General features: G+C 39.2%; 5 protein-coding genes across 6 annotated transcripts; all 5 read right to left on the reverse strand.

Annotated features, from left to right (window-relative positions):
• Positions 1-7,682: 7,682 nt before the first annotated feature.
• Positions 7,683-20,082, reverse strand: raver1 (ribonucleoprotein, PTB-binding 1). 2 transcript variants are annotated; one of them, XM_041778140.1, is made up of 14 exons: positions 19,688-20,082; positions 18,640-18,706; positions 14,932-15,401; positions 13,260-13,451; positions 13,045-13,165; positions 12,509-12,609; positions 11,906-11,984; positions 11,351-11,553; positions 11,165-11,246; positions 10,901-11,043; positions 10,705-10,776; positions 10,034-10,165; positions 9,756-9,821; positions 7,683-9,649 (listed from the first exon to the last, which is right to left on the reverse strand). In XM_041778140.1, the coding sequence occupies exons 1-14, from the start codon at positions 20,009-20,011 to the stop codon at positions 9,503-9,505; spliced, it is 2,199 nt and encodes a 732-aa protein (XP_041634074.1). In that variant the 5' UTR covers positions 20,012-20,082; the 3' UTR covers positions 7,683-9,502. The 2 variants fall into 2 exon arrangements, with proteins under 2 accessions (XP_041634074.1, XP_041634073.1); XM_041778139.1 differs by having other exon boundaries at positions 11,906-11,987; positions 19,688-20,081.
• A 1,035-nt stretch (positions 20,083-21,117) lies between these two features.
• tyk2 (tyrosine kinase 2) lies at positions 21,118-29,802 on the reverse strand. Its single transcript, XM_041817164.1, has 24 exons — positions 29,624-29,802; positions 28,927-29,129; positions 28,679-28,802; positions 28,058-28,190; positions 27,797-27,960; positions 27,190-27,568; positions 26,902-27,087; positions 26,438-26,595; positions 26,202-26,319; positions 25,919-26,102; positions 25,684-25,802; positions 25,422-25,592; positions 25,214-25,301; positions 24,876-25,003; positions 24,425-24,560; positions 23,841-23,992; positions 23,591-23,741; positions 23,401-23,492; positions 23,134-23,323; positions 22,679-22,797; positions 22,017-22,189; positions 21,812-21,929; positions 21,607-21,717; positions 21,118-21,519 (listed from the first exon to the last, which is right to left on the reverse strand). The coding sequence occupies exons 2-24, from the start codon at positions 29,108-29,110 to the stop codon at positions 21,376-21,378; spliced, it is 3,522 nt and encodes a 1,173-aa protein (XP_041673098.1). The 5' UTR covers positions 29,111-29,129; positions 29,624-29,802; the 3' UTR covers positions 21,118-21,375.
• A 2,045-nt stretch (positions 29,803-31,847) lies between these two features.
• On the reverse strand, positions 31,848-38,442 carry LOC121529374 (hsp90 co-chaperone Cdc37). The gene is made up of 8 exons (XM_041817165.1): positions 37,857-38,442; positions 37,238-37,519; positions 36,702-36,807; positions 34,475-34,590; positions 34,148-34,270; positions 32,980-33,162; positions 32,803-32,874; positions 31,848-32,650 (listed from the first exon to the last, which is right to left on the reverse strand). The coding sequence occupies exons 1-8, from the start codon at positions 37,962-37,964 to the stop codon at positions 32,510-32,512; spliced, it is 1,131 nt and encodes a 376-aa protein (XP_041673099.1). The 5' UTR covers positions 37,965-38,442; the 3' UTR covers positions 31,848-32,509.
• Positions 38,443-40,513: 2,071 nt separating this feature from the next.
• cmc4 (C-x(9)-C motif containing 4 homolog (S. cerevisiae)) lies at positions 40,514-41,035 on the reverse strand. Its single transcript, XM_041817166.1, has 3 exons — positions 40,929-41,035; positions 40,790-40,849; positions 40,514-40,707 (listed from the first exon to the last, which is right to left on the reverse strand). Exons 2-3 carry the CDS (start codon positions 40,845-40,847, stop codon positions 40,562-40,564), a joined length of 204 nt encoding a protein of 67 aa, XP_041673100.1. The 5' UTR covers positions 40,848-40,849; positions 40,929-41,035; the 3' UTR covers positions 40,514-40,561.
• Positions 41,036-41,582: 547 nt separating this feature from the next.
• LOC121529603 (hemicentin-1-like) lies at positions 41,583-64,763 on the reverse strand. The gene is made up of 21 exons (XM_041817544.1): positions 64,589-64,763; positions 62,832-63,110; positions 62,083-62,409; positions 61,608-61,829; positions 59,658-59,885; positions 59,301-59,564; positions 56,744-57,007; positions 56,495-56,653; positions 53,406-53,621; positions 52,940-53,182; positions 51,042-51,243; positions 48,789-48,865; positions 47,984-48,259; positions 47,298-47,627; positions 46,892-47,155; positions 46,476-46,627; positions 43,830-43,965; positions 42,642-42,908; positions 42,226-42,558; positions 41,879-42,133; positions 41,583-41,798 (listed from the first exon to the last, which is right to left on the reverse strand). The coding sequence occupies exons 1-21, from the start codon at positions 64,644-64,646 to the stop codon at positions 41,791-41,793; spliced, it is 4,560 nt and encodes a 1,519-aa protein (XP_041673478.1). The 5' UTR covers positions 64,647-64,763; the 3' UTR covers positions 41,583-41,790.
• Between the last annotated feature and the right edge of the window lie 6,332 nt (positions 64,764-71,095).

A 71,095-nucleotide genomic window follows, 5' to 3' on the forward strand; every position in this document is an offset into this window, starting at 1 on the left:
TCTTGGACTTGAACTGGAACGGCATCATTGAATCTGAGGTGACATCAATATACTGTTCCTTTTCTGTGTTGCTCAGCCTTGCCATGCTGTAACCCCTCTGTCATGACACCACAACCCCCTGTGGGGGCACATGGCCCACCTTTGGAACCACTGCTGTAGAGGGTAAAATCTCTTAATTACTTGATATTGCTCTTTGAATAATTTAGTTAATAGAATATTGGACTATTTGCCCATGCAGTGTTTTCACCACCTTTGATTGATTTTTATACACAATTGTGGTGATATCAACCCACTTACCTGTGATTTTCCTCTTTCTTTCTTTCTTTCTTTCTTGGAACAACTTAAAACAGACTGTAAATGCTATGTGGTTTGAATAAGATATATGTGATCAATAAAGTTTTTTTCAACAGATCTATCTATCTATCTATCTATCTATCTATCTATCTATCTATCTATCTATCTATCTATCTATCTATCTATCTATCTATCTATCTATCTATCTGTCTGTCTGTGTGTCTGTGTGTCTATCTATCTATGTCACCAATATTCCCCAATTTCACACACTACACCTTTACCTTGTTATCTCAGGAAAATATCAGTGATTTTCCTGGGTTTTGGAGTGAAGTTAATTTTATTTTTTAGGCTCATGTTGATTGGCCAGCATGCTTTGCTACTGGATAGCATGATAGGTGCAATGCATTGTAAGGTGGTTTACAGTTTTTCTCAGTCGCTTTGGTACATTTCTGAATCATTCTCGACATTTGCAAAGCAGTAAGTGCATTTCTCAAAACAATTCGTACAAATAGCAAAACACCATGGATTACCTGCAAAAGCCAGTTTCTTGCTCAAATCCTTAGTTCATCTCTCAAAAGTAAATAACTGTGTCAATGAACATGTCAGTGCCATCAGAAGGACAAGTCCCTGTGTCATTGTGAACGGATAAGACAGTCAGATTGCTTAGTAATGTTGTCAACATAACAGTGCACTCTGGAGGGATGTTCTGATGTAAACTATGGCTAAAGTTTTGATGACAGTTATTGTAAATTGTAAATTACACCTTAGTGTATGTGGGAGATTGATTGCAAGTGACTGGACAAGATTCACATTTATGCTTTTACTGTTTGTACTGTAATTTGTTGACAGACAATGCCATTGCGATACAAAAAGGAAAAGAGCGCTGCATAGCACAAAACAAACAAACAAACAAACAAACAAAACAAAAGCAGAAATGTGAACATAGGATGATCTCCTTAGGGAAAACTGTACATGCGGTGCTGTAGGAATTACAGTGCAGTCTTCCTACACTTCCTGATGTTCCTGTCTGTTGGGCCACAAATTCTCATCCACATCACAACAAATATCTTCTCTCATGATGCAGCGTGGAAAGAATCTTTAAGAGTGTCTTATCCAGCCTCTGCAGGTATCTGCTGTGATGTCATCACATACTGCATCCATGGCAGCCAGAAGGGTCATCTGTGTATGTGGCTGGCTATCATATACTTTCATCTCCATGCTGATAAAAATTCCTCAATCATCAAATTCTCCTCAATCAAATTCCTTGATCATTGGTTGATCTACTGCTTCACACATTTCCCTTTGTTAGAGAAAGTCAAGATTCACCTGGGAGCAATTTACCAATTCAGGACAGATTTAGGAAAAAAAGTCTAATGGAAATATATAGAAATATGCTTGACATATTATGACAACATGTTCAACCATTTTGCATGTAAAGACTTATGCTATGAGCTAATGCCTAAATGTTGTGAGGGATGAGACTATTCAGCAGAGACCCATGATAATACATTTTTATCGACATGACAGAAGCATTTGATAATGTAGCAAACAGCAGAGAATTGTACAGAATCATTTGCATGGATGTACCAAAGCATTTGCAACTTGTTGAAAGAAATGAGAAACTGCTTTTTTGATGTGCACAAGTGACAATGATGTGAAGATTGAACAAGTAGTTTTGAGAATTTCAATTCTGATCTGAGAAATGTACAAAAGTGACTGAGAAAAGCTGTAATACGACCAATGGGCTTCTGTTCATACTGTAAAATTCTGGCTGGATATATGGGCTAGTAGCCCTTACATGGAATGAACTACAGATGTAATGTTAATATGATGTCACATTCAGAATGAATAGAGTGAGAATATGTCGTTTTGGACACAGCCATTGAGGTACTTTCAGTTGTTTTTAATATCTCAAACAATTAAGGGCTTGATCATCATGAGATAAACACAAAAATGAGTCAAGAAATCAATCACAATTGATTTTTTGTTTCCATTATTCTGTATTCTTTTTTCTAAATAAAACAGGTGCCTTGGTTTTTATTTAGGAAGTCTCAGCCTAATACAAGTTAAATAAGGTTGATCTCAGAGAAGCAGTCCATGCCTGGGTTACATTTGCATGCAGATGTTTTTTGTAAATATTTAAGACTGATTCTTAGAGACTAAATTGAGATTTGTAGGTAAAAAGCTTTTCATTTGCTTGTTGTTGTATGTTGCTTGGTGCATCAGAACAATAACACTGCCTGAGATACATCGCTTTTATTTCCATTATCTCACTGATATACAGTTACAAAGAGGATTGTCTGGGGGAAGATGAAAATAAAGAGCGTAACAATACCTGAGCTTATTTCAGGGGGGATAAGGGTTCATGTTCAGGCTTGGAATTTAAATCCTTGCAGTAATATAATCTTGTTTGGCTGTCTAAGCAGGAGTACTGCTCAGGCTGAGTGGCTTTCTCCCCTTTACTGAAGCTAAAGGCAGACCAGCCGCTTTCTCCTGGGCTATCGAGATGTTCTCCTCTTTTATAGACTGTTTGTCACTGCGGGGAGTGGGCTGCTCTCTATGACTAATCCTGCTATAAACAGCTCTTGTGACATCCTCTATTTGGTTCCATTTTCTTGCTGGTATACTGAAATAAAGGCGTTATAAATCATGGTACCTGTGCATTAAGCATGTGTTGTAAATGTAGATTGCAGTGATGCTGTATATTTAAATACCTCCATCCTTCTTCAGCACATATGTGCAGTAACAAGAGAGGGTGCAGTTGTATTCTAGCTTTACAACACACATAAAAACACAGGTGTATATATATATATACTGTAAGTTTCTTTTCTTTTTTGTGCTTGTGAGTTGTTACAAATGATGCTGCAGTTATCTGCATCAGAGCCAGTCCTCCTTCCTCTGTGTATTTGGGAAAAATCGCAGGTTTCAGCAGCATTCACCAGCAACTGTGCGGGATGACTGTGTGGGTGGAAATATGAAAGGCAGAAATCTAAATGTGTCTGACACAGCGTCAACCGAGCCTCTGTGGATCTCTAGGAGAACTCTGGGTAGACTGGTATATGTACATAATTCAGGGGAGCATGAAGCATTACAGACAAATATGGCAGAATTAAACCCAGCAGCTTATGAAGACACATTATTACAATGGCAGTAGTTTTAAAATGACCCCATGTTTCTTCATGATGTTTCATTTCCACTGTCTTTACATTAATGACGAGAAAACAGGAGTATCTCTGTCTATTTCCTTACAGACTCAAAAATAATTTAGCTTTTGCTTGCTGAGAGATGTCACAAACAATATCAGGGAGGAGTTTTTTGACCAGTGCACTACAGTCATGGTTCCCCCATCAGCAGCTCCGTTCCCCAAGACCCCCTGGGACCACAAGAATAACATTCAATCAAAACCTTTCATCCTGATGGCGGCCAAGGGGAAGATGAGCTCTTTTTACTGCCACTTACCTCCTAGCACCTCAGTCTGAGGGGTGACAGGCAGTAATGCAAAGGCCCTTGTGCTGCCACACAGACAATCTCCCGGGTAGATGACTAAAAGCTCTATTTCTGCCTGTAAAAAGCTCAGTTGACCTGTTGTTACCTTCAGGGTCTTCTCACAGACTGTTTAAAACACGGGTTGTCACTGTCACGAGTTATTCTGTTTTTATTTTGGCTAAATGTTGTCATGTCAAGCTTTATATCCAGATATATCTTCATGAAATGTGGTTTTATTCACTGCTCAGCTCAACATGTTTCACAGTTGTTTCTCACGTCTTCAGGAAGCCTTTATCAGCCTCTACAGCTGATAACAGAGTGTGTTGTTAAATAATTATTCATCAGTGAGCACAAATCTTCCTCTCAGTGTTAACCTGCTTAGCATTCATACAGGTCACATTCACAGCAATAAAAGATAGAGCTTACACCCTTGTCTTCCTCCTGATAACGTGCTGTAGCTGAAGAAGGCAGATAAGAGTGCAAAGTCTCTGCAGGGGCAGGTTCATTAACACTTATTAGATTTATGAACATTATTAAACATGTAAACTGTCATTGTTTGAAGATATTTGCTCCTAGATTTGTTCCCCATTTAGAAAAAAGGATTACTTCTTTGTCTCTGTTACAACGATACGAATAAATCTTCCTAAACTGAATCAGTGTTATGATTTGAATGCCTGTTTGCATGCGTGACGTACAGCTTTTAGCTGCATTATGAAAGCCCAGTCGGCTTTCACATGGAGTTTTTTGCAAACACCAGGTTGGCTTTCATGCGTTTTTGCACTGAGATGCTTTTGTCTAGCCACTCTGCCATAAAGCTCAGGCCGGTGGAGGGCTGCAGTGATGGTTGTCCTTCTGGAACTTTGTCCCGTCTCCACACAGGATCTCTGGAGCTCAGTGAGAGTGACCATCAGGTTCTTGGTCATCTCTTAGGGCCCTTCTCCCCAGATTGCTCAGTTTGGCCGTGCTACCAGCTCTCTGAAGAGTCCTGGTTGTGCCAAACCTCTTCCTTTTCAGATTTATGAAGGCCACTCTTCAGAACCCTCAGACAGCAGAATTTTTTGTGGCCATCCCAAGATCAGTGCCTTGCAACAATCCTGTCTCTGAGCTCTGCAGGCAGTTCCTTCGACCTCATGGCTTGGTTTTTTTCTCTGATATGCATTTTCAATATGTAAACATATGCAAAGAACCTGAGCTAAATATCAAATATTTTTTCAAAAGGTCTGAATACTTGTTTTTGAAATTTCATACATTTACAAAAAAATAAAAAATTCTGTTTTTACTTCCATGATGGAGTACTAAGTGTAGGTTCGTGAGAATAACAATGATTTTTTTTGACATTAGGAAATTGAAATGAACAAAGTGAAAAGGGTCCAAATACTTTCCGAATGCTCTGCATGCTGGTGCTGTGTTCAAGGACGGCTCTGTAAAATGAGTACTACGTGAGGCTCTAAAGAAAAGTCACAATGATTAAAGGTTTTGGCAAAATATCAAATCCCTTGGCCAGTTATCCCTTGGACCAAACTCCTCAACACCAATAAATTAAATAACAATATACCATCTTGTACCAGTTTCTTTATTGGCAGGATTTTTGTAAGCGAATCACAATTAATTTATATATCATATGAGAGATTGCATCAAAGGAAGATTTAACAGCAAAAGTAATTATCAGAAAGAACATGCTTCTGAAAGGCACCAAAACTTTTAACAAGGGTTTGAAACAAATACAGGTTTATCTAAAACAGAAAAGATGGTCATTCAGCAGATTTAAGATGTAGCTTGGATAAGCCTAGCCACCTGTTCTTAGAGGTCTGCATATGTGTAACTGTCTCTCAGAGGCAGACAGGTACAGGAGGATGAGGGGAAATCAAGGGCATTTTTTCCACTTGGTCTCAGATGTTGACTTCTGCAATGGCTGAACATACGAGCTCAGAGATTCCTAGCATGGGTTTTCATCAAATTCACAAAGCTACTATGGACAATTGTGTGATGATGTTGAGTTGGATTATTCTAGATACAAGTTCAATGTTTATAATTCATAAATTTAAAAATTAATCTAAATTTTTCACTGCACTGTTTACAAATCTTTGAAATTGAAATTGAAGAATGTAGGGGTCTGCTGCTTAAAGGGACACACTCTGTGCATAGACTACTTGCATTGTGTTCTGCTTTTTTATTTTTACAATAAATTAACACAATAATATGCTTTTAGGCATTTTTTGTTCTTTTATATTGCTCTTTGCCAGTGCTGGGAGAGGCCTATTGACAGTGGGGGTCTCCAGCAAGTTTAGTATAATCAACTAATACTTACAAAATAAAACCAAAATGTAAAAATTATTTTTTTCAACTGAAACTAAACTAAAAACAATGTTTTACACACAAAAAACACTGTGTGCTTTAAAGACTAAAATAAATGAACTTAGAGCCAAAATATCACTAGTTTGTCTTAGTTTGTGAGTAGCCAATTGACATGTATTTTAATTATTGTATGATGTTTGCTTTAGTTTAGCCCTTTGGGGTTTGCCCCCTTACAAGTATTTCATATCACTGAAAGAAAATCAAAAACAATAAGTCCAATAAAAACTAAACTGATGGATTTGTTTCACACATCCATCTGGAAAACCTTCGATATACAGCATTTTGGAAAGGGCAGAGGCTTTGAAAAGAAACTTGGAGGGTGACTGGATGAACATTCTGTCACACTCTAGGGGCCAATCAGAGAAACTAAACATGTAACATTGTTGCCGCTAGAGAGGAATAAACTCCATATAGACTGCATAATGCGAACCATGGCGACTGTAGACATGCCAGTACATGACTTGTCTTGTTTTTTTGAAAAGAAGACAAATCAATGCTGTTTTTTGTTCTTTTTTTAATGAAGTGTCATCAAGTTCTGATAAAACTAGCACTTTAGCGGCATCCACGCTGTCTACCACCATAAGGCATGGCCTCTTGTTGCTGCTTGCTTACTTCATGACTCTGCCGTGCCTGAAAGTACTGCCCCTCGTCACTGATTGGTCCTGTCATTATCTAACCAGGCCTAAACAGTTCAGACAGGAGCTTTGCAAGATGGATTCGCCAGTGAGAAACGTGGAAACGGGTGTATCCATCTGCTTTGCAAGGTTAAAACCGAAGCATTCTTGCAAAATAAAAACTAAACTAGCAAGTCATTAATGAAAACTAATTAAAACCAAACTAAAAATAGGAAATAGGAAGTGACAAAATAAAACTAATGAAAAATCCCGAATCATGATAACCTCAGTCTCCAGTCACTGGCACTTTTATTTTGGGTGTTGTGAGATTCAAAGTTTGAGCACCCCTGATTAAGCAGATACATTCTCCCTTTGTTCACTTCATGATTTTTCAGTCACAGACACTCGACAAGCTCAGGCTGCAGTATTTTGAATCAGTGTTTTCCTGCTTGCTGTGTGTGCATTCATTGATAGAGAAGAAAGTCCCTTCTGTAATATTTACATAAAATAGGATATAATCAAAAGTATGCCTCAACGCACCTTTTGGCTTCATTAAAACAACTTTCATTTCTTTCCTACCTCAATTAGACAGCATGATTGTTGGCTATAAGATTGTTATACAGAGAAACAAGTAATTATGCCAGAATCAAACAAATGATTCAATAAAGATTATTCAAGATAAACTGTAAATCATCCTGCTCTTACCCAACATGCCTATTTATATTTTGATACCACTGAACGTAATTTTACATAATTTTCCAGCATTTCATAGTTCATCCTTGGTGCCATCAGTGTTGTCAAGAACACTGATACAGCTCCAGATATTTTTAATTGAGACATTTTAAGAGATCACCCTGAAAATCTCAACTACAGATTTCACATAGCTCCTGTTTAAATCCTGAGTTCTTTCAAAATGAAGAGTTTACAACAACATGAGTTTAAATAACATTTACTCGCTCACATCACACACACATACAGTCAACCATGGCGGTACAGAATAGAAGATAGCAGTTTGAATCAAATCAATTGAAATGGATGACTGTCGTTCTATACAGCTGCATCTCTTGGTCCATACACAACATGAGCAGTCTGCTGTGGCACCACGCTGTCACATCAGCTTTCAAACTAACAGGCAAAATAACAAAAACAAAAGAAGCAGCAAATTCATTCAAAACACCAGACCAGAGGCAGGTATGATTAAGAAAACAAAAAAAAGTAGACTCGAGAAAAGGATCAAGCTCAACTATTTACACAGCAAATAACAGAGAAATGGTAAATGTAGATGGAAGCCAAACACAGTTAAGGCTCAAGTGTAGCTGCATTTCTGAGCAGAGGTCAGAGGTAATGGGTTTTCACAATCAAACTGTCAACCAGATAATTATTTTTAAAAAACAGAAAAAAACAGAGTAGAGGAAAGAGGACAGTCATGCCACTGACTGATCACCTGCCACCATTTATACCATAACTCCCATCAATACTAAAACCTTTGAACACAGGCTGTGTCTCATCTTTCCTGTTGCCATCTACTCACCTAAAGAAGCTATTTCAACCCAGACACAAGCCTCTCTGGCTGAGAAGAGATGGTTAATGTTCCTGTATTCACCACCTGCTGGCAGCTTGAGAGATGGCACACAGCATATGTCCAGCACCCCATCCAACCAACTCAACAATCCAGGTGTGGTGTTTGGACTGTAAGAAGACATTCAATAAATTCTGAAAACTGAACCCAAATAAACACAGAAAATATTCAACACATGGACATATGAGTGAGACAAGACTGGGAAACAGCTCCTTATAGCAGTGTGAACGGATGAGGATTGTGATCGGTGCCCTCCAAGTGCATCACTCGACAACCAGTGTAGAGAACAGACTAAAATATGTTGGAGGGTGTGGCTCAAAAAGACCAATGACATGGAACAACTAAGTCTTGAGATAAAAATGCCAGAATTTTGAAAATGCTTCATATCGTGACATAAAGGCAGATACATACAGCTGTCATTGGTGGATGGAAAGCCGCACGTTAATCAATGAGAAGAGGTCTGAATCCAGAAAGAGTCATACAGTAAAATGTAAAACCCTGTTGATGGAGGGGGAGGGGGGCAAAAAACACCACAAGACAAAAACACCATCACATAACATAAACTACTGAACTTTTTACAGAAAATAAGGGAAGGCTCTTTAAAAAAAAAGTACAGCCTTCAAAGTAAAGCTTGTTTTTTACACTATGCAAGTCCCTTTGCCTGAAATTGCAGACAGCATCACTTAAGTGAGTCGTTTAACAAAAAGCAGCCTCAGGCTGCAACTGAAAACTGGCCAAACTATCTGTAGCTCTGCTGATACTCCACACACACACAACACTGGAGTTTAAAAAAATGCTTGAGATAAGACTTCATTTGCTAATTAACCATTTTTTTCTCACTGTACAACTTTTTCAACAAGAAATTAAAAGTCAAATAAAAAAGGAAAAGAGTAAAAACTTAGTTTACCAACACACTAAAAATCATATATATATATATATATATATATATATATACACACACACAGAAAAAAACAACCACCAAAAAATTCCCATAGAGTGAACACTGTCCAGAAAGCAACAGGCTGCACTCCCCAGCGCCCTCCAGGGGTCACTCACAGAAGTACACAGGAGACAAATCCAAGGACCACCAAGTTGTTTAGCTCAAGAGGAGGCCAGAGGAGATGCCATTGTGTCCTGGCTGTTGAATGGCTACTCATACATTAAGAAGCAGTCATTAGAATATACGCTTTCGCTTCAGGTAGGAATCTGCATAGTGGCCGCCAAGGCCCTGGGAGTGCTGGCCCACATAGCTGCCCTCGGGACTTGGTTCTGGAGATGGGATCAGTCGGGAGAACACACGCTTGTGGCTACCGATGGGAGTCTGTCATTGGTAGAAGAAAAAGATGATATCAGCAGACAGCAACTCATAAAAAGAGTGTAACTGAAAAGCTAAAACTCAAACAAGCAAAGAGAAGTGTGTATATTACCTTCACAGCATTCCCCAGACCTGGGGGGAAGTTGGCACTGTGGCTCACAGGAGGCATTCCCACAGCCTGAGGAAAAACAAGGAACTCTCAGTGACCCAGACCTTTTCTACAAAGCTCATACACTCACTGCTCTACATTAATTATTAAACATGGGGCTATTCTTAGTATCTGACCCTCCACTTTTTAGCTCTTCCAGTGCTGCTTTGATGTCTGTGCACTGACAAGTAATCAATACTTTGAAACCAAAACAGAAGTTAATTGCAGGAAGAAGAGCTTACCCTATTAAGCTGGGTGGCAGGAAGGCTACTGCTGCTACAGGGTTCAGGTCCTGAGCTGAAGTAAGACATGGGTGGGCTGGGAGGGTAACCATAGAGGGAAAACCGATCACTGAATTCAGGGTGACGAGAAAGCTGCAGGTAGAAAGGAACAAGGTCAAGACTGTGTCACTATAAAAGGCTCGTGTTTTTTTAGTCATAGGATTCCTATTGCATTAATACAGGATGGGAACCAATAATGCACATGTTGAGACTAGGACAGATCAGTTCAGAATATTAATTTAAAGTTTCTAAATGATTATGGCCTTACACTATTACACAAATCTATCTCTGGGGCTGTTCTTTTAACTGAGACAGTACAGTATTGGAGCTCTCCATATTACTGGATGTCAGGGAGAATAATTCAAATGTTTGTACTGACTGGCAAGTGGGAGGGCATTAAGGCGTTAAGGTCCTACTGTAAGGTGCATGCGTTAACAAGTAACTCTTGAGGATTTCAGGGCCCACTGGAAATGTTTTAGTGATTTTTCCAGAAGTGCATATGTGACAACAGTTTATATATTGTTCTTGCAGTAGGATGGACATTAGTTGAAATCCATTCCAATGTCATCCTAAATAGGGGAGTAATGAGTCACATTATTATCCAAGTTTAACCCACGCAATCTTAACACTACCTGTTGGCCGAATCCTGCCAAGACTCCAGTATCAATGTTCTCCTGCTGTTCATACAAGTGGGCCAGAGGATCCTGAGGAGAGAGATGAGATGGGTGTGATAGTAGTTAAGCTAGTTACAGTTTATAACATCTAAAGACTTAGAGCTAATAACACTATATTCTTTTGTGGGAAAAGCAATAAATATGTGGGAGTTACCTGATGAAGAGGAGGATATTCTGGGCTGTAGGAGTCCTGATAGCGCAGGTTGTAATTTGGCTGAATGCTCTGGTGTGTGTGCTGGTTGGACACATTACTAAGAGTTGGCCTTTTCCTGTAGGGGTGAGGTCTGCTATTTCCTCCTAAGTAGGGGAGGGCAGTCACACATTACATGCTTGAACATATTTACTTGATACCTGAACAGCAACAAAAAAAGATTCCAAGTAGGAATATCAGAAGCACGTGGTTGAAAAAGCACCTCACCTGAGGGAAAACCATTATTGACATTTAGAAAGGCACTCTGAGGATGGCTCACATCTTTAGGAGGATCTCCAAGAATCGAGACCTAATAGAAGACAGAGGTGGTTTAATATTTCCAGAAGGGAAAACAGATATTCAGATACAAAGCTGGACAAAATAAGGCTGCAGAGTGTGTTGTGGGGAACTCACCCCTTGTGCTGTGAGGCCATCTGCCCCCATCATGCCACCCATCAAAGGCATGGAGATGCCCTGCAGGGTGGGAGAGGAAGTCTGTGGGAAGGTGCAAGCTGCTGTTGGGGACTCCTGCTCCCTTGTCAGAGCTCTGCCAAGTGGCATTGGCTTTAGGGGGTTTAGAGGATCTGCCTGAATACCAAGACCTGAGACTACACCACCTATAAGAATAACAAAAAGGAGACAACTAAAATTACAAAAAGAGAACCTAGGTTGACTGCTTGAGACTTGCACAGATTTTATTTTAAAACTAAAATATATCTTAAATTTGCATCAAATACCTTAAAAAAAAAAAAAAACAAGTCTAATTATATATAGTTGCATCTGTTGGCTATAAAATAAGTTTACACTTATCTAATCAAATTAAGTTTTTTAAACTACCTATAGCCAAAGTAGGAAGGGGAAACAAGAGTTAAAGGCAATGAGAGCCACAGATGTTAGGCATCAAAATCAAAATAAAAACATTCAGTGTGTGGCTTAAGAAAATACGGCTGGACTCGGCGGATGCCAAACCTTGGGGCAGGTCTCCGAGCAGATGGACTCCCTGCTGGACGGGCAGAGCAGCCAGAGGATTCTCCCCGATGAGTCCTGCCTGCTACCCAAGGAGAGAGAGGAGAGTTCAGTGTCACAGGGGGTCACACAGCCTAGCGACGAAACTACTCAACTAATCAAGCACATTTAATTAGAACTGGAGCGTAATCACCACGTTAAACTATGCCATAACTAAATGGAGGTTTACATTTTTGCACTAACCACTGCATCACTCAGCACCACTCGAAAAGAACACTCAAAAACACATGAATATAAACCTCACGTTTTCAGCCAGAGCTTACCTATCCAGGCATTTCATTTTTCAACCAATCAGATAAAAAGACAGAGGAGTCACTCGCTTTGCTAATGTCTCACACATTGAGAGCCAAACAAAAGCACCCTTATCACTCACACAAGGAACAAGAGGGTTCTCTTTATTATGCAGCACCTGAGCCCACAGAAGATGATTTCCCAGAAACGCTTGCTAATGGTCAAGGAGGAAGCAGTGGGAGAGGATGAATCAAAAGGGGCTCAGCAGTAAGGGTGCACACATGTCAGAGTAGGACCAAAAAGAGGTGGCAGTACCTGCTGGGCCTTGGCCTGGTTCTGAAGGAGCAGCTGGAGCAGCGCAGCAGAGAGGGCGGGATTGGCCAGCAGGGGCATAGTAGGGGCAGCACCAAGGAGGCCTACACATTGGGAGAACACCAGAATTGGGAGTGCATGGTATAAGAAACAAAGGACATCTTTTCTTGCTGTGATAAACACTGCAACATGGAGAAAAATAAAGAAAAAATCTAACCAGCAGAATACACAATTATCACTTATGTTTGAACGTCTGTTAATCGGTGCCCAGACCCTTGACAGCATCTTTCTGTGATGAAAGCTCAGCTTTCATGTGTCGTCAGTGACAAAACCACAGCATACATGCACAACTGCTTAAGCACTTGCAGCCCGTTTATTCCATTAAAGCCCAGGTGGCCACAGCATTAATCAGCACCAGGAGAGGGTGCAGCTCAGTATAGGAACACAGGCACTGAAATGACTACTTGTTTATCCAAGCATCTGCCTTGAGACAAAAATAAAGATAAAGAAATTTTTCAATAAGTGATATGACTGCTTACCTTGTTTATGTCCCTGTGACAGTGGGTTAAGCAGCATCTTGAGGGTGGCAGGGTTATTGAGGCCTGTAAGTATCTGCATGGCTGTGGGGTCAGGGAGGAGACCTTTACCCCTGTTCACAGCCTTGAAAGGAGGAGATTGAAAAAAAAAAAAAAAATCTGGTTATATCCAGACACAAAAAGACTGACTGTAAGAATATATCACGTCACCTAAATACCATGGTTTGAGCAGCAATCAGAGCTGCCAACATGCTTCTTCCAGGAGGGCCAGGGGCACAGAAGGACACCCTGATGTGCATCCCACCAAGAAGCCGGCCATCGGTCAATCGCTGTGCCTCCTCCGCCATCTCAGCTGTTGCAAACTCCAACACAGCAAAACGCCGAAAACTTCCATCTTGTCCTTGAGCCAGCTGTGAAGAGGAAAGAAATTTATAATCTGATGCCACTAGAAAGTTTGATGCCTGTGCTTTGGCACATTTACTCAAACATGTGCTGTACAACCCTAGAAACATTTCGCTTAATATGTACGCATGGGCTGTTCTGGGAAAACAACTGGAAAAGCAAAACAATTAAATGATGAACGTAAAAAGACAATGTCTAAAATTATTAAGCAGAAACTTAATGAACAGGTGGTAGTAAGTTAATATTAGTCATTTAGCAGTTTTCATGTATGATTTACTAAATTTACCATTACCCCGGTAATATGCACAAATGTACTGAAATATATTAAAAAACTAAAACCTTTGGAAGAAATATATCTTCAAAAAGGCGGACTGCATATCTGTATACTGAACTGCAATAATTAATTATCATTTAGAAGTACTAGCTCAATTGTGAACAAACAAAAAAATGAGTTTGTAGAATTTTAATAACCTCTACAAAAGGTACTACTCTGCTGATTATATAGCTTTCAAATAACTACTGAAAGCATGTATACCTGTATACATGTATACCATGTATACAGTTAGTAAAGCCTCAGGATCTAACTGCACCGTGTTTCACTCTTCTATAAATAGGCCAGTTATATCTTTTAAACTAGCAATGACAGCCAACCAGTTTCCTGTGGAGCACCACATAATCCTCAAACATCACTAGCCCTTTGCTGCAATTCTGAAAAAAAAAAACAAAACAAAAAAAAAAACAAACCCTGAAACCAGCAGAAAAGTACCCCTGTGATGTGCTCAAAGGACATCCCTCTCTCTCATTCCAGAAACACCGGCTGAATGACACCACCTGGGGGAGTCAGGTGGTCATCACCATAGAAACCAGCAATGCTTACCACTATAGAATTTTGAGAGGCCATAGAGTCTGGGGTAAAGGTGAAAGCTCAAATATGAAATTTAATTTCACCAAATGATTCTTAGCATAGTTCATCTGTGTCAACTCTGTCATCACACACAGACACGGAACCTCCATTAATATCACAAAGCTTGCAGCAAAAATCAAACAGCAGTACAAAGAAACCACAACAAAGGTAGAGAGAGGAAGTGTGCCAACAACAGCAAGTTTGATGTGAAGTGAGAGGATGCCTTGTGCTTGCAAATTAATGCACAAGGAAAAGTGGTACAATGCTACAAATCACCATTTCATTAAAACAAAAATGAAGCTGGTCTTCAAGCATGTTGCAACGTAATTAAATGAAAGACTGAATTACAGGAAAAACCCAATTTAGCAAAACGTGGACCATCAAAAGTCTGGCATCTTTGCATTAGAATGTCTTTAACAGAAATGTCCAAGTGAAATGGCCTGTAATTTTTCAGTTGATTGAGTTTTCCATTAAAGCACTAATTGTTTCAGATCCAGTTAGGTTCATCATTCATTAACTTCAGCTAAAATACTATTAGTAATGGATGCTTGTGCATTTTTTACTTTGTGTGAGGTGTAACTGACCTGGCAGAAGACTGGTGAATGGGTGTCAGCCAGGGCGTTGCGGAGGTCCTGGGCTGTCAGGAGGCTTGGGGGCAGGCGGTCCACACACAGGCATTTTGAGTGCAGCAGTGGGTAAGTGAGGGAACCGACCTCAGTCCAGTGGACATACAGCATGCGGGAGCCCAGCTGCTTTCCTAAAAGCTCAGATTTGGCCCTGGCTGCAGAGTCCTTCTTCATGTACTCCACAAAGCCGTAGCCTTTAGAGTGGCCTGTGGAAGCGCTGTACACCAGAAAGCAGCGCTCCAGATTACCAAAGGGTCGCACCAACTCCTCAAACTGTTGCTGGGTGAAAGCACAAGGCAAGTTGGCAATACACAGCAGGGCATCTGTTGGCTGCAGCTGCACAGAGATTTCTCTGTCCCGCAGCACATGCTGGTGGAACTCTTTGATGGCACACTGCGCCTGTTCCCCATTGAGCAGTGTCACAAACGCTGAGGTTTCGGGGGAGAGAGGGAGAAGGAGAGACAATTAGGTGTAAAGCGAGGAAGTGAATCGGTCACAATTAAGAGAAAATTCTATTATCTTTCACAGCAGGTCTCAGGTGGTTGTGAAACCATTTCTTCTTAGCAAGTCTGATAAGAGACAATGCTGGCATAATGTCACATCCCACCAGCTTTAAACAGTCCCCTTGATAGGACAATAATGCCTGTCACCAGGGCTGACGTAAAACAAAAAGGCATTTTATCTGGCTCAGCCTCATTTTAACTATAACTAACAAAACCACAGAGAGTGCCTTTTGAATTGAAACCTTATTGACAGTCACTTAGAGACTGTCTACCAACACGCCAGTCTGATGTCACAGGGCACACAGGTATACCAGAGTCCTCTGCTCAGCTGTCTAGCAAGCAAACAGCCTTTTATCCACACTTTAAGATAGAGGCAGAAGGGTAGGTTAGTCTGAAATACACACAAAAAATGTTTTGGTCCAAAAACACATCTGAATGTGATTGGTTATCTGCCATGACAGATTGGGTAGATAGATATAAGGCATTAAATCAATGTACCATCTGGCTCATGCAGTATATTAGGCTATTCTCTGCCTCTTTCTTATTAGAAAATATGTGTAAAAACATTGAGGTTTTCTAAATGCTGGTTCTTCTTAAATAGATTCCTTTTGAGGCCCCTAATGCCATGCTGATTTTTAATACACTATATAGATTGTAAATGGGCATTTGTTTCAGTGAACTAAGAAGCCGTACCCTTTGCATACAAATTGCTTTATATATAAATTGATGCATTTATCTGGTTTAAAACTAGTACAGGGTCCAATCAGAGTGTATGAATAACCATGTGTAGATAAATGTTGACTGAAAACAATTGCGATTTAAATATCACGGCCTCATCTCTACAGTGTACAACACAGAGGTATGTAATAAAGCAAAATAAGAATGCTTCTCTTTTCATGGTGTCAATCTACTGTTCAGAAAAGTAAAAGACATTAAATTGTGTTGTATGTTGGCTTGAAATTGGGATTAAACAAAGTCAGAAACACCACATGGAGAAAGAAATCACTGCTGCTGTCAGCAGCTTTGATGTAGAAACGCCAGTTGAAGTTTGAATATTCAATTTATACATCTGTGATAAGCAGCTTGTACATAATATGACACTCCTTCATATATTTAGGACATTTAAAAAAAAATCACAATTATTTGCATACAGTTTTTTAAAAAGTGATCAGGCTTTAAGACCACAGCAACAAAAGCATCCTGTTGCTCTTAACAGAAGCGACACCTAGACCAATAGATCCAGACTGAGGAGTTATGCTGTGTTCCAGGCAACCCGTAACTCTGAGATTTCCCAGTTGAAATCTCCGAGTTCCGACCTGAAAGCGTTCCAGGCAAATTACGACTTCGGTTACGACAACATGGCAGACATTATAAGATTATGCTTAATCCTTTCAATCACCAAAGGAGCCTGCAACTTGCTCATTTGAGTGAAACGGAGGAGGGGAAACAGCGCATTAGGTAACAGAAGCTTATACTTTATATTTTACGGCATTTGTTGTTATTTTGAAATGCTGCCATATTGTTTAGGCAGTGATGTGACGTCACTAGTCGTAACTCGGAGTACATCGATCTGGTACGAGTTCACAGGTGGGAAGTTACGAGTTCGACTGCTGTTCCAGTGCATTTTCACAAGTTACAGGTGGGAAAAATACGAATTACGGGTTGCCTGGAACGCAGCATTAGTTCTTCGCTGACCAGTTTAGCCTAAGTTCTAATTAAGGGTGGAGGGGTTGGAGGAGCCGATTAACAGGAGAAGATTAACCACTCTCTCCTTGATATTAATGAAACCTTAAAAGAGTAATGAAACGTGAACTGCTGTGTATAAAATACATAAGAGTCTCCTACCAAACTTTGTGTAATGTCCATTTTTCATCTGAAGAGCCTACATATCAAAATAAGAATTTAACACTTACATTTTAGTAGTGCTGGATGAAGTCCTATCCCTGTCTTATAGCATACAGCGAAATGTGCATAGAAGCATATTTCACTGATTATTCAAACTGATTATTTCATCTCCAGCCATTTCGATTTGTTATGATCCAAAGTAAATAAATATTCTTTGTCCTTAAATAGTCAGGTGTTCCACACATAATCCAGAGGCACACAGTTAAACTATTAGAGTTAAAAATTCATCAGAAGGGTGTGTGTTTTACTCCAATCACAGTGGTTTGATAACATTTCAGAAGATTAAACTTATATTCACTTTCCTCTTGAGTTTCCTCTGTCATTTCAAAGGACTAAAGTTTGACGTTTTTTCTGCTTAAATCTCACAATATTTGCTGAAGTGCCATTTCTGTGCACACGGGAACTTTTATAAGTATTAAAAGCAGCACCTATCATTTTAGAAAGTAAATTGTTAAAGAAAACCTCATTTTTTAAATAAAAAAAAAATCAAAGAAAACAGGTGCCAGCTTTGCTGCTCAATAAAAAGCAATCGTTTACAGAGGTTAGCACAGGTAGAGTGTAATGATCAATATTTTTGAGATGCAATTTCTAATCTATCAGACTATAAATCCGTGAATTTTTGTCTGAACAGAAACTGCAGCATGGTTTAATAATTCTCCAGAAGATAAGGTAGGGTTACTACACAAGTCCATGCCGACTTAAAAATGTGCATACATGAGGCAAGAACTGGTGTGGGAGTTGAGTGCATGCTCAGCTCATGCCCATATGGATAGATGTACATCTGTGTGCAGAAATGACCATACTCCCAGCTTTTTTGTAATGGGGTCCAGTATGCCTGTATAAATTTGAGACAATCACCTGATGCTGCCCAGCAGACCAAGGGTTTACTGTCTACATCCTTCTGAATCATAGTTGCATTTAAAAAAAAAAAAAAAAAAAAAAAAAAAAAAAAGATATTTATGGGAATTTTAGACCACTTTAGGGTAACAATCCACTCCAAGTGTTTGATGCTTTAGAGTTTTAGCATTTTTTTCCACAGGATAAAAGCTAACCACCTTCAAGTAAGTACCCCTTAAAATGTTTAAGCAAACCGTCTTCATCCTCAAGATTGTGATACTTCCTGAAAGTCACTAAATTCAGAAAACTGATTTAAATGTGACTCATGTTATTTGCTCACTTTTAAATCCACTGTTTTGTTTCTCTGAGTCATTTTAAATTGAACCTCAGGTGACTGATAAAGACAATCAGTAAGACCAACCTGTGCCCTTGTATTTGTCAACAAAGCAGTACTTCAAGTCATAGTTGCCCAGCAGTTCATGAACCTCCTGTAAATAAGAAACAGCCAGTTATAACCAGATATTAGAATTCATTATTCAACAGGGCATCACACAGGAAGCAATGATATAATGTATATAAAATCTGACACTGAAAGTTACAAATTTTGTTATGTTATTAAAGAAAGCTAAATTTTACATTTTGCTACTCAGACAATTAGCTAATTCCTGTCCTCTGGGAAACCAGCAACAAGTGCACCTGTGGGGGTTGGGAATAACTGACTCATTGTTGTAGGAGAAATTGTTCTGCGCTGCCTTTGACTGGTCACGAACGAATGGCGATGCTGTCTAGCATTTTCTGAAACGTTTTGTCTCCACACCTTCCACCTTTTGTTATATTGCAACTCACATCTCGAATCCCCTCACACCCCCATGTGAACAATGGTACCGCCCGCAGGCCCAGCGCTCCCCACGAGTCAGGCACGTTCCAAAAAAATGTGGCATCATGTGTAAATCACTGTCGGCTTAACAAAACCATACGCCAGATTTAAACATATGCCACCTTTTTAGAAAAAGGTTAAACTGCACCTTGTATACCCAAACGAAAGAATAATCACTTAAAATGTTGCTTGAACCCATTGTTAGAGTAACAAATACATGAATACTACCAACATAATGTTGCCTACGAGGCCGAACTTGCAGGTCATACAGGCCACAATGACCATTATTGACAGTTATCTGGCTACCTGGCAGTCAACCATGGCCGTGTTTATAAGCTTAAACAAAGATATTAGAGTAATACAAGCATTTTGGTGTCTAACACTGAACTGTGTGCTGGCGTCGGATAAAGGCAGCTCTTGAATGACCAAAAAAAAACAATTCCATCAAAGTTGAGCAGCTTCCGATTTAAATGGCTAGCATGCTAACATATGTAGCATGGCAAACTAGGGCTAGGCTATGCTTAGCGCGGCGACCCCGTCAATCAATCATTCTACAATTAAGCGCTCCATTCGTCAGGTAATTAGCTCATACCTGATTACTAACGTCGGATGGTAGATTTTTAATGATAATTTTTCTACGGTTGTAAAACTCCCGGCGAGTTCTCTCCAAGCGGCTCTCTATCTCTTCGGGACTCAATGATGTCAAGTCCTCTTCGACCCTTCGCTGACACTCGCGTTCCGAGTTTGAGTCCTCTTCTCCGGCTTCGAGTTCGGGATTCCGGTGGGCTCCGGGCATCCAGTTTTCGTGTTCAGCCGCGGGGTCGTAATTTTCGTGAAGCGGACGAGAGGCGAAACTGAGCCCCGTGTCTGTATTTCCATCCCTGGCAGCAGTGCTAACAGACACGACGGCCGCCATCTCTCAGTTCGGTGGAAGTTTTCTCGGTCTGAAAACAGAGTAGGATTTGAGCAGTTTAAACAATACACACATGGCCCCAGCGCTGCTCCTCATTGGCCGAGAGGAGGACGCATTCTCTATGATTACGACGTAACGGAAGCTGAGGGCGGGGCCACGGTTGTTAAAATTCGTTTATATAAAAACCTGACCGGGTTTCCTCAGGATCCTAGAATTAAACTCTGTACTCTTTAGCATTCCTGTTTTTCAAGACTGGATCATATTTTTAGAGTTAGACAATAAAGATGCTTAAATTAATTGTAAAGATTCAGAGCAAGTACAATTGAAAACAATTGTTGTTAATATTATTAATATAAATAAATCCCTAAATATGCTTGTGACATTAGTTAATTTATTTTAAACACGACTGCTTTTTCTTTACTTTTATAAATCTTTAAGTATTACAGTTCATACTCTTGATTAGAAGTTTTTTTTTAATGTGTTGGAGTATTAATATTTTTTAAAGTATCTAATTATATATAATAATTTATAGCCTTAATAGTCAAAGATTCAATTAAATGACTCTGTTCAATTAAGTCTTATGGTGGAATTGGTGGACATTTGACAGCACCATTGTACCCTTTCAGTATAATACATCAGCCTGTTGTCTGTCCAGTATAATCCACATTGATGTTGACAGACAAATAGACAGGTTTGTGGTAAACTACGTAAAATCTCTTTCTGAAATATTTAAGTGTAGAAGTTTCATTTGTACAGTTCGTCCCCTAACTACTGACCTGTAAATACAAATCAACAGATTGTAGTGCTGTGTTGAACAAAGAACATTAGGCAATGCAGAAAAGAACAGCCCATATTGTAAAACATTTTCTGACAGGTGCACCAGACTCTTACAATATTTAATTACAATGCAGTGACAAAATCACAAGAGGGACATGTTGTTATTTTGGTTTATATAAAGTAATATTCAAATTAAAAAATGTGCTGAAAAATATTTACAAGATAAAACAAAAATAAAAAAGGCTACTCTCTCAAGCATTGAGAAACTTGCATTACTTACATATGCAAACATAAAATTTTCAAAAGACAAAAGCTGACACTTGTTTGTCATATGCCAACAATTTCCCTTTTTTTTTTTTTTAACTCCTGGTAAACTCATCGGCCAAGAAAATAATAACACAAAGTCTGTGTCAATATCACCTATGGGAGGAGAGAAGTGCAGCTTTATCAAAAAGATACCAACAATAAACGATTACTTTTCAAATGGAGGCAGCAGGCAAGCACATTATTAACTCCCTGTATTTATAGTGTAGTATGGTTATTATGGCAGAGAGTGATGACAGGAAGACAGTAGATCTTCAGAGTCCTGATCAGGAAATCTGAGCCAAAGAAAAGTCTATATTTGACTGCCAGTCATATTTTTGGCGAATAGCCTCAAACTTTTTAATGAGGGATTCAAACGATGGTCGCTGTCCAGGTTCTGCAGCCCAACACTGCTCCATTAGAATCTTCACCTGTTGATCAAAATTTAGAATGTAAAAAGCCATTCTGCACCTAATGCAATTGTCTGCTTTTTTAAAAAGTGGCATGTTTATTTTTACCTCATGAGGGCATTCCTTGGGACATGGCAATCGTCTGTGTTTCTCCAGCAGTTTTATGAGCACCATCACTGTCATCTGTCCCTGTGTGGCCTCCATCATTTCAGAGAACTTCTACAATATCACCAATAGAGATCATTGTACATTAATACTGAGATACTTTACAACCCATTTATCCCAAATAAAAATATATGCAGTTATTATGTACCGTGGGAGGGTTTTGGCGAGGATCACAGCGGGTCAGGATCTCGTACAGTGTAACGCCAAAGGACCAGATGTCAGAGGAAAAGGAAAATTTACTCTCCTTTAGGCACTCAATGGCATACCTGTGCAGTAGAGAAAAAATACAGTCGACTGGCCAAAGACATGGCGCAATGCACTGCGTAACACTATCTGATGCTGCTTAAACTTACCAGAACACTGGGCTGTCCCCATCCTCTCGAACACGATAGTAGATCTCACCTTCAGGGATGTATTTGGTCAAGCCAAAGTCTCCAATCTTAACCAAGCTGTCATTTTCAACTAAGACATTTCGAGCAGCTAGGTCTCGATGGATGTAACGCTTGGAGTGCAAGTACTCCATTCCCTGAAGAGGACACAAGAGAAACCTGGTAAGCCATTGACATTCCAAACATTATCAGCATTTTCAGTACTGCCTCACCCAGCTGCTAAAATGGTAGTTGATTCTTCTTTGACATGTCCCTTTAAAAACTTTGCATTATAGTTTATACTTAATATAGTGCAACATCAAAAACTTGGTGCACTGCAAAAACTGAAATATAAGTTTAATAAAGAAATAATAGTTTTATAGTCCCATCCTGGTGGAAATGTAATGACTGCCAAAAAGATGCTGCTAGTGTGAAAGAACAGCACACAAACTACTGCCTTGTGTCATCATTATGTTTGCCCCATTATATGACAAATTCATGGAAATACACAGAAACCTAGAATGCAACAAAATACTTTTTTCTAAATGTTTGCAATTGTGTACCTGAAGCAAAATCATGCATGAATACCATACATGAATAGTCAAATAAGAAGAAATGATAAAGACACTTGAAACCACTTTACACACCTGACAGATCTGCTGAGCAAACATAAGGCACTGGGGCACACCCAGTTTACGTTTGGGAAGATAATCTCTCAGACTTCCCAGAGGAAGGTACTCCATTATTAGCTGCACCACTTGTCCTCCTGTAAACAGAGGTTGCAGAAGTGTTACAATCCTCCAAGTCCCATCACTTTCTAAATGCAAAAGCAGCCTGTTGTCTGTCCTGGTGCTGAAGAGGCTGTGGTGCACAGCATGCTGTGTTGAAAGCTCAAAATATTGACATACAGTAGAAGCAGAACTGCACTTAGAATAGATTTTCAATATCTACTAAGGAGCAACAGGGAACAAAAATCCATTCCCTGAATCATCCACTGAGCACTGCAAGCTCAAAGACTATTGAGTGAGTAATGTTTTGCACATGCAGGCACTGTAAGTCAACAAACGTATCTGAATCAAATGGTTGACAGCAGAGGACTCACCCAGTTCAGTGCAACAGCCCTTGTACTTGACAATGTTGCTGTGATACAGGGACTTCAGGATCTCAATCTCTTTCATCCAGCCTTCAAGCACCTGGCCATTCTCTTGTTTCAAAGCCTTCACTGCCACACGCTCTCCTGTCCCATCATTGGCAGGGTCATACAGGTATAGAGTCACCTTTCCGAAGTGACCCTGGAGATATAACAATAGGGTATAAATTACACTTTAGATTTTACAAAAAAGCTACTTGCTTTGTTAGTTACTCTCACCTCTCCCAAGACACGCATCTTCTTCAGGTATCGTTTATGAAATACGCTGGGGTCTGCATCTGGAAGAGTTTCACTTGGAGGTATATCAGGATCTTTGTAAAGAAGCAAAAAAAGAAAAATAAATAATTACATGTAATTAGGTCAGTCATAAGATTAGTACAAAATGTATGACAAGTAAGTATAGACTCACTTTTGATCATGATTTTTGTGAGCTCCCGGAGCACAATGCGGAATGAAGGCCTCTCCACAGGCCTGTAGGTCAAACACATGCTGATGAAGCTGGCCAGCTCCTGGGAGGACGGTTCAGGTAGTCTGCCCTTTTGCTGGTAAAAACGCTCTTTCTGTTTAAGGTGGAATTGTTTCAGTTATCCAATTGAAAGCTGAAAAGCAGTACATGCAGGTTCCGCTTCTGGCAGTTGGAAGAGAAACAAAGTGCATACCTCAGACAATGTGCTGCCACTCATGGGGAGATCACCGTTGTTGCAGATTTCTAGTAGAGTCACACCAAAGCTCCACTGGTCTGAGGCACTGCCAATGGGTGCACCACTGTCCACACATTCTGGGGCAATCCATGGAATACGCTCCAGACGCTCTGCAGTGAAGAGAAGGCAAATATTAAAACATCAAAGGTTAGTATTATGTTCAAGTGTTGCCAGCCTCTACTGCTCTGACGACTTTTTAGAAGACCTCAGGTGCACAATTTAATTTATTAGCGTTCACAGATTGTAAAACATTGAACAAAGGTCGCAAATTTGCTTATGTCAGTTCTTGTTTGTACACTCCAGATTAGGCCATCCGAATGGTTGAAAAAAGTGCTTTTAAGCATTGATGTTTTTTTAGTTTGAAGAGACTCTTGCGTGACATTTAGAGAAAAACTGTCAGACAACAGGAAATATGTCACCAGAAGTGGTCTGGTGGAAGTTTCCTGTTTTCTGTATCTGATTAAAGTAAGACAGAAAAGTGCATAAATTATAGAAAACCTTAAATTGACGGATTCTGGAGACTTTCTTGTACAGTTACTGACCTTCTCGTGAGAGAACGCTAAGGGCAATTCCTGGGTCACTCAACTTGACAAAAGGAGAGGTGCCTTCCTCCAGACCCCGCCTTGCTACCAGGATGTTCTTGGCACAGACGTTTCCATGAACCAGTCGTTTGGTCTCCTACAGGGATGAAAATCATACAGGTGTAAACTTTCTATTTTAACACATCTTTCTGGCATAACTATTTATGATACTATAAATCAAGATCAAAAATAAGATTAAAATAAACAAAAACGTTTGTTGGATAGCTGCACTACCTGATTCTGTAATCCTAAATGTGTCACCTATTCACTGCTGTAGGCAGCCAACAGTAAAGTATAGGACCATCTGGACCTTTTACTATGCTCGAATTACCTCAGAAAGTTTCCCTTCAATCATTTAATGCACTGTTAGTAAAAATTACTTGTGGCATAATAAAGCAGTATTTGAACTTACAAGATAATTGAGGGCAGTGGCAAGTTGTTTTGCAACGATGAATTTCCATTGAGGAGTCACTAATGCCTTTTCTTTGCGTAGAAAAACATCCAAAGGCCCATGTTCCACAAATTCTTCAACCATGATGTCTGCAAAGTATAATAAAATCTGAGAATTACAGTCTCTGGTGTTGCTAGAATCTAAATGTAAACATACAGCATCCTCTTTGAAACAGAAGAGGGTTGGCAGGGTTTCCCATTTGCTTTGTGGTTCTCTTGGAACCAGATTTTTCTATTCAACTACAAACTCTGCTGGTGTGAAGGATGGAGAAGTAGCAAAGAGGAAGTTAGGGTGCTTACTTTCAGATCCTTTGACAGACACACCATGTACATACACCAGGTGACTGTGGGACACCTGGCTCATGAGACTTGCAGTTTCAAAGAATGCCTAAAAACACAAAAGGATGTAAGATGATATAACAAAAATCAATACATTAATATCAACTTTTCTTCAATGCAATATCACTGTCATTGGCGCCTAAATGAATGCAAAGTCATCAAAGCTTACTAGTGCAATATCTCTATGGCTCTGGTCCAGAATCTTCAGCACCACTTGATTCCCTTTGCGGTCAGCAGAGTTGTTGTTAAACTCATCATCTTCGTTGTCCTCTCCTCCGCCTCGCTCCAGCAGACGTCCTGAGTAGATGTTGGTTCTGGTCCCACGACCCAAATGTTGTTGCTGAATTGAGAGAAAGCCCAAAGGTGAATCACAGAGCTGAGAACAGAAAACTTGCCAGGTGAAGCAGAAGAAAGTGGGTGTCTCTAATCACCTGTACAAAGTCTCCATCCTTGATCTGATGGAAGCGCAGCTGGGTCAGGTTCAAAGCCAAAGAGTCAGCAGGAGCACGGTGATCGATGCCTTCTCTCATCACCAGGAGGTTGGAACGCTCTACATCACAAACAGAGAAACCTACAATAACAACTAAATATTCCATAACATACAGCACCTTCAAAATATATAAAGGAAGTACAATTTGTCTTGACTTAAAAGTTCTAAACACAAACCTGCTTGTCTTGGAAAACAGCACTTCTTGACCATATAGTTGTCCAAACCTGACTTGAGTACAAATGTCCTGAGACTCTGTGTAAGCTCTTTCAAACTGGGGAACTCATTATCCCAGCCCTCCAGACAGAACATGGAACCCTTGAGCTGAATGCAAAACTTCTTTAGGCTTTGCGTAGGTCCGTGCTATGAGCCAAAAGTAAACGTAAGCACAAACATTCACTGAAAAATTTTAACATCGCTGCACTGCAACACTTTCCAGAGAGCTGCGTGGGTGTTATTTACCTCATTTTTGTTCAGGACAGCTAGGATGATTCGCTGATAGTCGAGAACACTCCAACGTACGAGGAAAGCTCCTTCTTCTGCTGCCTCCTTTCTCAGCTTCAGCAGCACAAAATCATCACTGGAAACACACCAGAATTGTGATATAACAACACTGTGTTTTTTTATATAACAACACATTTTGTTTCTTTATAGCTTGTTTGTGTCTGTATGTGCATGTGTAAGAAGAAAACACTCACTGCAGAGGTCCGTGCAGTCCATTTGCTTCACTCAGCACTACCCTTGGGGGAGCCACTTCATGACAAAGATAGTGGTGGGCGTCTGCAGTCAGCCGGTAGTATCCATCTAGGAGGGAGATGAAGGAACAGGCCTCCTGGCTGGAGTTCATCTGAACCTCCTACATAGAGACACAGAAACACCACTAGCTTACAATCAGAGCTCCCACCTACAGTTATATACAAATTCAAAACATAAAAATGCCAGAAGCATACCTTCATCTGAAACCTTTATAATAATAAGCATACAGAACGGAAGAATATACAAGAGTCTACGCATATATCTGTGCATACTTTACAGTATAACCACTCACTTTAAAGATGGCTGATATAAAGTATATCAGTTTTCATAATCCATCAAAGGCACATTTACCAATCAAATTAATGTACTGTGGCTTTTACATAAAACGACTAACAAGCACTCTCACCAAGCAGTGGTTGTCCTGAGTGCTAATGCACACATTAGCTCCTGCAATGGCTATGTGAGTTATTTCTGGGAAATCACAAAAGGATGACCACTTATTGAGCATGTTAGCATTCTGCTGGCTGGACAGTTGCTTTGTTTTCCTCATGTAGTTTGCACTGTCATTCCTGAGGTAAGAGTTTGCCTGCGCCTAAGTAGAGAGAAAAATTTGACAAAATAACAATGCATGAAGAGTAATTGGCATAGCATCAAAATTACAATATCAGAAGATTTAGAAAGCTTTATGACAAACCTTCTGACCAGACACCTTCCTCCACTGTATCCCTTTAGTGCCAGATACCTTTATTTCATGTGTAATGGGAGCTGTGAAGTTGTCTTTTGTGACACCCTGCGCATGAGTGGTGTTGGAGTAAGAGCTGCTTCCATCCGCTTCCTTTCTCATTTCCAGACTGCATACAGGGAAGGTCTCTGTGCCAAACTCTGGTGCCAAGTGTTCAAGAGTAGAAATGTACTTGTACATGATCTCCTGAGCACCTAGCTTGCCCTTCTCAACAGTGTGCTGCTGGAAGGTCTGCACAAACTCTGCAAACACTCGCCGGATCCTGATTTTTGTCAAGAAGTTGTCTTTGGAAATGTGTTTGGCGAAAGACCTTGGAATGCAGCGCAGAAAGCTGAGAAAGATAATATTTTATTGTAAGCAGGCATCAAATAATAAGGTATGTTCAAAGAAAGCTTTTATGAATTAAATTGTAGAAGAAAATGGAAAATCAAAAAGTTTGATAACCAACCTAATGTATTTCTCTTTGTCAGTATGTTTGCATAATAAAGTAAAAGAAAGAATAAAGAAAAATAGAAATGGTGTCAAATCACATGCCCTGTCAGTCAAATAATACACTTGCCTGGTTTTCTTAGCAACTTCTTGTAAGCTGCAGTTTGTTTGCATTGCCTGGTGGGAGAGGTGAAGTACAGCCATCCCCAAACTCTCATTTTTGAAACGACTTAGCTCCTCCTCTGACAGATTATCTTCCATTGGCACCACTTCATTCACAAATTGATATTTAGCCTTTTGGTGATACAAGAAGTAGACAGGTTTAGTTATTTACAACTGTGTGCATTTAACAGATACACTCTCAATTCTATGGGAAAACTATGAACACAACCTGGGAGAATAAGTACTCCAAGGATGTAATTTCAAGCAGTGGAGTACCCCCTTGGTCCATTCCAGATTTAAGGGCATAACGAGATACGTTTGGCTCCTTCTCATTCAGTCCGTGCCAGTTCCGAAAGTAAAACCTGGGTACAAGGAAAACAGACAACCACTGTAAAAATGCTTGGTGTCTTCCATCTGCCTTGCCGGATGTTATTTTAATGTAATATTCACAACTAAATCATAAATTTATGCATATCCCATGAGGAACAACTGAATAACCCAGACTACAATATTACCTGCATTATCTAAGCAAACAAAAGAAATTTAAATGGTAATGCTCTGAAGGCACTGGGGGCTCTTAGCACACAAAATAAATTTATGTAAGCACATAGGTAGAGGCAAACAAAGGAAATTAACAAGGACAAGCAGAGCAGCCTACATCATTGTTCTGTTAGCTTTCTGCAAATGGAAACATTTGTTTCAAACATGGACAATGGCCACATTTTCTTTATTGTTGTATATTTTCTTTTTCTGTGCTAGTGGGTTCTATGTTTGAATTCAATGTTATTCATTTTATTTAGTCAAAAGGCAAATCACCATAGCATACAGTGTTATAAAAACACAGACTAACCTCATACAGTAATGAAGTACAAGGCTGGAGTTGTCCTCTGGACTGAAAACATGATTTGGACTGTACCAGGAGCGTGATAGAGGATTGTATAGAGCAAACAAGACATGGCACAGAGGAGTTATCCCTGGGGAATAAACACTGAGGTTACACACACATATGCAACAAGCTGAAGACCACATAAAAGGACTTCAAACTTTGTGTTCACACTGGTTTGTAGGGGTTTATTTGGGCAAGTCTGTCAGTCTTACCCACGGCCTCTGCTGCTGAGATGCACAGCTCCTCTGCTGTGACTTCTCCACTGGTATGGGACAGATATGTTTCCCCTGCCCTTGTCCAGAACAGGTATACATGGATGCCCTGTCCCGGGGGAGGCTCACTCAGGCCCAATTGTGCCCCCTGCTTGGAACGCTTGGACCACCCACTCCTAGACATGGTGTGAACAGCCAAATAACTGATACACACAATCAGAAAGATAAACAACAATTAAATCGCCATGTATGACTGTTGATCAGCTGGTGCACTGCCTGGCTGAACTGGGTGTAAGGCTTTTAAGTCCCGCATCAAAACAAAGGCCGTTTTAAGAGACATCTTGAACTTAACTAATAAAATTAACATAAAAGAAAACACCCAGTTGGGAACTTATACAAAAGACTTCTCTCAATCAGCCTACTTCGAGTATGACGTCAAGTTATCTCATAGCAGAAAAGGGGCTTCCGGGTTTTACATCTTGTCTAATCAAGTGTTTACACACCACCTTCTCTATCCTTACAATTAAAAAGAAACAGATGTATTTAAAGTACATGGTTACGTCACCGAGTGACCCAGAAACATGGGTTCTTGTACATTTCAATCAACCGGATGCCATGACAAAGAAACAAATATACAATAGCCTATTAAAGACATCTTACTGAATAACTTCGTTACATAAAATATAGCCTGCCTTACCGTTTGGCGGCGAGCTCCTCAAGTTATTACATAGAGACCGAGAAAACAAGAAAAAACCGAACTGACAGTCGGTCTTTGTTGCATTATCCGAGAAGCCTATTTCCCCTTTCGCTGTTCAGTTTCTGTTGAACTGCGTAAGAGACAGACCCGACACGAACATGGTTGGTTACTCCCTCCCGTCGAGCGAGCACGTACACCACTCACCCATCGGCTGACCTTTCAAAATAAACGTCAAAGTACATGGTCAAATGGAATGAACAAAACTTGGGCTTTAATTTTTTAGAGTAACAGTAACTCTTTTATTGACTACCTGTGTAAAAGTAACTCCAAAAGATATAAATTAGCTCCATAAAAGGTCAACGACAAAGATAAAGTAGCTTAGTAGAGTATTTATCGGATACTCAAATCTAACCATGTATCTCACATTTTTTTACTCTCTAGTGTAGACTGTTCATATTTACGTCCGATATGAAATTTAAAATGCGAATGAGTTATCATACGATTAACATATACTTCAAATAACTATAAAGGTTTTATACGTAATCAATTGCTATCTTATTCCCCACGTTTCACTCATGGCACAGATAAACAAGTTGCTTTTCATTAATGTCCCTTAATGTAAATCTTTACCAGCTTAAAAGCTCGGATTTTCTGTTATATTTGTTATACTCCTTTTTTATTATTAAGAATAAGCAACCCTGAATGATTTAAATATAGTCGAAAGAATCCTATCGACAACCATGGAGAGTATAAAGATGGGTTTAAATTTTCATGATGCGTTTTGAATCTATTGTTTATGATTTTACCTCTACACCTCAGTATATGGAGGTTATTTTTTGAATTCCTTATGCCTTGTTGTTCTTTTGTTGATTAAAAGGTTGAGCTGCCATTAGATTGTTTGTTATGAGTCACATTCAGGTTTGCCCAGTCTTTAATCAAGTGTCATTCAAAGTTTTTTCCACCAAGCAGCTTTCACAGAACCTCAGCATGTAGGCATTTCAACTGCATACGTATAAGCTAATCTCACACTGTTCAGCACCTTTATCTTTAAAATAAAAGCAAGAAAAGCTAACCTAAAGGATCCAACTACACGTATCCAATACTTCGGCCATTTCTTGATTATCTAGTTTTGACCTAAATTAGTCTTGGCCTGCACAGACCCTTAAAGTAGATGCATTGAATGAGGATTCTGATTATATAATGGTGGGAATGTTTGGCATCAAAGAAATGCTTGAACTACCCCTCTACCCTACAACGGTCATCCTAAGGACTATTTCCACTACTTTTGCAAATGATAACCTAATATAGAATTTAAAGTGATAGCGTTTTCATATTTCTTCATGACTACTATTGATCAACCCCACTGGAGCAGGTTTGAATAAAATGCAAAAAGGGAGACAGGAGAGCAATCTGGTTATTTCACAGGTGCTGGAATCCAATTTTGGACATCCATCAATTATTGTGAAACCTTTGAGTAGTCTCTCAAATCTGACCACTTTTTTCCCCCCAGTTTGTCTGTTAGATCTGCAAGTAGAAGTTCTGGCTTAGATATCTGTAACCCAAATTCCCCCACAGAGATCAAATTATACTGCTAGTCTTCACCAGTTACTTCCACTCTTCTCAAACAAAACCTCTTAACTTCAGTTAGCAGTGTGAAGTGTTTACATCGTAGGGTGTAGGCTGTAAGCAACCAATAAATTGTCCTAAATTGTAGTTTACATGCTGTTAGTAAAAGTATTGAACAGACAAAATTTTAACTGTGATAGCTGCCTCCATGATTCCAGGACCATTTTAATAAAGTGTCTGAAAAAGCATTGGGTGTGCTTTTTTTTTTTTTTTTACACACTTAGGTAAATACTAATTCATTCTAAGTTTATAGTCAAAAGTGGAACAAATGAGAAAAATTCCACTTGTGTTTTCTTTGAACCAATCACAAACCTCTTGGGCAACACTCAGTTCAGGATGCAGCATTGGTTTCTTTGCTAAAACCTTCAGTTGGTAATGTTGGGTTGCAAGCACTGGCATTAAAACTTTATTATTAAAATTATGTAATCTCAACATTTTCTTTGTATATTCTAAACAGTTTGCATAAAGAATCAATCTGGCTTGCCTTGATTGCACGCCCAATTCTTTGACAAAAGGTTTCATTTGTGTGTATGTTTTGTTAGTTTCCTTTTTTAGAAATTGATCAAATATTTACATTCAGAGACCAGTGGAGGCACAGTCTACATAATCTGAGTCACACCTTTATAGACCAAATGCTTCATTAAATAACACATGCACAGATTCACTTGCTGTATATCATGGCTCTTATCCTTATTCTCTCATAACCTCATGATTTGTGCAGTGTCACCTACACCTTAGGTTTAAAGACAACCACAGTCCCTTCATCTTGAGTATTTGGGTATTTTTCAATCTTTACGTATGCAAGTTTGTAGAAAATTTCATCTTGGGGAAATAACAATCTCAATACATTATGCCCTAGACCAAAAAAAAGATTAAATTTGAAAATTAAAAAAGCACAATTGGAAAAAGTGTGGAATACTTCTCAACAACACAACAGACTAAATGAAGTCAGCAGGTATGTGTGCACATGAACGGCAGAGAAAATTAACAGGTGTGCACAAATAAATGTAAAAATACAGCTTTAGTGACGTCCAAACAAATAAAACACCAAAAACACAAACAGCCATTTCATCCAAGTAGCAGTTATTGGTAGAATGTACTTGTGTAGTTAGGTGATTACTAGATCCTTCAGCTTCAGCTAAATACTTCAGAGATGTTATTTCATTGTTCCTCAATTGGCAAACTAGTCACACAGGGTGGAGTTGCAATACAGTGGGTAAGTACATCTGTAGAAGCAACATATCAGAGGATCAGTGCTGGTCATTCCTTCTTAATTTCTTCCTGCTCCTGTTTCACCTCCTCATAGGTAGCATCATCCTCTTTTTCATCCCCATCATCCACCCTGGAGTTGGGGACCCAGAGACCCGAGTCTATGCACCTCTTCATATGAGTCTTTGCCTCCTAAAGGGTGTAAAACAGTCATTTGTTATCTAAATTAAAATAAGTATATGAATTAAAAAGGAAAGCACCAGTAGACTTTCACTGTTACACAGCATATAAGCAAAAACAGTCTTGAAGAAAGCTAAACTGTAGGCTTTAACAAAGAAACCTACCGTGGGGTCCATTTTACTAATAACATCTTGTAGCATTCCAATGTCCTTCTCATCAAAGCATTTCTGCATCTCCTGTAATGACAACACATTTTGTGAGACAATTAAACTAAACATTAAAACTACAAAAAGCAGATGATAAGAAAAATGCTCAGACATTTTTAAAAAAAGAGCACTCACAGCTGGCAGGGTCTCATAGACTTCTACAGGATCTAGTCCTCCAGGTCCCAAGCGCTTTTGTCTCTCCTCTTCCTCATATTCCTTCATGGCCTTTTCTATACGGATCTTTGCTCTTCCCCGAACCCGCTCCTTAAATGACTCCAGCTCATCATTAAAGGCATCCTGATACTGTTGATCTGCTGTCTGTAAGAGATCACATCAGGTGGTTAGGGACGCAAATGATTATCAGCATGTTATTGGTATTGGCAGATACAGAAACGGCTGACAATATTTGCTACCAAGCTATAGGCTGTAAATAGCTGCTGTAAATCTGAATTAACCCTTTCAGACCTGATATTGCATTCCTGTGCAATTACCTTCAAGACATGATGAGACACTTGCATTGTTCTACATTTAAGATCTGAAGCAGTGTCTGAGTCTGCAGTTTTAAGGCACTTGACTGATGAACTGCAACGTGGTTCACTGAAATACACTTGTGCAACTGCGCGTATTCTTTAAAAAAACAGTCAGGTTTTGGAGGGCTGTTTTCCATAAGTACTTATATTCTAGACTGCTTTTTTAGACAGCCTTAGGTCTTTTTCTACCTGCCTGCCCTGTCCATCTTCATTTCCCAAAAGCTTTGATATGAATTTGTTAATATCACCATATCAGATACCAGCAAAAATCCAATATAATGCAGTAAATGTCTTCAGTACATTTGGAACTAAAAGTGACAGAAAGTTATTAAAACTTTTTAAAGCTTAAAAGGGAATCTGGTGTTAAATAACTATTTCATTGTGTTTGATTGGAGAATCCAGGGACAATGTTTTTGCTAAACTGTCTTCCTCCCGATGGCTAATTAGATGGAGGTACAAAAAGGATGAAATGATCAAATGCCCTGATCGGAGAACAATGCAGAGGATTCAAAGGAAAAAAATGGCAGTTTTGTTCAAATAATAAGAAATAATTACGGAAACAATAATAATGTAATGGCTAGGCCTTGTTTCAATCCCTGCTTGTCCTTTGGTCCAACTGGAATAATTTGCCCTAAAAATCCAGTGATCGTGAAAGAAACACAAACCGGAAAGTGGAAAAGTTCCTCTCTACTCAATAACTCCCAGAGTTATGCCAACCAAACAGTGTTTTCAGTAATTCTAAGATTTTGTAGGATCAAAACACAACTACTCACCTTAATCTTGGCAAAAAACTGACGGAAGCAACCTCTGGGGTCAACCTTCAGGCTTTTTGCCAGTTCTAGAATGAACTGCATGACGATGGTCTGATGAGCCACCTGTTCCATCAACGCATGTTTCTATGACAACAAAATTGTAAACTTTTTAAGATTATCATGAATATTTTGTAAACACAATAGCTTTGGAAAAAAAAGTTGTAAGTAAACATGACCAAATATAAGGTCCCCATAACAGTAATGAAAGTTTTAATTAATAACGCCTTCCTTAATAAAAAATATTAAATCATATTCTGTTTTTTTTTTTTGGTTGTTTTTTTTTTTTACCTCCTCAACTTCGAGGTCAATGCACATGATGACCAAGTAGTTTGCAGTCTCCTCACATACTAGATGAGGGTTGTCAGAGAGATACTTCTGGCTGTCATCCCAACGTCGCATCATTCCTACAGCAAAGACAACATTCAATATAACACAAGATATTTATGCCCTAGTGAAAGGATGAGTGCTAAATGAAGACTCCAATCCAAATTATGTCCTTATGAGCTGCTGATAAGTTACACAGCCCTTAGCTGTCACCACAACCTATACAGCATCACTACCTTCCACAGACTCAATACAATACAATACAATAAAATAACTTTATTTATCCCCGAAGGGAAATTCATTTGTCTGGAGTCTCAGCTGTTTATGGTAGAATTATATAGTCTTATTGCTGATGGTATGAAAGATCTTCTGTATCTTTCTGTCCTGCAGCAAAGAGAGAGTAGCCGTTCACCACTGTTGTTTCTTTGGTCATATAGGGAGATGAAGATGAAGTGGATGATCCATGTTCCCCAAAAATGTCCTCCCACTTCTTCATTGTGCGTCTCTCCACCTCATCCTCGAATGAGTTCAACTTCATTCCGACCACAGAGCCAGCTTTATTCACCAGTTTGTCCAGACGCCTTGCATCCTTGTGTTTTACACTGCCTCCCCAGCAGACTGTAGCATAAAACAGAACACTTGCCACCACAGGCTGATGAAACATCTGCAGCATCTTACTGCAGATGTCTATTGATTGGAGTCTTCTCAGGCAAAAGAGGTGGCTCTGCCCCTTTTTGTAGATGAAGTCTACATTTTTTGACCAGTCCAACTTATTATCCAGGTGTACACCTAAATATTTATACCATGTCACCACCTCGATGTCCACGCCACAAGTGTTCACTGGCTCAGAGGGGGTTTGGATCAGCGGATATTAATGATCATTTCCTTTGTCTTTGAGGTGTTAAGTAGGAGGCAGGTTTTGTGACTCCAGTCACTGAAGGCACTTATCAGATCCCTGTATTCGGCTTCTTGTCCATTTCTGATACATGCCGCGATAGCAGTGTCATCCAAGTATTTCTGGATGTAGCAGGACTCAGTGCTGTATTTGAAGTTTGATGTATACAGTGTGAACAGGAATGGAACCAGGACTGTCCCTTGTGGAGCCCCTGTACTGCTCATTAATGTCCCACAATCACAGTTCCCCAGCCTGACAAACTGTGGCCTTCCTGTCAGGAAATGTGACCCAAGAAACACAGGAAGGATGACTCAGGCTCCATGCATGCAATTCCTGGTAATGAAAATGCAAATACTGCCTTTTCTGCAAACAGTTCAAGGAAAACATCCACACACTGTCCAACTTTCTAAAAAGATGGGTGTTTATTTGCAACATTTCAGTACTAGACCTTCATCTGGCAAAGGTCTAGTACCAAAACGTTGCAAATAAATACCCCTCTTTTTTGCAAGTTGGACAGTGTGGGGGGTTTTCCTTGAACTGTTTGCTGGATACCTTGCCCTCCGACACACCTGTCCTGAGTACAAGATGTGCAAAGCAACCTTTCCATTGTAAATACTGCCTTTCCTACCACATAGCTCCTCATGGACGCTTCTAAAACCTAACTATGTAGACTGACGGCCAACAAGAGCCAGGACATCACTGGGGTGGGATGTTTCCTCACCTGTGTTTTGTCCATATAGTCTCACAACACCTCAGGGAGGCTGGACAATGAGCTCCAATGTCCCAGAAGACACCCTTCCATGGTAGCTTGCACTCATCACTGTAATAACCCAAAGATCTCCTGAGTTTGCCTCCTTGACCACATTAACCAAACTTAAAACAGCATCATTATCTTCAGTACGCCAGGCTCCATACAGTGACAATGTCAATACTGTCCTAACACATAGCAACTAATTTCCTCCACAAACAAAACTCACCCAAGCACTAAACATGACAAAGAACTGCACAAAGACTACATTCTGAACCCACTTGTCATCTTCTTCTTTCATTTCCTGTAGCTAAACTTTTCAAACCCCGGTTATGTAACAATGTTTACTGACCATTCTGATGAATCATCTTACAACCTGACAAAATCAAAATCAAAGTGGCTAACTCTAAATACAAGGGGCATGAGTCCCCAGCCTACCTAATTGTTTTAGATTCAGGGGACAGCAATGAAGGACAAAGACAAATGGCTAACTACATAACATATAACCTATGCAAATTTGATAGTTAATAACTGTCAGTAAGCCTTACCAAAGTGTTTAATCTGCTTCTCATTTTTCTCCACAAAGGTCTTGTGCTTTTGCTCCTTCTGTTCTTCAGTCTCTTCAGTAGAATCAGGAGCCTTGTTAACAATACTCTGTAAAAAATTGAACAGTGGAAGGGAATAAACATTACCAATAGGGAAACACGTTATATACATTCTTTTTATGTACCATCAATAATGTTTTATAAATTGTTATCTTTGTTTGGATTTGTATTTATCACTTAATTACTGTTTTTCTTTACTGCTATTTTCTTGCACTGCCATAAGAATGAATTCCCCCAATCAAGGTTTCAATGTGGATTATCCTATAATTTACTAATGTTTTTGAACAAAACAACATTAAAAATAAAAAGCTAAGACTCACAATAAGGTTCTTCTTCTTGGAAAATTTTAGTGTAATCAATATGGACTTTAAAAACTAACCTCCTAAATTTACAGTAAGGTCAATGACTATCAGCATGCTTTCTCATCACCATTAACTCATCTTTGAAATCTTTACATCAATAATTTGGCATTGCTTCACCTTGCTGAATCCATCTTTGCTGAGTGTATCCACATTCCATGGCATCTTCTTCTCTTCCCTGTTGTGGTCATCTAACTTCTTCTCCCACTCCCTCTCCTCTTTCTTCAGTTTTTTCTCCTCAGCCTGGGCTTTGCTCAGCTCTTGTTTGGCATCATCTGTGGTTGAAATGCTCAGCTCCTGTACTTTCTTCTGTGCTTCTGCCAACTTACGCCGGGTTTCACAGAGGGACTTGTTTAAGTCTTCACCTTTTTTCTGAAATTCTTCCATTCGCTCCACACGTGCCTGAAGTACAAATATTAAAACATCAGCCGAAAGCACGTGCAGCATGATTTCACGTCAACCCTAGTGCAGCAATTATGGATTAATATCTATCTTAATATCTATCTCGCAGCTACAGACCAGGAAGCAGAGTATCAATATATTAGATATTGCAGAACAATGATCTTTAATGGCGTGGCGTAGCATAGCTTCATCCCATTTAGAGCTTAAGACAAAAAGTTTAAGCATTTAACGTTTTAACAAACTTGGATATCATTTATAACAAACACAGCACCAGACTGCATCACTAGCCAAACACGACAAATATGCACCAGCTACACAACTGGTTAGAAATCTGTACCTGGTGTCTCCATCTGAAGAGGCTGGGTGTATCGATGTTCGGGTGGGTATCATCTTCATCGTCAGACACCTCAATATGGTCCCAAACACTGTAGTCTATCCCAGACATTGTGCCACTAAGAAGCAAACTACGCAAGCAGCTTTAGCCTGGGATATGAGTCGGCTAAGTTAGAAGGCTAAAAGAAGCTAAGCAGTTCCTCAATCAAAAACGCAAACCATAAGACAGGTGCACTTTTTAATCAATATGTAAGCGTGTAATTTGGCGCTTTGTTAGCCCTGGCTGAGAAAAACTGAGAGGGAAACACACCCAGTGAGGCCTAGCAAGAAGCGGCTACACGATTCTAGAAAGAATTGCTGCAGCAGATTTCCGTTTGACGTCAGTACGTCACTGCGTCACCCAGACGTATGGCACCGGATGTGTAAGAAAAATGCCCTACAAAGATTAAAAGATGAATATTGATGTGTATTGTTCTTTTTTCCAAGTTTTTCTAGATTCCTCCTACCTCTTTTGGAAAGCACATATTGTTCAACATTTTGATTTTGACTTGACACTTTTTGTCAAAATGTAAGATCTGAATCATTTACTTACAAAACGAATAAATACTTTAGCATAATCAAGTTTATTCATTTTTTGTTTATGAAAAAGATAAACTGTAATTGATGTAATTTGAAGAAACGCAGTATTACAAATACAGCTCTATACTCTATTCTATAATTTTAATTCCTATCATTTACACCATAAAAAAACAGGTTAAATCTTTTCTTTCAGTGTATTCTTATACTTTGTGTATTTTTGTTGTAGGAAATGAACACACACACACAATACCCACAATTACAAAGTGAAACAGTTTGAAGCTTTTGAAAATATATCAAAAATAAAAAACAAAAAAAGGCACAGTTTTGGGTAAGGATACAGAAAAACTTCTGCAGCATTGAAGGTCCCAATGAGTACAGTGGTCTCCATCATATGTAAATGGAGGAAGTTTGAAACCACCAGGACGCTTCCTAGAGCTGGCCGTCCCACCAATCTGAGCAATTGGGGTAGGAGGGCCTTTGTAAGGGAGGTAACCAAGAACACTATTGTTGCTCTGTGGAGAGAGGAGAACCTTCCAGAGGGACAACCATTCCTGCAGCATTCCACAAATCAGGCCTGTATGGCAAGTGGCCACATGTAAACCACTCCTCAGTAAAAGGGACACAACAGAGTCGAAGGAAAGATGAATGCAGCAATGTACAGAGACATACTTGATGATAACCTGCTCCAGAGCACTCTAGACCTCGGACTGGGGTGAAGGTTAACCTTCCAACAGGAACAAGACCCTATGCACACAGCCAAGACAACAAAGGAGTGGCTTCAGGACAACTCTGTGAATGTGAGTGGCTCAGCCCAAGCCCAGACGTGAACCCGACTGGACATCTCTAGAGAGATCTAAAAATGGCTGTGCACTTTTTCATATGGTGATACATAAATTACCTGTAGAAAAGGCTAATTTATAACAGTATGTATGACAACAAAAGCACAAGGCAATGATACAAACAGTGCTCGCTGTCCATCAAATATGTTTGAACCAGTTTAAATGGTGCTTGGGTACATGTGCAAGACTTCCCTTTTCTAAGATGCTGAATTTTCTTCACTCCTAGTTTGTATTTGTTTTGTTGAAACACTTGATTTTTTATAATGTGCAAAGACAATCTCAGCCAGATCCCTAGTTTGTAAGTTTTCACTTTGTCAAATGCCCAACGAAGAGAGGAATGTTGTCATCAATGACCACAATTTAGATTATTTTTCATAGATAAGATCTATTTCTGTCTGACAGTATAGCAGTGAGAGAATGTCAAATATAATTGTAAAGCTAACAGAATTGCCTAGTTGTCAAGGTTTCTCTGTTTACAAGCAGAATTTGCATCACCTATCCTGTAAATATCACATAAGTAGAAAAATAGTGACTGAGGATCTTCATGTATACTTGAACTGATGTGACTACAATGATACTAGCATTCTGGATGATGATACCAAAGAGTTGTCATACATCTTTTTTTGCATGGGGCAATGTTAGCACAGTCAAACCAAAGTCATTAGGAGTATTATTTCCTTTGTATTTACAGCAAGAGCCTTTTGACAGCCAAAATAATGAAATGACCTGAGTGTGTTCACTACAGTTGAGCAGATACCTCAACTGCGGAAATACAAACATTTCTGAAGCTCAGTGCTGACATGCACAAACATGTACCACATACTTGATAACAAGGTGTGGACCCAGTGATATGAAATGACAAGGAAAACTCGGTTAAAATAATCTGCTTTAAATAATAGATCTTCTCTATTTGACAGTTTGCATTCTACTGTTCTACATTTCATTAGACATTTTGAAATTCTAACCAATATCTTTCAAACAATCTTCATAAAGCTGAGTAGTAACCAATGATATCTCAGGACACATAACTTAAAATCAGCTGTATATAATAATGATAAACAATGGCGGGTATACTTCATATAGTGTATGTGTGACAGCCTCATGGCTTATGGAAATGTTGTCTCTCTCCATTGGTATGCAAACCCTCAGCTATACAGAAGTCAAAGTCAACATTTACACATATTTAGATAGGAAAATACTCAGTTCACTACACTGGCCCATATGTTAAATAGGGTGCCGACGGTAAAATATTGACACATTGTGTCCAGTCTTTATTCTAATTAAGGCATTTTCACAACAAGCTATTCCTACTCTTGTCCTCAGGCGGTTTTGAGTCCTTGAAACCGGAGCAGCAGATTGAGTTTCCAGCGTGTGTCTCACAGCATCGCCGCATCTCCCTGATTACATCCTCACACATACTCTCCACGTATTTGTTAGCTGCAGAAAGGGGAATAATTACTCTGATAACTGTGTCAGATTTACTTAAACAACAATGACATCCAGGTGAGTTTAAATGTACCTTGCAAACACTTTTGAATTTCACATGCTTGCTTTTGGCACGGATCTTTCTGTGGCATAGCTGAAAGGGAACACAGGTGGAACATTAAAAATGTTCACTCATAGTTTGAACAAATATTACGCGCTGAACCACAGAGTACCTGAAACGGACTAGCTCTTCAAATTTCTCTATTAGGGAAGCCAGGACGTCCAGGTAAGGTCGTTTGCTAATGTTAGCAGGGGATGCCACTTCCTTCTGCGAGTGTTGTGATCATGTGACGTTTCGACAGCGAATCAAATCATTTTAGGAAACGCGAACCAGCGACATCTGGTGGCACCACGTCAGTGTACAACCATACATTCTGTTTACAAACCACTCAAAACAGAATTTCACAGGATTTTACTCTCACAATAGCTTGTAAAAAGCTTGTAAAACTTTTCCAAGCGCCATATCGTCAATGGTGAAACGTATAATAAATATTTTGGGGAAAAAAGTTTTTCATTTTAACCTTTATTCAGATAGATAAATTGTTCATATTTACAGTAATTGTTTTAAACATTGCTTGAAAAATTTGCATTAAAGCTGCAGTTTAAATTAATATGTTAATCCAGAAATTATTTTTGTGAAGTGTAGAGACATGATTCTTATGTTACATAATTTTTGTTAGTTCAAAAGTTAGTGCAGCATAAATATAAATTAGATACAGGGTATCACATGGAAAGTGTAAAAAATGTAAAGTGTAAAAAGTGTTCCCACCCACCCACACACACACACATCAATTTCTCACATTTACCTTATTCAAGAGAAAACACAGACAAATTAATTGAGTTTCATCACAAAAACGTACTAAATATTTTCTTTAAGAGACTGATGCACTTTAAAATATGCTCCCTATCTCTTCATAAATATCAGACGAGTCATGAATACACTGTCATTTTTGTATCCTAAGCTTCAGCAGTCAAGTCCCCTTCGTTTAACTGTATATCCAACGATGTCACCTTATCCTGCCTCAACCTCCTGATTCAAATGCCTAAGAAAAGAAGATGAAGATTCTGATTAAGAAATATGGTAAGACATCTGGTAAATTTGTATTTCACAGGGCCCTTCTACCTTTGGTTGCGGCCTTGATAATAAATTGCTTGCTCCTCTTTTCCAGAGTGTTGGAAGCAGTGCAGGTGTAGGTCCCTGGGATCAGTGAGGAGGAGATAAGAACTGCTTCATCCTCCATCTTCCCCTGTGTGGGAGGTGAGGACTGCCAGCTGTACACTGGTGCTGGGTTTCCTGTGGCAGTGCAGTTTAAGGTCATTTCAGCACCCTCTAAAAGGTCCAAAACTTCAGGTTCAGGGTTGAGGAATGCTGGGGGGACTATAGAGAAAAGGTCATAAGAATTAGATGTATCATCTGGAACACATTACACATAAGAGACTTTTTTTCTAAGCTTGGTCTTCATGACTTACAGTACACAGAAGCATTTAGGGGCTCTGATGTCACAGACGGAGGTGGTTTTGGTCCCTCTGGTCCAAGCTCTAGCTCTGCCACACACCTGTACTGCACTCCATTCTCAGCTTTGGTTGGTGTAATCAAGAGGATAGAGGAGACTTGGACAGGCGAGGAAGATGTGAGGTCAGAAAAGGAGTGATTGTAAACTTCAGTCTGTCCTCTGTACCACCTCAGGGTGAGGTACTGAACAGGAGCAATGTTCTGAACCTCACAGAGCAGCTGGTATTCTTTTCCTTCCACCATGGGACCTGTGTGGTTCACTGGCCTGATAGAGACACTGTCTGGGGTTTCTAAATGAGAAAGCCATAAAGCTCATGTCATTCCAATTGTTTTCTCTTCATCTACAATTATCTTAAACTAAAACAGAACTCACTGTAGAGGACGAGGTTGAGTTTCTCCTCACACTGCCTTGGAGCGGTGAAAAACACTCCATAGCAGATGGGCTCCTCTATCCAATCAATGAGACTGTCCACCTTCCACTGGACAGACAGGTCCTGCTGAGTGTGTGAAGCACTGATGGCCGATTCCCAGCCCAGGACGCGGACCGGGCGGGCAGCTTCACAGGTGACTGACACTGGCTCCCCAAAGCCCACCACCACCCTGGAGGGCTTGAGGATTAGGGAACAACCTTCACCTGATACTGAGACATACAGCCAAAGTCTTTATCAGTGTTGGACCAACACCACCACCTTCTGTCCACTTGAAGCATTTTAATGCATAGAACAAGCAGAACATAACAGGATAACTTTAACAAGGATACTGTGATATGGGCCATCTGCAAGAATCATGGGGTTCTGTTCAATATGCAGAGTTTGTGGATGTGCAATATCCCGCCTTTTCTTCTAATATACTTTTATTTTATTATTGTATTTTTCCCCATTGTGTATTTTAGCATTTTTTTTTCTTTAATGTCGCCTTTCTTTGCCATTTGCCCCAGCTGGGTTGCATCCAATTCTGTTCAACTGTATTCGTGTGCTGCAATGACAATAAAGCTCTATCTGAGCAGGCTGAATCTGTATACCTGTTATGTAACCCTATTACAACACAGTGAAGTTTTGGCCTACAACAGGAAAAGTCTAATATTTTTGGGTACATGTATTCTGTCTTCAATGTAATGTTTTTGCATGCTGAGGCAACGAAACGTACTACATTTGAAGGTGGATTAATTTACGCATAAAGGACAAAGTTTAGTAGTCTGTCACACACACATTTGTTGTTAGCTTAACACATATTTCAAGGCTAACTAAGTTCATAAAAAGGTTCTTGTTCTGTGCATACTGCATGTAAAACGAGTTACTCGTTTTGCCGTTATGTTGTTTGAATGCTAATCAATTAGCAGCTACTTACTACTTTTGTAAGACAACTACAGCACTAAACACTAGCATACCCACAGGATATGTAGGCCTACGTTTATGCACATTTTCGCCGACCAGAGAGCTCATAAACTTACACTGCATTTTCCTTCCTTTTTGGACATTTATGTAAAAAATATAAATGGCGCAACATATGTCCTCTACAACTCCTAAAGTGCTACAAAACGATGTCGCTTGCAAAGTCTTACCCGAGTAAAACATGCAAAACATCAGAATCCACGTGAGAAACTTGGTCCCCATGTTACTTTCTGCACTGATCCGTCGATAAAGCCGTGAGGGAACAGAAAAATCCAACTTGAACAAACTTGGCAACCCTGCAGGGAACTATGTTGGAACAAAAGGGCCCCCTTCTATCCCAGCTGACTTTGGGAGGGGGGTAGAGGGGAAAGAGGGAAATTTAACAGGTGGCAGGCCTTTGAAAAACACAGTCCAATCCTCTGCACTGCATTTATTTTAAAACCGATTTCAGCACGACTTTAGAGGCCTCCAGATGTCCCACTAACACACATGTACACAATAGAATAGCTTAAAACATAGAGAGAATAATAGTGTGGCTTTAAAGTGAGAAAATGTACTACTTTTTTCATCCTGTGTATTTTGGTTTAATGAATTTATGCTGTTAAAGTGAAAGCGCTGGCAGTCCTAGATTAGTTCATGATATGCAAAAGTCTCACCAAAACACACACACACACACACACACACACAAAAACAAGCCAAACAACTTGTAGAGTAACTTCTGACAGATGTTTATCACCTTGAATGCAAAACAATACCAACAATGAAATGTATTTTTTGTAAAAGACCAGACTTTATTTTCTCTACATTCCAGCCGCAGGTGTGGTCATGTCATAGTTTTAAATAAACACTTATATCTCATTTTGTTTTCAAGTCATGACTAGCTGGGAACAAAAGCCTGCTCTGTACTTTCTTTTTTCACTTTTATTTTACTTTGACACTTGGATGCTTGACTCCTATTGCTTCTTAAGTCCATGCTTTTGTGAGACCCAGCAGGAAGGACTGTTGTTGTGCAGCGTGTAGCTTCTTAGACTCACACTGTGACCAGAATGCTAGGCAGCATATCTGCTCTGACCACAACTACAGTACAAGCAGACATGTAGTCAGGTGATTTAGGAGGATTTTTGAAGAGCCTAGCTGGGAATCATGGACAAATTACAGTACATCATTCACTTTTTCAATATTCTGCTCCTCTTGTGAGTTCACCTGCAGAACAGGCTATGCTAAGCTTCTGTCTATGCTGAGTAGTTCCCTTTTTTCAAACTCCACAAATTAAGAAACATGAACATAAGACCATAGATCAGAAATAAAAGCTTTATGTTGGCAGCAAAACAAATAGTCTCCTTTACATTGAGTTGGTTCAGAACTAATTAGTATGGCGGTCTCGTAGCGGTATCATGTAAGCCACATTGAATAAGGGAAGACGGGAGAGGAAAAGGGGGTGGGGAGTAACAAAAGTTGGCAGTGAAACAAAACAGCCATGAAAGACACTGGTATGGCTTTGCCTCAATCAGTATTCTGTCCAAAGATGATAGAGAATCTGGATTAAATCAACAAATCATGTGTAAACATGCTACTGGTAAACAACATATTTTGTCTGTAAAACTGCATATTCATTCATCAATTCATTCAACAACAAAGATTATCAAATGTAGATCAGCATTTTCAATTTGTAACAGGAACAAAAGACAAACTGCATTTCTAACACATCATCTAGTAGCTCATTTTCATGTCATCTCACTCAAGCAACTGATTGTCTCATCATATGAAACTTCTGGCAAACCTGACATAACATGATTACAATTTCAGTGCAAAATTACTTAAACATTCTAAACAGTACCAGGACATATAAAAATAACTTGATGAAATCATTTCACATCAAAAAAATATATGCATTCATAAAAAATGAAAACAAATCCTAAAAAGTCTGATTACTGTGCACATTGTACCCTTTGCCCTAAAATATTGACTATAGTTTTTGCAATTCCTGGAAAGATTTTAATAAAAAATCTTGTAAGAATGTATCTTGTATATTACATTCCCTGTTGAAGAAAAATGGCTTAAATGAGGACCCTTAAGTAGTACCTATTTATGTACAGCTTATGACTTGGCATCAAGTTATTTGAGGACTTTCAAGAGGCGTGCTGATTTAATGACTGATATCACATGCATTAACATTTTGACCACAAGGGGGCAAACTCTGGATAAGCCCACAAATCTATTTATCCAAACTTATCATAGCCTTACAAAATGTTAAAACTCACAGTACCAGTTTTGGTTTGCACCCATGTGTTTACATATCATCACCAATAAGTGGCTCTTTTGTTGGACAGCAGGGCTTTTCATCATTGAAACATAATCCTGCTGTGAGTAGAAAAACTATTCTAAAAAGCTAAAGCGATTCGAAGAGCCCAGGACTTCTATGTTTATGGGTTTGAAAGTTTTCAGTGCAGTATCAGTTTTCACATGCACTTAAGTAACCAGGCTACAGTCAGATCGACTGCCAGAGAGATGAACTCCAGATGGGGAAAAAATGATTTCTTGAGTGCATGTCATGTATTGTTTGTTAATATTATAACATTGTTTAGTGAAGCAATAAACACAGCTTTTGAGATAATGCATTCTTAAAGCAACAGCAACCAAGCACAACCCGACAGCCAACTCTGCCCACCAGCTGAGCATGCAGAAAAGACTGTTCACCTGAGCCCTTAACAGGCATGGGAATAATATATTTCTCCAAGCACAAAGTTCATTAAACATAACACTGCCCCTGTAAAGCCATGCAAATTGGCATAGAAGAACAATAGGCATGCTCATACAGGTCCAGATGAGGTAGGTTGTCCTTTGAGATAGCCGTCTTTGCTGAACGCAAATGTACCGTCAGGTGTCGTGAAAAAAAGGCCGCTGACAAAGAGCAGGACTCCCAGGAACACAAATCCTCCAACCAAGGCTGCAAAGGTTGTGAGATTCCCTGTGGGAGGAGGGAGTTTTTATTAAATTCTCTCTCTCAGCTCATCTGTTCTTGTCTAGGGACAGATGGGTTTCTCTGCTTGTGATAAACAACACATCCCAAAGAAAAGATTAAAACAAAAAATACAGCCATTAAAATTCCAGCAGTGGTCCCAGGGTGACTACCTGATGGAAAACAACAGTATGATATATCATAAAGGGTTTTACACAGTAAAACAATAAATTAAGGACATGGAGAGAATGATAATGATTTACATGATCTTACTTTTTGCCTGTGTGACAGTGAAGTATTTGGTCCTGGTGCCACGGGTATTGGATGCCATGCACTTGTAGGTCCCTGGAAGCTCAAAGGATAGAGTCAGAATGGGCCCGTTTTTATTTTGATTCTTGTTTGTCTGTCGTACGATGTGTGGGACATCCCAGCTGTATCCTGGTGAAGGGTTTCCAGTTGCAGTGCAGTTTAACATAACTTTACTGCCAGCTCGGATTTCAAGAGTCTCATTTACAGGATCTGTGAAAAAGGGCGGGTCTGATGATTTCCATGAAAATTTAAATACAGACAGAGAGAAAAACAGAGGACAATGTTAAATGCAATCAAATAATGGAAAACAATCCCAGCAGTCTCATGGTAATCAAACAACAGTGATAGTAAAGATGGCGTTAAAACTTACACAGGACAATCAGTTCATGTGGCTCTGATCTGATGGTTGGGGAATTTGGTACTCTTGGCTGAAACTCAAGCTGTGCTTCACACCAGATCTGAGTGCCATTATCATTATTTTGGGCATGAAGATCTATTGAAGAAGACCTGTTGCCTGGAGTTGCATCTGTCATTTGATTAAGTCTCTCAGTGTGGATTAATTTATGTCCTTGGTACCAGTTCACAGAGAGGTTTACTGTTGGTGCAGCATTGACAATGTCACACTGTATCTGATAAATCTGGCCAAATTCTAATGGACCTGTTGGACTCTTCTGAGAAACAGACACACTGTCTGGCATTTCTGTAAAAAACAGAGAGAAATTAGTTTAAAAAAAAGATTCAGGTATCACAACAAGTTGTATTTGGTGGTTAAAAAGAACAAGGGATGGTGGAGGAAGGGTGGATATTTTCACAAAGTGTAGGTGCAGGGAAATTCACAAAAGTAAAATATAATAGTGCCACATAAAGTTAGTTTTAACACAAAAATTTGACATACCACAATTTTCAGATGATAGCTCTAAAACTGTCATCAAAAGAAGACTAGAGAGTGTAAACCATGGAATTAAATTGACTTTTTGTGGCACTGACTAAGTTTGCATGTTTCATCTCAGCCATGCAAAAGTTGCAAAAAAATGTGTGATGCAAATGAGTACTTACTATACACAGTGATTGGTAGGATTTTAGAACACTGATCCCCATTACGCAGATTGATGTAGCACTCTGCATGCACGGTCCAACTTGTGACAGAGTCAATTCTCAAGGGAATAGAATTGACCCCATGAGTAAGTGGTGTGCCTTCCAGTGAAGACTCCCATCCCATGCCCTCGGTCTGGTCTGATAATGAGCTGCAGTTGGCTGAGAAGGGGTCCCCATATCGCACAACAGCCATGGTAGGACTCACTTCAACTGGACAAGTGGCACTCACTAGCTGTCCTGGAAGAGCACAGTGGGTGTTACAGCGTGAAGTACAAACGGCAATTCACAGAACTAGGGCAAATTATCCCAGTAATCTTAGAACCACTGTAGGCCTAACCATGTTTTTAACCAAACTGAGATTGACAAACATTATTGAGAGGATTTCTCCCAACTGATACCAGAAATTAAAAAATATTCCAATGGTATAGGATTGGAAACGAAAGTGATTTTCTTCTTGACAACAAAGCCTTATTTTCTTTTGATATCTTTTGCGAAAAGAGGATAACTGATAAAGATACATTGCTTTAAGGCGTCATGAGGTGTGATCTACTTTGACATGCAAGAGGATCTATGATCATCAACAATAAGAAAAAAGACAACACATAAGAGGCTCAAAGTTTACAGTCGTTCATAAAACAATGGGCGTAGGCCACCCGAGAAGTCACTTCTGTAACCCACACGTTCGTGAGAAACATTCATAAATATAATTTGCAGCGTTATTGTGGGGTTTTCGTCGATAAAACTTAGCGTAGTGAGTTAACTTTACCTAGGAACACCGTCACGCCGATGAGCATGAAGAGCAACATACTGGTTCTACCGGTGTGCCAGTAAGCAATACTTCCACTGAAGGAAAATTAGAAATGCTCCAGCTAACAAACTTATTCCAATACTTATTTCCGTCGTAGTTCCTTGTTTTCTCTTTCATTCCGTTCAGGATTCACATAAGATGGGAAAAGCCCCGTAAAGTAAACCTATCCGCATGATGCATTAAGGTGTTACTCGGAAACTTCTGTTTTGAGGCGCTCTAAGCTAGACCTCTTTTTCCAGTAATCAAGGGTGGATTCACAACCACGATTGATACCAATTGGAATGTCAAGTCGTTGGAGCTGGCGACCTAAGTAATAAAGCATAGCATGAAGACTTGGGAAGGAAATTAAATAAGCAATCGATGATGGCATGACTCTTAACGATGCTTATTATCACGAACCCCTCTGGTGTGTATAGGCCTACAGGAATATAAGTAGAATACCTTCACAACGATCACACTAACAACACCATAAAGATGCGATGGAGACTCAGGTAAAAGACAATCCCTGTCTTCTTTACATCGATTAAGCTCTGCTCTCTGTGTGTCTGTGTCATTGCATTTTTTCCCATAGCACCAGAAGGCAGCATGCTATTTGCAGTAGGCCTATACCTCCTCAGGTGGCGGTGTAGCCCACAGCACAAATTACGAGCTGATACTACAGTATATCCACAGTCGAAACTTAAGGTGCGAGAATTATGAGGATTTTAAGACGTTTGATTCTGAAGATCAAACTTGTGTCCAGGTTTTCCTCGTGTACAAGGTTACATTTTAAGGACTTTTGTACATATTACTTAAATGTAAGCACAAATCTCACCTAATAGCTATTATATTTGAAATTAAGTTCATTTTAATGAATAAAATATTCCACTTAAAATCATTTAAAATTTCTCTTTGCATTTTTGGCAAGCATTCTGCAACCCCTCCTTAGTGTTTCGTGAACCCCCTAAAGGTCCCGACCCCCACTTGAGGAGCCACTGTACTATATATATCTCCAGAAAATAGAAACATGTCATCTCCATTAAATTTTTATATCTATAGCCATTTTTTCTCCTGCCAAAAGACAGAAATGGAGGTTAGAGATTTTGTTTTTTACAAGGCTGTCTTTACAAATTGAATAGAAAAATGCAATTACATATATAAAAAGGTTTGAATAACAACACAATCTGTTTGAAAAGCAACATTTTTATTATTAAAATAGTTTAACATCAGTTAGGAATATTTACAACTTTATTCACAAATGTGCCTTTTTAGGATAGAGCATCTTCAGTCCTCTAATCATTTGCAGCATTTTAACTATATGCAGTCTCTTTCTATAGTTGTCTCAATCATTGCAGTTTTATAAATAAATATACTTTGTATGTAAAAAAAAAAAAAAATACAATCCTTAATGAATATACATACAGTTCTATCCGATAGGCATAATGCCTGCAGTCATTTATACAAAAGCACAAAACTTTGGTACAAGACAGTGCATTCCATAAGGCCAGATCCTGGAAATATATGGCTCTGGGAAGTGTCAGGCACTAGATGGCTACAAATTCAGGAACAAGTTCAGATTGACTTTTGAAAAATAGATTAGGGATAATGGGCTAAGTGGAAATAAAGCACAAGCAAAAAAGTTCACACGATTTGGCAAAGCTAGTCTAATTTACACAGATTCAATAACACCTCTTTAATATCACAAACACTGGCCAAAAGGGTAGTGCACTTTCCGTTAGTGTTACTACAAACACACCAACAGTCTCAGGTTTTCTCACCTGCATGGTTTGGATATAACAACCTATAATAAAATATGCAAATAATTGACTTTAAGTAAATTTAAAGTGGACAATAACAAATTCTCTTTGAGCTCAAAAACAACTAAAATCAGCTTGAAGTTCTTTTCAGTGCCTGGTTCTGAGTTTTGCTCCTCCTCTTCTGTCCATCCAGTGAAGACAGGTGAAAACCAGTAGTAAATTAAAAAATGTACATTTCAAGCCAGGGTTACTCATTTTTTTGATTAGATTATTCCATGAAAGTTAAGAAATATATATTTATATAAAGTATGTGGCAAACAGAGTGATGTCTGAAGAAATAAAAACACATTTCCCAAAGGTCAGGGGAAGCCTGAGTGGTATTCAGGCTTTTCAAACACAGTAGTTGCTGTTGGCAGACAGTTGCAGTCCTCCAGAGTGGTCAGCTTTCCATTCTGTGCTAGTGCTGGTTGGCTGCTAAGACAGTTTAGTCATAGGAAGCTGCAAGTCCCAGCCATTGTGAGCTACATTACCATTGTGGGTGTTTAGTTTGGGATTTTTGAGACTGTAACGCCGCATCTTGGTGTTCTTGTAGTAGATCGAGTAGATGAAGAGGAATATGATGGAAATGGCAATTACTGTGACAGCCACAAATCCAGCGATGAGGGGAAGATAGTCCTCTGCAATGAAACAGGAAATCTATTAATTTTCAGAAGTGGTTCAACTGAACAGCTTTAAGCATAAAAATCCTCAGGCTTCATTTGATGACCACCATATCTAGATGAGTTTTCTCAATTTTCTGTTCAGGATTAACTTCAGTATTAACATTTGTTTTCTTGATTTTCTGAATTTTACAGAGTCATGCGATGAAATTCTATTTAATATATAAATGTGAATGTTTTATTTCAAGTGTCTGTTTTTGTCTTGTCCATTTTCTGCCCACCTTGATATACATTCTCACTTTGAAACAAGACACATTCTAACCCCTCCTTTCACTTCCATCTCTCTTTTGCAGTTACCAATTTGGCTTAAGAGGAGCCAAGAGCAGATAGCATCCTCTGCTGGTAAAAAGAAATATTGCAATACATATTTTAGCAAAATTGATCAAAATTGTCTATATTTATATCTTTTAAACTTTGTTGCAAGGTATAGTTACATCCCAAATGACAACAATGAACAGTGTGAAAATTATTTCTTAGAATTTTAACTATCCCATGGTTCCTGTGTTTAAATTAATGAAAAAAAAAACTCTGAAATGATCTCATACTGAAATTAATCTCACTTCTGGACATAACCCTGCCTGAAGATGTTAAGCTATGTCACTTACAAATATACAGCTCTGCTTTTTTTATATTGACTTAAAATGATATACACATATAAATTAATATTAGCAGGTGCTTAAAGATGAGTTTACAGTTGTGTTTTATGAAGAAAGCCATAAAAATGTTAACCTCAGGCATGCAGCTTCATAAAAAAATCAAAACCCACTCTAAATTTTCCTGTAATAAGCAGCTCAACATGCCATCCTCTTTCAGTGTCTGCTGACCTTACACATTGCCATACTTCATTCTGATAATGCAATCAAGAGATGGAAAATGGTCACAACCCATGAAACAAAGCTGGGCTTTTTAACCCCTTAACACCTGTTGTCGCATATTTGATACATACTTTTATGATACCTCCGTCTAATCAATATGCTCAATAAATTACTCAAAAAAACTTCTGAATACAATCTGATAAATGAAAAAAAATCCCCTTAAGTGGGTTATCAGTTACCAAAAACACCTAATGAATGAAATGAGATACTAAAAATATATTTGTTAAATTTTATGGAAATTTGGATTTTTTAAAATTCCAGCAGAAAGTTAAATGAACATTTAAGTTCCAAAAAAATTAGAATTTCCTGGCTATTATTTGTGTTTTCAGGCTTGAAGGGGTCAAATAATTTGAGCAAAGACTGGCAAAAATAACCCAATGTAAAAAGGCCAGAGTGAAAGACTGGTGGAGAGCTTGCCAGGACGCATACAAGCTTTGGTTAAAAAACAGGGTTATTCAAAAAAAATATTTTACTGAACTCTTTCTTATGGAGAACATTATCACTCTGTTGTTAATCAGTGGAAAAGTACTTTTTGCTGCATTCTAATTCAGAAGTTGAAATGCTGTATGCAATGAAACAAAAAGTTCAATTTACTTAAACACAAACCTGTAAACAGTAAAAACCAGAGAAAACCCTATTTTTTACTGTGGTCTCTCTTTTTTTTAAAAATATATATCTTATTTAACTACACATTTAGGAAAGGCAAACAGATTTTATACAAAGTTGTTGCATCTTTTTCAAACCATTAAACAGTGGAGTTAAACTAATAGTGCGGTTACCTTTTAAAATCACTTCAACCTCATAGGACATGGAGTCTACTTCATTAGTGGCAGTGCAGTTGTAGATGCCTGCTTCTGACACGGTCAACTTGTCTTCAGAGACACGGGGAACTTTGTCTGAGCTGTAGATCCACACAATCTTTGGAGGTGGGTAACCATCAGCCTTACAAACAAGCTCCTCAGGATAACCACTGAACACTGGAACTGTCTTTGCAAGATTTGTGGTATTAATGGTGGGTTTATCTGTTGAGAGAAAGAGCAGTGTCAAGTCAAAGAGTGTGTGATCAGTACTGATCATGGCATGGAGTCCCTGATATACATAAGATTTTAATATCTCTCTTTACTAAAGGTCATGACAATGATGAGCGTACAAATGTATAAAAAACAAGAATTGTGTGATATCCATACGCTTCACATATTCAGCTGTTTTTTCAAGTGTTTAGAGTAAATTTAAGTGGGATCTCACAGTAGACAGTGATGTTGAGGGGACCAGATATCATGTTGGGAGGTGGCTGAGGTCCCTCAGGTCCTAGGTCCAACCAAGCTTCACATCTGAACTCTGCTCCACTGTGAGTTCTGTTCAGAGTGATGCTGATGGTAGATGACACATTCACTGGCGATCGGATGGCACCAATGTCACAGTTTGTGTCCTCAGGCAGACAGCCACTCACTTGCATTGTGCCTGACGGCAGAAGACAGAAGATCAACATGTAGACTGTGTATCACACTTTCTGGTGCTGTGCATTGGACACTGTTGATGTAAAGATTTTCTTTCCCATCTGTTCATGAGTACAGACTTGTCAAAGTAAAATAGGAATTTTCAGAACTGGAATGCCTTGAAAGGATTCAAACTTTCAGATAAATAAGAACTAAACAAACAAGAAACATCAGCCTGTATTTTGGGAGTCAACCAGGTTACTGACAAAAATAATGCCACTGTAGTAAACTTCCCTCACAGTACTTGTGGGAAATTATAACTACTTACCATTCTGTTTAGTATATAACATAATACTATACTAGATTGATTATACTTGTATAATATATTTTATTACATCAGACTGCACTAGCATTATGTTCAGTAACAGCACACTGTTCTGTATTATGTCATGTATTATCTTTTCATCTGTTTGACTCACTTATATTGCACCTTATACTCTATTATACCTCAAACTTTGTGTCGTACCATGCTACCTAATACCATACTCTGAAAATGCTCCACTTTTACCCTGCTGTTTACGTCAGACTTTCCTTAATTCTGGTGACCCACTTTTTACAAGGTACAGCTCATTGCAAACCAACAACTAAATATTTTGTTTGTCATGACTGATCAAATCCGGATTCTGCACCGTCCTCAGCTGGTTGGTTGAGCTGATGGCTGGTGGTAGCTTGGATCTTAATTCCGGACTCAACCTGGTCCTGATCTGGAGCTTTCTGTTTTACAAGTCTGAAAAAAGCCTCTTGGCCTTTTATCGCAAGTTCAGCCTTTAGGGCCTTCAGTGGCTGTCTGGTTTGGAACAATGTTTCTTTCATTAGGCAAGCCAAGTATCAATAACTGTGACGTTAGCTCTGTTGATTCAGGGCTAGTAGAGCACTGTCTTGTGTTTTAGTCTGGCGGAGAGTGCGAGTGTTAAAGGGTGAAGTCCCCATGTGTGGCTATAATGTGTACTGTATGCATAAATGTCATATTGAATACTGTGGGGAAGAAATTCTGAAAACTCATGTTGCAACCTAAAAAAATCTCCCACAACCCAACCGTTGGTCCCAACCCAGACTCTTGGAATGAGTAGTTTACATGATATGCTGATATCAATCACACACTGCCCCTTTATATCACCACTTGTAATTTTAGCTTGCCATAAACTACACAGTAAACAGTAATTTGTCCTGTACTGACACTTTACTCCATCATTTGTATTGCCTCATACTTTTTTCTGAGTATCTCTGTTATTCTTTTTTTAGATTCACTGTATCTTCATTTTCATGCAGCTATAACATTTGAATTTTCCCTCTGGGTATCGTTAAAGGATTATTTGATCTCATTTGAGCTGGCCCCTATGGATAGGGTGGTCTGTTTTATGCTTTTTCTAATTTTGTAATGTTTATGCTTGAGTATTTTTCTTTAATTTCTTCTTTTTTACTGGAAAGATTCTGCTTACTGTTAAACTTTGCCAGATAAAATGTTAACAAAGACTGTACACATGGCAGGCATATTTCTATACATCTAATACACCTTCCAGGAAGGAAGGCTTTAATGAGCCGTATCTACAATTACAATTACAATTGATATTAATGCCTCTTTATGGTGTAAAAAAGGAAACCAGACCATAAGAGAAAAGATCAACTTTTTGCAATCTCAAGTGCTGCCATGGTGCAGGTGGCAAGATAATTGAGAGGCATCTGGCTGCAGCCCTCGGGCAAACCTCTATGCTGGGGCGTTCGGCTGAAGACCTCTCCGCTGGGGCGAAACCTCTCCACTGGGGCGTGACGTACATTGCCCAAGCCACGGACCTCTACGCTGGGGCATGACATATATTGCCCGAGCTGGCGGACCTCTACGCTGGGGCGTGACATATATTACCCGCAATGAAATTTCAGCTGTATCCGCTTGCCAACAGGCTGACCCTAAATCTAACCAGTCGGGTTTTAATGCCTAAATCTAGCCAGTCGGATTTGAATGCCTAAACCTAACCAGTCGGATTTTAATGCCTAAATCTAACCAGTCGGATTTAAACGCCTGAACCGAACCAGTCGGGTTTTAACAGCGTAGACCTGTAGGGTCAACATCTGCACGCCCCAGTGTAGGGGTCAGGGTGTGCTGCTGCATGCCCAAATACAACCCCGTACGCTGGGGCTATGCTAATGTGTCATAAGCAAAGCGGTGTAGTCATGCTAACAACAGCTAGGTCATGCTAACAACAGCTAACACGCTGCACGCCCCAGCGTAGGCTTGGGCACTGTACGTCACGCCCCAGCGAAGAGGTTTCGCCCCACCGTAGAGGTCTCCAGCCGAATGCCCCAACGTAGAGGTTTGCTCAAGGGCTGCAGCCAGACCTTCTTGAGATAATTTACAGCATGATGCAGAAACAGCCTTTGTTTACATTTTCAACTGAAAATAGTCACAACTTGTGACATATTCAACTTTCAAAAGACAGCACACCCAGAAACCTTACTTACACACATGCTTAACAAGATCAGTTGAAAATAAAATCAATGAATCGTTAAAACCTTAAGGGGTACTAATTTATCTACAAGGGATGCCAAAATCAACACCAAAAATTCCTCACAGGAGCTTTAACCTACATCTTGATGACTGAACTCTGAGATTTGGATGCCTCTATTTTTCTCAAAGTATCTCAACTTGTCCTCCATAATGTCTCCTACTGGACCCTGAATATACTAACAAATTCAATTAAATGTAGGACTCAATCATGCATGGTAGCCAGAGTCTAGACTCAATGAATGTTTAGGATTCATTATTTTTTCTCGACTGCAAGTTTCACTGATAAGTCTGGCCACAAGAAAAAGTTGGGTCATGTGTAAAGACATTTCTCCCACCTTTCAGAGATTCAATGGTTTCATTCCCTCTGTACCATCGGACTGTAAGGTTTCTTGCAGGAGCAACATTGGTAATATCACACTGCAGCTGGAATGCTCTCTCCTCCACCACTGAGCTTGTGTTACCAACAGTAAGGATGGAGACACTATCTGGGGTTTCTGGAGACATGGTTGTAAACAAAGAAATCAGGTGAGTTTCCAAATATACTGATGATAGACGTGCATGTAGTGAAGAAGAGAAAGACATACTGTAAAGAGTGAAGTCTAAATGTTTCTGGCACTCCCCTATGCCCTTAAGGGTGGCATTGCAAATGGGCCTTGGGTCCCAGTCTGTCTGAGTGTCAGCAGACCAACTTGTGCTGGTCGTCTGGCCCCTCCAATCCTGCCAGTGTATTTCTATGATGTCGCTGGGGTTGTTGGATATTGGCTTGCATGTAGCATTCGAATTTCTCCCTTGGTATTGTATCACCATCCTGTCTGGAGTTATTACAACAGGGCATTCTTGCGTGGCACCTGTGGAAAATAGAGTGGGGCCAAGATTGTTATTCAGGTTCAAGTCTACACATATCCATTATCTTAGCAAAACATTTCCACCACCAGAGCTGTAGTGAAATAGTGTTGAACAAAAGCAAGGGAGGCAAGAGGAAAAGGCTCAGGAAGGATATACCCCTCCCTTAAAAACCTGCATTAGCTGCCCACCATTCTTTGTGCTCAACTTCACCCAGTATAACCGCATACCAATAACTCAGCTGAGTAAAGTGTACCACTACAATAGAAATTCAGAAAGATTCAGTTTATCAAAAATGTATAACATTCACTGTACACAAAAGGTCTAAACTTTCAGGAACACTTTAAGATACCGAGGTGAAGTTACTTTTTTAATTTTCTCATCAACATTTTCCCCATTCATAGTAACATATAAACAACGATATTTCCGTATTAACCATTTTAAACATTCATACTTTGTTGCTGTAACTTAGCTCGTCGTCATCAGTCGGCCATAACAACCCTGGTTTTGTTCCTCTAAATCAAATAAAGCCATTTTTAGTTTTACAGGAAATAAAACATGAGGGTGACTCGCTCTGAGTGGCACAACTTACCAGGTCCTGTCCCGTTAGAAACCGACAGCAGCTCTAAAGTTAAAAATACTGATAGAAGTCGAATAGAGTTGATTTCATCCATCCCTCCCGAGATTTTTGTCCAACTGCTGCCGGTCTACCAAGAGCGCCTCTGAGCTTTCTTTCTCAGCTGCACGGGACGAAGCAGCGACGAATTGTTGACGTTTTAGAGAGAAAGCTAAGCTAAGCTATGGCTGCATGCACCACATAGCTCCCAGCTCAACATCAACGAAAGGAAAGTCGGAAAAGCCTGCCCCCCGACTGAACATGGAAACAAGGCGCGCTCTCACGCGCGCGCACACACACGAGGAAGGCATTCGCACCCACTGTGTCTATAAATGTCTCTAACTTGCTGTGCAAGCTTGCTGCTAGTCTAGAAACCAGTGGGTTGTAGTTGCTTTAAGACATGTGAGCCTGCCATTAGGCTATCAAACAGGTAAATGATTTTAAATGACTTATTATCCATAAGCACACTTCAAATTTACGCTTCAGAGTACACAGATGGGTTACAAAGAAGAAAAATACTAAGCCACAGCTTTAAATAAATGTCAAAAATTTAAAATAAATGAAGATTATGCTAGCTCAGTAACTGTCAGTTGAGCAGGGCTCAGCACAGTGATAATAATAACATGCTCACACTTACTTTAACCTCTTAAAGACTGTACAATACCCTTTGAGATGTACAATCAGGGTAATGTTTAAGAGCCTACTGCAGCTTTGTAACACTAAAAATGCTAATGTCAGGATAATAACTGAGACAAACCACAGCTTATTAGTTACCAATATTCTCAAGCCCAGAAAAGCTTTTTTTAATTTCATATCATCATTGTAGAGTTTGTGCTGCGTGCAGCCTTTCTGTTGGTTGCTTTCTCCTAAATTAAACCTGTAAGGTAGAGCAGCAGTTCTTCAACTTGTAGCATCAAAAGCCATCACCGCCTCCTTAACAAGTTGCAACCCAAATTTCTTAAATTTTTAAATCATAACCAAATGTTCTTACTCAAAAATGTGGCAGTTTAGACTTGAGATAGAGGAAAAAATATGATTTAACAAAGAGTAATATTCTTCAGAATAAGCACGTCTTATAGTTTTTGCCACTTTTTTTTTCTAGGCACACATCTGCAACCAAGTGAAAATGGCTGCCACTTTTGGGTCCTGCCACACCAGTTCAGAACCAAGGAGGGCAAACCAACCAACTCTTTTTGCCCAAATCACACCTGAGGTCAGGTCAAAATTTTAAAGGCACACCATATTCATATCCATGCAAAATAACCTCTTTAACATATTACAGTATATTTAATTGTTGTTAGTTGTAGGAATAATGTATGGTTGTAGAAATTCTGGTGGCATACCTAGACCTCAGGTGTGCCTAAGGAGAATCAATGAGCAAAAGGCACTTATAATGTGTTGTCAGGCAAGCATTGTTTGTTTCTTGACTATGAAGGAACAAGATGGCTCCTTCAAAGTTAAGACCTTTATGTTGCAGCTATCAAATTCACCCTGGCTCCACATAACCCTCTGTCAAAATGTCATACTCAGTGCTTTCTTAAGGATGATCAAAATGAAAACTAATAGGTAATAAAACAGTGGCTACTTCCACTTGGCATGTGATGCTGGGCTACCTCATCAAATTGAGGCTAACATGCTAACATTTTCCATAAATATTCTTTATCGTAGAGTGGGTAAATTACCTTTGATTGTGACCCTAGCTGTTTTTGAGACATTTCCTATGTCATTCCAGGCATGGCATGTGTAGCGGCCCATGTTGTATGCCGTAGAATTGTGGATGAGCAGACGGGACACTCCATCCTCAGTTTCATCCCTCACATTGTCAGTATGGTAATAATCCCAGGAATATCGTGGTCGGGGGTTACCCATTGAGGAGCACTTCAACCACACAGAAGAACCAGCGTCAACTTCAGTGTCCTCAAGCTCAACAATCTGTGATGGTGGGTCTAGAGGCATAAATGAAAGCAATTTAAGTCAGGGAATAGCAAAGTCATTGTGCTAAAAGAACAGTATTCAAGCTTTTCATCCATTTAACTCACATAAGACAGTAATATCCACTGAGAGGTTGACACTTGAAAGCTTGTTTGAGGCTGTGATAATGTACTGTCCTGCATCACTTCTTTTTAGGTTCTCTGGAAGTTCCACCTCATCGCCATCTTTGTACCAGATGATCTCAGGTTTAGGATAGCCCTTAACAGTGCAGGTGAGGTTGTTGGGAGAATTCTCCAGTGCAGTGTAATTGTTTGGACATGTCAGCTCTGGTCCATCTGAATGCAAACACATTTAAAAACATACTTTTAACTCACAACTTAGTCCAGCTAAATTATATATTATTTTGATGAAAATAAACATATAACTTTTACTAGTGTTCTTTTTCTACGTATGTACAATTTAAGATACCTGTGCTGTTTTTGATGTTCTTCATGATGATTCTTTTTATTTATGATACAAATCAAAGGCAAATACTGGTCGTGTAATTTCGCAGTAGATGTGACAGTTGGTATAGACTGTCAGAAAAGAATCTTTGACACTGATGTGGTTGGTTTATATAATCTCATGTATTGCAACATTGGCTCATGGGTAATATAGGTATACTTGTGCAATGGCTCAATGACTGTATCGAATCAGCCAATCGCTTAGGAGCAAACGGTTCATTTTGGTACACAGACATGGTCAAAGTGATCATTTGAGGGGGTGTAACTGATTACTTTAACTCAAATTACTGTGATTGAGTGCAGAGGCAGGCTTTACCATTAGACAAAGGAAAATAGCTGCTTGGGGCCCCCAGATAACCAGGGGCCCCAAGAGCACATAATAAACTTAAAGTTGAGTTTATATTTTACTTTCCATAAATTAACCTTGTCTTTATAAAAATCCAGATACCTTAAAATGGCATCAGAATACCTGTAATTCATAATTTACTAGTGTCTCGGCCAAGTGTGTTTTTAACAGAGATTATTTTCTTTATACAAACAAGATTTTGGAGTATTTTATGGCACTATCTATCACTATGTTTGGAATTTCTTAAATATAAGGCTTTAAAATATAAGGCTTAAATATGAGGCTTTAAAAGAGGGAGAGCACGGGATGTGGAGGTCCCCTTGCCTGGGTTTGCATTGGGCCCCAAAATTTTTAAGCCTTCCACTGATTGAGTGGCTTTTTGTGTACTTGAATTTTGTGGAGCAAATTGAAATCAGTAATTTAACTTTCATTTAAGTATATTTTGGGAGAAGTTCTGTACTTAAATACATTTTAAATAGCATCAAGTACTGAGTAAAATAAACAAAGTCAAAACAAGGTTCTAGTTCTCTGACATGAAACTGGACGGGAGTTAGGCTTTGACTTCACATGATGGTCAGAAGCACATGGTGAATGATTTCACATTACATCCCAAACAGCTGTTGGACTTCACTTTATCATAAAGGTGTTTACTTTTTATGTTGTTATTGCCAATAAGGAACGATCATATTTTACTGTACAACTCCTTAGTTGCTATTTACTACTTTGAATAAACTTAAAAAAAAACACACACTTTTTACTTTTACTTGTAGTTATAATGAACTCCATCTCAAGCAATTACACATGGGAATTAATCTTAAAAATTAATTAATAAGTAAATTAAAATATAGTTAATGTTTTATTATACTCCTGAAACACTTTGCTCAATCTGCATTAGGAGTAATTTTGTAGTGAAGAATACTTGTATATTTTTGTTGTAAACACCTTTATATTTCCTTTAAAGCTAGAATGACCTCTGTCTTAGAACAATATGATTTCATAGTTTTAAAGTTAAAAAAATACTCCTATCCCACAGCAACAGGTAAAAGGAGTTTTTTTGCGCTTTACTATTTGTGAAATTAAATGCAACAGTAAAGCACAAAATCACAGAGTAACCCCTTGAGACTGGAGCACACAACCTGAAAGTCTGGATGTTAGGTACATGTAAAAAAGCATAATCCCCTCAAAAAAAATAACTGATTGACACTCACACAAGACAAGAACTTGGAGTTCCTCTTTGATGAAGGCAGAGCCTTCAGCTTCGACTGTGTAGTGCCCTGCATTCTCACGGCTCAGAGGGAGGGCGGGGTCTACTGGCAGTCCATCTTTCAGCCATCTGACCAAGGGGGTGGGATTTCCTGTCACTGGGCATTTCTTCTCTAAAGTGTCTCCTTCCAGGAATTCGGTTGCAGAACATGTTAACTCTGGTCCATCTATAAAATATGTAACAAAAACAGAAACCATTTATAAGATCAAGCGTAGCACCAACACAACATTGGTTCAAGAATCAGTGTAAATTTTTTTTTTGTACTCTTTTAAACACAAATGTTTTTCGGCTAAGATATTATGCAACACCTGAAACACAACTTATTCATTAATCTAAAAGAAATATTAATCAAGAAAACATCCACAACAAGATAATTGCTGATATTGACTAAAGCTTTTTTATAAGATAGCCATACTTACAACGAACTGTGATATTATAGGGCCGTGAAGACACATTAAGTTGTAGCTCTTCTTGGCCCAGGTCCAAATGTGCCTCACACCTGAAAGCAACTCCACTGTCTTGTCTCGTTACGTTAAACTTTAGTATAGATGACGGACTCACTGGTTTCTTGCTGTGGTCTTTAAAAGTCTGCGTGACAATGAGCTCCTCTCCTTTGTACCAGCTCACTGTGAGATTTTGAACAGGTGCTATGTCGGGGATGTCACATGTGAAGTAATATTCCTCATTTTCTTTCATCATACCCTCAAAGCTGCTGTTGGAGCTGATACTGATGGCTTCTGGGAATGCTGGAGAAAGAGTAAATTGATTGATTAATTGATCGATAGGACTGTGTTGTTACACATTTGACTCAAATACTGAGAAGCTTTCTATCAGGGATTACACTCCAAATGTCATTTTAGAAGTGATTGGTTTATGAAAGTGTGCTTCAGTCTGACCTTATAAAGGCATGGGGCCCTGAGGTTTGGATTTAATCATTCATAATTCTGTTCAGAGTATGGTTACTGCCAGAGGCAGAGCTGTAGCCCACCTTAAGATGATTTTAATGATTCAGTCATTTTCTTGAGAAATAAAACTTCAGCCTTTAAATAGATCTTTATCTTGTGGAGCAATTTAGACTATAAAGTTGACTACATGTATATGTACACTTGTAAACACTTTCAAACACAGTGAAGGTACTATGTTTAGTTAAAAACAAAAGAATACTCACTGTAAACGACTATTTTTGGGTCAATGGAGCACTGTTCAGTGGTATCATCACCTAGGAGTGGGTTGAAGAAACATAAAGGAGTAATGGACCAGTCAGTCACTCTGTCCAGAGTCCAGGTCAGATGGTTGACCTTCTGTGGCCTTTGAGCTCCTTCTGTAGCCTCCCAGCCAATTCCTTCAAACTGGGTCTGTGATGTGCTGCAGTTGATCAGGACTGGGTCTCCATACCTCACCACAACACTAGGTGGGCTCAACTCAATGGGACAGGATGTATGTGCACCTACAACATGGGAATACAGATACACACATAAGAAACATTCATTTACAACTGTAACATCAGGTGATTAAAATGTCAGGTATGAAATATCTTTCACATCTGAGTGAGTTTTAAAAATGCTGAAAAGTTTTGACTTCGTCTTAAGGCTAAAAAGTCATTTAGTTTCCACCATCTCATAACAAACAATAACTAATCCTGCAACCTGTATAAGAATAAACATTCACTTCTCATTACAGGCAATATGCAAATATTGCAACTTGCAAAGGCATGTAATTCAGTCGTTCAAGGGACAAAAGCTAGATTCTACTTTCTATCCATAACAGTGAGTTCTTCTCCAAACTACTCCCATGAAAAGTCTTTCTGTTCTTTTAAAGCCTTTCACTTTCACAGAAGAAGTGAAAGTGAAGCTTAGATGAGGATGCTTTTTTAAGTGTTTGAGATACTTGTTCAGACTTTTAAATCTGGTGGCTTATTGCATTCATATTGTCATATGTATATAAATCAGAGGGCTAAAAACATGTTAATGTTGAACTTACTAAGCATATCTACTCATACTAATAATTAGGGCTGTCAAGATTAATACACATTAACCTTGATTAAGATCCACAATTACTGCACTTATTTTCCTCCAATCCCCATTAATCACAGTCCTTATTGCCCCTTTCTCAAAACTTTGGTTAAGCCAAGTCAGCATCTCCTACAGCCACAGTGATGTAAAATAAACCCACTACTGTTCCTTAATGTCTCATTTCACATAAAAATTACATCGGACAAGTCAAAATTCATCTGAACCTCTTTACTGTTCACTTATTTCCTTTTCGGTCCATAGCAGGTTCCTTTTTCTGTAGGTGAGTTCATGTTACAATCTTCAGTTGACCTATAAAAGAACTAGAAGTCTCTTCCCCTCAACAGTAGAAGAATGTAAAATGACACAAACCAGTTTTAAATGCAAAACAGTGGCATTTTGAAATACTATAATCCCAATTAACTACAGAAATCCTGATATTAATCACAATTAAAAATGTAATTTTTTTGACAGCCTCACTAATAATACTAATCTAATACTAATGATAATATTGTCACCATGAGCTAACATATATTGTACTGCTCTAATTCTTTCTAAAAGCCCCCTCATGTGAATGTAGGGAGGAACTTTTTTCTCAAAAGTTTTTCACGTTCCCTTTTGAGAATATTCTGTGCCATTGTGATTCTTCAGCTGTCTGTCTCTTTTCTGTTCATGCTGTACTGCTCTCTTCTGGTTAAAACAAAGTTCTGCACCTTTAGATGCCATCTAATACTTTTACCTGCCACTATTTTAATGTCGATGGGGACTCTATGTCTGACTGAATAAGCAGGAGCTCACAGCCTTTTCACATCTATAAACTGAATAAATCCTTTGGTAAATGTTAAGTAATTATATACATTAAATACATTAAAAGATCAAGAAAAAGATGTGAAACAAAAAAGTAAGAGGCACCTACCTGCCACACTGAGGAGTAACCCCACAAAGATCCGAACAATGGAAGTACTCTCACTCATTTCATTTGTTTACTCATCTGATCAGAACAATGTCTCTTCTGTCTCTTATTCCAGCTCTGCTCAGCTCTTCTGCCGTGCTGTCCTCATCCGTAGGAAGCCAATGAAATGCATTCAGAGAAGAGGGAGAAGTACAGCCAACACACTGGTACACATGCTCTCTCTCTCTCTCTCTCTCTCTCTCTCTCTCTCTCACTCTCTCTCTCTTAAAACACGCTCTTTATTGTGTGGGGGGATATTTCTGTTATTCATAAGTCAGGCCAGCTTGCACACAGTTTAATGCATATTAAAACACAGAATACGTCACAAAGGATCTTGTTTAGCCCCCTGTCTTCTATTCTCTGAAAATTCTTGTAAAGTCTTCAAAAAAACTTTAGATACATTTAGATACTGAGGTATTGTTCTGTATCTAATTTATATTAGTGAACAAAAAACTGCTGTGCTACTGATGTGTTTACAAATACACTGACTGGCCAAAAAAAAAAGTCACCACCCAAAAAAGGTCACACACTCTAATATTTCGTTGGACGGCCTTTAGCTTTGATTACAGCACGCATTCACTGTGGCATTGTTTCGATAAGCTTCTGCAATGTCATAAGATTTATTTCCATCCAGTGTTGCATTAATTTTTCACCAAGATCTTGTATTGATGATGGGAGAGTCTGACCACTGCGCAAAGCCTTCTCCAACACATCCCAAAGATTCTCAATGGGGTTAAGGTCTGGACTCTGGTGGCCAATCCATGTGTGAAAATGATGTCTCATACTCCCTGAACCACTCTTTCACAATTTGAGCCCGATGAATCCTGGCATTGTCATCTTGGAATATGCCCGTGCCATTAGGGAAGAAAAAATCCATTGATGGAATAACCTGGCCATTCAGTATATTCAGGTAGTCAGCTGACCTTATTCTTTGGGCACATAATGTTGCTGAACCTAGACCTGACCAACTGCAGCAACCCCAGATCATAGCACTGCCCCCACAGGCTTGTACAGACGGCACTAGGCATGATGGGTGCGTCACTTCACCTGCCTCTCTTCTTGCCCTGATGCGCCCAGCACTCTGAAACAGGGTAAATCTGGACTCATCAGACCACATGACCTTCTTCCATTCCTCCGGAGTCCAATCTTTATGCTCCCTAGCAAACTGAAGCCTTTTTTGCATGCCAGTGATTTGACCCTTCTTAAACAGACTAACATCTTTTCCACAACCACAGAATGTGTCTTTTGACATGGTTGTTTAAGAAATGAGAAGTTAATCGTTGCATCAGCTGGGGTTGAATAACTTGTTGCCAGCTGAAAGATAATCGCCCATGCAGTAATTATCCAATTGGAGGCTCATAACTATTTGCTTAGTTAAATCCAGGTGGCGACTTTTTTTTTTGGCCAGTCAGTGTATATACACATTTCAAACACCAGCTGTTTGAAAACCACCTGTTACCTTTACAAACACTCAAATGGGACCAAGATCTTAAATATGTATCACAAGTTTGATGGATTTTAATGGTTAACCTTGTCAGGCAAAGACAGTCAACATTAAAATGACCTACATATAAATAGTTCCCAAATGTAAGGTGCATGGCTCATGTCAAGTGGAACATCTGTCGTGTAACTTTAGGAGTACTTGCTGTGCATAACATTGACTATTTCCCTATTTTGATACTTTTCTACATTTTGCTACATACAGAGGGTGCTTGAAAAGAATGTCAATATGTCAGTATTGTCATTCTGACTAATATGATACAGTTATCCTATCACAGGTGACTATCAATATTTTAGCTTAAAGAAAATAAGTCTAAAAAGATTTTTCTGCCACCTCTCCTCATTGCATCAACACCTCATGACTCTTAATGGTGGATATTATGACTACGGGTAAACAACGGTTAATGTTAAAAAAGAAGTTGACAGAAAAAAACATGGATTAAGACACGTTGGATTATGAGCAATTTGAATCCTACAGAAAAATCAAAGCCATATGATTTACAGCAGGTGTGTCCAAACTATGGCCCTGGGGCCAAATACGACTTGCGGTCCATTTTTGATTGGCCCAACAGCAAATTCTAACAAAAGAATGAAATATGACCCACAGTAGAACATGGAGCATGTGCTTGACTGTATTGTACTTCTTAGTTTCAGCACAAGGCCATGCTACCAAATTGAGACAGCACTGTAAATGATGAACACATCGGCAACCAAAATAAAAAATAACTTTATTTATAACACCCTGATTACCACAGCAAACAGCAGCACCATGCCAGAGTTGACCAGCCCCCCCCCCCCAAAATCTGATTAGCCTCACCAAAATCCTTTTGGCTCTTGTTAGACATTAACTAGCCATTTTGCATACACAGCCACTAAGCATAGCTCTGCCTATATTAGATTGGTTATAACAACTTTGATATCCTCATCGTGCTGTTTATGAAAGTAACCCCAACGTGCCGAAATATTTTTGTATGTGGCCCTCAGTGGATAAAGTTTCGACTTCCCTGATTTCACATTGTTCCAAAACATGGGGCTGGGGGTCAAGCTCGACATATGTCAGTGCAGGTTTGTTGCCTCTGCAGCCAAGATCAAGCTCATCACATCCCCCCCTTACTCTGCCTAAAGGAGTTGACTTTGTTGGGGTTTTTTCAACAGATTGGAGGACATCCAGAGCACCACTGGGGTTGTGCCAATCCTCCTTCCCTAATGTTGTGTTCGCACCAGAAGCGGGTAAAATAATTTGAACGACTTAATTACATGTAAATTCAATGTAAAGAAGCCAGTAGAGGAGCATTTGCCTTGGGCAGCATGAACACCAGAAGTTGAGAGAGTAATTTATGCAAACAAGGTGAATTCACATCATGTTCAATCCGCCGTTGGCTTAACTCACTTATGTAAGAGTTGAAAAATATAGACTCAAGGGAATCACTCGCGCCACAATGAACAATCAGCAAGGAGATTCTAAGGTGATGTATTTTGAATACATCACCAGAGGATCCACGAAGACCCAGCCTGGGGGAAGGAGGTTCATTAGACCAGAATATGGAGGAAAAACTTGTGGAGTTTGTCTGTGGCTACCCCTAGCTATATGACACAACATGTCTGTTCAGGAATAAAAGGAAGCTCTCTTGGTGAAAGTTGAGTGAGGAGGTTGGATTGCCTGGTAAGTTGTGAAAACTTGTCTGTCACTTTGTAACAACAGATACAATCCTCTCAATGTTGTCAAGCGTAGCTATGTTTTTTGGCAACTGACTGAAATGCCAACTGTGGGAGAAGGCAGCCCCTTCCCTCCACTGTTAATTTTGGCTTCTATTTCAATTTTTAGTCTCAGTCTTAGTCTTTAGATGAAGTGTCTTTTAGTTTTAGTCACATTTTAGTCATTTCTACCCTCTCAACAAAAACGCAAAAACATTTTAGTCTAGTTTTAGTCCATAAAAAGTCCTCACATTATAGTCTTTACTTTTAGTTCAAGCATTTTTTCTCTTGGCTAAATCTGGTACCAAATCAGGTTAGTATATTCTATGCACTTTGCCAAACCTGGGGTCCCTGCTTTCTACTTATAAGGGAAAAAAGAGATGCAGATGTATTTTGACAGATTTGCCCACAGTGAAGAAATATCCTGGGTTTTGTATGTCCGACGAAAATTACATTACATTTTAGTTTAGTTTTATTCATCTTGATGAAAACTAAACTTAGTTTTTTTGTCAGTTTTAGTCATCAAAGATCTTTTTTTAGTCTTAGTCTAGTTTTTTGTCATGGAAAAAAAGACTGCCAACAAACATTTTTAATCATAGTTTTTGTCGACAAAATTAACTCTGCGCCCCTCTCCCGTCTCGTATGTATACGATTACGTGTGAGTGGAGCAAAAAAAATTAAACCAGTAAACTCCATATATTACCACGTTCAGATACACGCAAATAGCTTTACTTCAGCCTCAGTCTTTTCCCCAAACATGTCTCAAAGTTAAGAACAGTGTTATATATAAAGTAAGCAAACAGCAAAATCTTTAAGCTACCATTTATGAATTTTATTTTTACCTCTTGATTGAGATATTACCATCAATCCCTACTTAGTGACCAAAAAATGAAAAATAAGGAACACTCTTGAGTCAGTAATGCTGTAAGTCTTCCTTTCTCAGTCAAGCTGAGCTGTCAAAAATGTTTTGAATGCACTCTGCAAGGATTCATTATGCCCACACTGGTTAAGGTCATCAGCGCATAGATTAACACCCACACACCCACAGATTGAGCATTTGCAGTTTTACCAGCAGCACGGCTGCTTATTTTAGGCAGAATGTTTAACACCGAAATCTGACAACATCATTATCACTGGTTTGACAGTGTATCAGATATGAGATATAAGTCATACAAGTAAACGTTATGATCAGCGTGGATTATAGGGATCAACAGACTAATAGATGAACAAAAAATACAAAAAAAGGAGTGGTGATAACATTTAATTCAAGACTATCTTAGGATATTAAGATACAGAAAACAACACAACACAGAAACTCGTCTGCCAATCATGAAGCAGATCTATAGATATTTAGGGTTTTGTGATTTAATAAAACTCTCCTCTTCTTGTTGAAGTAACATTTTCTTGCTTTCAGCATCTTTTATTAGCAGGAAGGAGGTTGTATGACCGTGGAGTTTCCACAGTACCTGGCATTTAGTCACTTCCTGTTTTGAGATGTTCCAGTCATCAGAAGAACTGCATATTCCAGGATACTGGAGTGGATTCCTTGAAATAGGACAAATTCCCCTCCTGCATCACTGGAATAGTTGGAGTGCTAATGATGAATCACAGTAGGATAATGACTTAGTGGGAGACTAATCTTTGACCAACAATGAATAACAAACCTGGATGCTTTTGTAGGAGGGCACAGAGTGTATAATGGAATCAGATCCTCCCTGAGCTCCTGTCACACACAGAAATGTTGCAGGACTTTATATTTGTATTTAAGAGCCGGTAGTGAGAGAGATAAGAATAAACAGCTGCACACAGCACGTGGTCTTTAATCTGGTCAGGGTGAGAGGTTATTTCAGCAGTTCATCTGATGGGAGCAGGAGATGATAGAAGACGACAGGCAACAAGAGAGGCCCTGAGAGACAAACAGGGGGCTTCAGTTAAAACAACAAGCATTGAGATTCCAGTCATGTCGCTGAAAAACTCCAGACTCACAAAAAGTGAAAGAAAAACAGACAACCAATGCACTACTCTGACTGCAGGAGGTTTATACTCACAATCATATCAGTCTCAGAGGGTTTCTATTGAATGTTAAGTGAATTGTTATTGGTCACCTGCCAGTAGTGAAGCTTTAATCTCCTGACAAGGGGTCTGTGTATCTCAGCAACAATATTGAAGGAACTCCAAACAAACAGTGCTTCAAAACTGAAGTGATACTTTCTAAAGTTTGTCTCTGCATAGTGTTATCAAGCCTGCAATCAGATTTATTTTCCACAACCGCTTCTGCCTTGTGTCCTAAGACAAGCAAAGAAATGGACTTAGAGAGCCTTTAAAGAATTTCCAGCTCATTTGGATTAACTGTGTGCAGATGTTTACCCAAGCAAGTCACGGGGAAACTAGTGGTGCGAAAAATGGCAGCTCTGGTTCAGGATGTTTTCTTTTTCCTCATGGTGAAGGTTTTTGTAATAACATGATAATGACGATAAAAATGCAAATCTATTTCCAGATTTTTAAGGTTCATGACACAGACAAACACCTTTTGAATAAATTTTATACAATAAAAAATCCCACCAACCTCAAAATAAAAAGACCAATTAATCTTGAGAATACATATAACCTTCCAAAGCACATGAATTGGCTATTCCATGTCTGTCATCGCTAATACATCTGGCAAAGATTCAATCGGATTGACTTGTTCCCAGTCAGAGACTAACCAGACTGGGACTAACAATGGCGGCCAGGAAGTGATGCAGCTATAGCTGCAGTTTTAGCAGAATTGGCCAATGTTTTTTTTTTTATTGAAGAAAAGCCAAGAAACCAAACTGAAAGCTTTTCTTGCAGGAAGATATGTTCTTAATCTTCTTCTCACCTGCCTTTCTTCAAGGTTTTGCCCTTACCAAACACCATCAGAGGATATTAAATACAGGATATGCGTTTTAAGAAATGAAACTAATGATGTGATACCATTTAATTGAACATAAAAAGAAATTCAGTGTCTTTCTCCTTCAATATACTCCCTTTCAATACATTGCTACATTCGAAACTCTCTCTGATCGAAGTAGTCCGCAGGTCTTCTTTAGACAGTTGTCTCAGAACCTCTGTCTGTCTTTTCTGAACTTCTAACACAGACTCTAAACATGTTCCTTTGGGCACAGATTTGATCTTAGTGAAAAGGAAAAGGTCACAAAGAGTTTACAGAGAGCACAGTGTGAGCTGGTGCGTTGTCTTGATGAAGAAGGAAATCACTTTTACTCACTTGTGCTTTCTTTCTTTCTTTCTTTCTTT

The sequence above is a fragment of the Cheilinus undulatus genome, linkage group 21 (genome assembly GCF_018320785.1).
Source record: "Cheilinus undulatus linkage group 21, ASM1832078v1, whole genome shotgun sequence".
NCBI classification, from domain to species: domain Eukaryota; kingdom Metazoa; phylum Chordata; class Actinopteri; order Labriformes; family Labridae; genus Cheilinus; species Cheilinus undulatus.

Coding starts and splice junctions, on each gene's coding strand:
- LOC121529603 (XM_041817544.1), bottom strand. CDS start 64,646: ATGAGTGAGAGTACTTCCATTGTTCGGATCTTTGTGGGGTTACTCCTC. Junction 51,244..52,939: donor GGTTGAAGTGATTTTAAAAG/GTAACCGCACTA, acceptor GTTTCATTGCAG/AGGACTATCTTCCCCTCATC. Junction 47,628..47,983: donor CCTACCAATCACTGTGTATA/GTAAGTACTCAT, acceptor TGTTTTTTACAG/AAATGCCAGACAGTGTGTCT.
- LOC121529374 (XM_041817165.1), bottom strand. CDS start 37,964: ATGTCTGGGATAGACTACAGTGTTTGGGACCATATTGAGGTGTCTGAC. Junction 36,808..37,237: donor GCAAAGATGGATTCAGCAAG/GTGAAGCAATGC, acceptor AATTTTTTACAG/AGTATTGTTAACAAGGCTCC. Junction 33,163..34,147: donor AGTTTTTTGCCAAGATTAAG/GTGAGTAGTTGT, acceptor GATCTCTTACAG/ACAGCAGATCAACAGTATCA.
- raver1 (XM_041778139.1), bottom strand. CDS start 20,011: ATGGCGGCCGTCGTGTCTGTTAGCACTGCTGCCAGGGATGGAAATACA. Junction 11,988..12,508: donor ACCAGGCCAAGGCCCAGCAG/GTACTGCCACCT, acceptor CTCCTTGGGTAG/CAGGCAGGACTCATCGGGGA. Junction 11,247..11,350: donor ATGGCCTCACAGCACAAGGG/GTGAGTTCCCCA, acceptor GTCTTCTATTAG/GTCTCGATTCTTGGAGATCC.
- tyk2 (XM_041817164.1), bottom strand. CDS start 29,110: ATGTCTAGGAGTGGGTGGTCCAAGCGTTCCAAGCAGGGGGCACAATTG. Junction 25,004..25,213: donor GTCTGTCAAAGGATCTGAAA/GTAAGCACCCTA, acceptor TATACTTTGCAG/ACATCATGGTTGAAGAATTT. Junction 21,930..22,016: donor GGGGACAGCCCAGTGTTCTG/GTAAGTTTAAGC, acceptor TCTACTGCACAG/GTATGCCATTGAGTGCCTAA.
- cmc4 (XM_041817166.1), bottom strand. CDS start 40,847: ATGCCACAGAAAGATCCGTGCCAAAAGCAAGCATGTGAAATTCAAAAG. Junction 40,708..40,789: donor AATTCAAAAGTGTTTGCAAG/GTACATTTAAAC, acceptor CCCTTTCTGCAG/CTAACAAATACGTGGAGAGT.